Source organism: Elaeis guineensis, chromosome 3 (genome assembly GCF_000442705.2).
Source record: "Elaeis guineensis isolate ETL-2024a chromosome 3, EG11, whole genome shotgun sequence".
Classification (NCBI taxonomy): Eukaryota; Viridiplantae; Streptophyta; class Magnoliopsida; order Arecales; family Arecaceae; genus Elaeis; species Elaeis guineensis.
The window spans coordinates 81659865-81731953 of NC_025995.2; the positions used below are offsets into that span (position 1 = coordinate 81659865).

The following is a 72089-nucleotide window of genomic DNA, read 5'->3' on the forward strand; positions in this document are numbered from 1 at the left end:
TCAGCTCACAAGGCTAGCTTTGGTGTTCAATACAAGACTGCTGACCCCAAAACTTCAATCCCACAGTGTAAATCAGAAAACATGTGCATGTGGACTTGCCATGGGAATGGCCAACATCTTCCTCAGGAAAAGAGAAGAAAGCATATAACATTAGAGGGGAGTAATGTGGTCCCATTATTATTTTTTCTAGCACTTCTTACTACCTACTTAACAAGCAAAAAAAAAAAAAAAAAATGCACTGCCTTCCTTGTGCGTTCACATGACACACCAATAACTTGGTATATATTTATATTTCTTAAAAAAAGAAGAACAAACATAGCACTCAAGCATTTTCTTTTCCTTCCCCCTCTTTAATATGTTGTGTGCACTAGAGATTGAAAGTGAACTACACCTCCCAGTCCACCAATGCTCTTACCTTTATGAGACATCGATCCAAAGTCGTAACAATCATGACCAGAGAACAGCATATGCGGCCTTGATTAGAGCATCACCATCAGGAAAGCTACAATCATCATTCATGTGCCAACGGCTTGCATCATGTCATGCATATATATCCTAATAGTCCATGCGGCGACACTTCCAAGAAGATTCCTACCATTGGTCAGATTGCTAGGTAATGGATTAGCCATGGCTTTTCTAGGGAAGTGGTGGCTTGCACCAAAAGAGATGGATCAGAAGATTGCAGATATGTTAACTTCCCTCGTTGCTAGCCTTTCCTCTGATCACTCAAAGATGTAGGGCAGAACATGTGAGCCAGTGCTATTCCAATTTTGGTCTGTGATAGAATCATGGCTTCGCTCGGCATCTACACGTATATATATTGATCCAAAACTGCACTAGGAACCGTGTTTGGTTTGCAACCGAAATCAAAATGGAAATGAGAAATGGAATGGCTTAGAATCAGAATCGGAATGGTCAAATCTTCCGAAGCGTTTGATTCGTGATCAGAATCGGAATCAGAATTGGAACGAAAAATTGAATCCATAGAGGAGAGTAGGGATTGAGTTCTATATAGATTGAGTCATTTCCATTCCATTCCGAAATCGAAATCGGAATCGGAATGGAACTCCTCCCAATCAAACGGTTGGAATGGGAGTCACTCATTTCGATTCTGATTTCAAACCCCCACTTCCTCCAACCAAACACTCCTCCAGTAGACTTCCTTATCCTCGTCATTGTCCTTATCATATTTTTGTTATCATTGCAAAAATTATTCTACATGCAGCCAATAATTTCTTTCACCTAATTTCTCTTGCCTTGAAGTAGAAGAATATATACTTTTTCTTTGAAAGAAATTATTTTCAGTTGACAATTATAATATACAATTTGACAGCTTTCAGGAATCTTTATGCTATATATTAATTTTATATATTTGTGGTCGTTGTCAGATTATATATTGTCTGTAAGGAGGAGAAGATAAGAAGATTTTCTAGAGCTTACATATGGCCACCATGCTGGCATTCAATATTCTTGAGCTCTATGATCAAATGAATGATGACTAGGAGATGATCATGACACCATGGTAGTTAAGCCATATGAGTCACAGTGTCAAGTCAGAGGTCCCTCCAAGAAGACCTCTCAACAAAACCCAATCCGTCCATGCACCAAATGATGCTTTGTCGACAAATTTTTTCTGAATAATTTTAAAATATTTAATTGTTCACAAGCTTTTTTGTTGAATGAATGAATGAATGGTTCTAGGAACTATACCAAAACAGCCAAATTGTTCGCAACCAATCAAAATTGAATGAATCATGTCTTATAGATTATTCCAATTCATTAGTAGTTTCTTCAAATCATGTACTTATCATACCTAGTTTACCAATAAGATTTTTATTCTTCTTGTCTCTTCTTCTTCTCATCATTTTCTTTCTTTTTTTTTTTTTTTGAGGTAAACTCTTCAAATCAGATGGTGTAAAATGTGTGCGATAAATAAATTAGTCCATACATTCTTATCAAGAAACCTTGTTTTCATCTGACGAATGCACTACAACCGATCTGAAAGGTACTTCATCCATCAAAGTCCAGAAAATTAACAAGGGTATGACAAAAAAAGGTGGATGTATTCAAAGTTACAAGGTTATATCCACCTGTGCAACTTGCTTGTTATTGGCATTATTTAATTGATTAGTATTGGAGCCTTATCTATGTTGTTTTTAAAGCACATTTTTGAGAGGGATATGAGGTAGGTTCTTATGAGCCAATATATGAAAAGGCGTTTCCTGGATCAGTTTTCTTACTCCCTCTAACATGAAGGGCTCTTTTTTCCTACTCTGATAAATTGACATATCAACAAAAGTTAATCAGCTTGTGGATGGTTTGGTTAAGATGATGTTTAAACATATATACTAAGGCACTCGTGCTCTAATCACATTTAAGTGCTCGAGTTTTCTTTTCTTTTTCTTTGTTTGCTTTCTTTTTGTTTTTTTTTTTTTTTGGATTGATGACAAGGTCTAGCTAACCAATAAGCTTATACCTATATCGGTGGATCGAATGCCCTCTGTCAGCCAGGAATATAGAAGGATTAGATGCTTATCCACAGAGGTGGTTACATCTTGTTATAATGTATATTAATTAATTGCCATCGTATAGATATCTGTTCTTAATTAAGTAATTATTCCGAGTTTATCCAATGCGGATCATGTAAAACACTTTCTGCCAATGCCTAAACTTGTAACAGTCTTCCAACCCCTCTCGACTCTTTTTTGATTGTCTGGAAGGAAACTTCCAAGGCCGCTGAGCTAAGCGAATAGGTGGTGCTCCAAGCACCCAGTTAAATCTTTTTGGGTCCCAACGAACATTTTCACTGGTCAATTTAATCATGAGAGAGTCTTCTTTGTATGATTGTGATCATGAGCACTAAAGGAAATGGAGTTGATGGGCAGACTGGGCCCATGTCATCATCCATGCCAGCTGTTACTAGCTCTCTCTCTCTCTCTCTTCCCCCATGGGCCCTACTCTATATATGCCATTGAAACATTAATATCTCCAATTAATTGTACCATTAAGTTACATATGAACCCTTCTATCACCTACCACCACATACATTAGCATACCAATGTGTAGGAAAATAATAGAACAAACATATTAGCTGAGGTAATGAACAAAAGTGGACCTGGACAAATACTGATCTACCTAAATTAACTTGATTTGTGCTAAGTAATTTAGTGGAAGATAGTTCCGAAGTTTGAGTCTTATGCATAAATAGTGCTAAGCGCATCATGACATGATGGGATACTTGATCTCAATCTCAAACAAATTTCATGCAATGACTTGAGTTTAAAAACAACATGGTTGGTAATATGTTAAATGCTTAGTTATGGGCTTAAATCTTGAACCAAGATTTAATTCATTATATGCCATTTAGGGTGCAAGCAAGAACCAAGATTCGACCAACAGGCACCCTAAAGAACTAGAAAATTTTATAATCACATTCATATTGTCCAAAGCAGGAAGAAGACTGACAAGGAATGCAAAGAATAAGTGAACTTTGAGTTCACCTTATGTGTTAATTCCATATTAAAATGACCAAAATCGTCACATATCCTTGTCTTCATCAATCCTTGCTAACTCAAACTATCATAGTTAAGTAAGAAAAAGCAATGCTAGCTAGTTTAACTTGCGTCCTTTTGATGACAAAACATTGGCTTAAAGAGGTAGGATAATAAGGATGGTTACCAGTCAGTGATGTTTTAGCTACAATATAAGCAAATGACAAGTATGTATCCTGTAGGTACTTGCCTCTTGTATATAGATATCTTTATGTAATATTATAATGCCAATGCTTGGGGGTATGACCAACTCCAAGAAACTTGGCATATGAGGAATTCCTAAAACTGTCCCTTTATTTTTGATGGAAAAAAACTGCCCCTTCCTAAAGAGCAACTCTACGCCTGCATCCATGCGCGCCGCACGTGCAAAGCCTTGGGCTTTGCTAAAGACCAGTAAAAGGGTATTAATGCATGAATGCACTATTGATGAGGTCATTTTGTTTGTAAGACATGTCAAGAGTTATCAGGATGCACAAATATAATGTCTACAAACCCCATGAACCCTATTCATTAATTTCCAAGGGCTAACACCTAACATAGAGAACATTATGAAACTATTTATCATGGTAGTTGGATGGCCCCCAACATAGAAATCCTTTTCCCCTTTGTTTGATATGCTCGTTCTTTAAAGCAAGAAGAAATCATACGTAGGCTGGCGGCCAGAAAGCGGATGGGGAGTCACATCTGGAGAAACGGCAGGGAAGTGCATGGGCCCAGAACACGGACCATTCCTGCTGCTGCCTCTTCTCTTTTTCTTTCTTGTTCTTTTGCTTTCCAACCTATCACCACTGGATTGGCCAGCGGGGCATCTAAGGAATGGGAAAAGACACGGACCCAACACGCGTTGGATCCGACGTGGCACTGTAGTGATGTACATCTCTCTTTCTATCTATGTTTCTTATAAATCTTGGTTGTAGATAAGTTATTTATAATGTGGATTTTAATTGTGATTTGGTGATTATGGTCCATGCATGCAATCAATTTTGGTTGGGGCAGCTGAAGGAGACATGCATCCATAACTAAGGTGGTTGCCATGTAAGTGTTGATTTATGTTAAATGAATGAAATCTTTGTTGGTATTGAAGGACTGAGTATCTATGCAATGTACATGCAAGAAATAAAGCGCAGCAAAAATTAGATGAGCATATGCCCCTGTAGGCATATATCTTAGAACAGTCCTAGAGAAGGAAATAGAGTACATTAGGGCTGAACAAATAATTGAAACCCCAAGAAATCCATCCAATCTGACTTAATAAACATCGATTTCGGTTAATTGAATAATATAAATCGGATGGAGATTTATAAAAAATTAATTATTTATGATCGAGTTCGATTCCTATACTTTTAACCAGTATGAAATCGAACCTAACCGATGTAGTATTTTACAAACTCATTTTTATTTTGGGACAGCGTTGTTTAGACTTCAATATTTCATTCTAAAAAATACCCCATCACTCCTTTAGATTCATGGGAATATTAATGTTGAATTATTGATGGAAGCATATCAATTTGAGATAATTCTTAAATAAAAGCTTTCAGATGTAGCTGTTTTCAGATAAGTATTTTTTTTTCTTGTTTTATTTTGAACAGATTTAAAAATAAGTATAAAATTTGTAACTTATAAGATTTAGATTTTTTTTATATTAAATTGATAAAAAAATAAATAAATTTAAATGGATAATATTAGACTTAAAATCAATATTGGATCAATATTGAAATCTAAACTGATACAACTTGTTCGGATCCACTGCAAATCATTCACTTCGATTTCAAATGATTTATATATGATAAATAATCGATAGTGGGTTGATTTTTCTTCAATTCGATTGGGTTCGGTCGGATAAAATTTTTCTCTCGATCTCATCGAATCCGATCGATGCTCAGTCCCTCATAAATTGTGACTGTACTATATTTTGTAAGGTGAGATTGTATTTATTTTGAGGCTAACAAGACATTTGGACAAGGGTGGTGGCATAGTTAAGGGAGATGGACTTTAAAAGAGTATGAAGCAATAAATGAATTAAAGTGAGATATTGCCTTTTTTTTTTTTTTTTTTAGAGAAGAGTTAAGGTGGACACTAAGGAACAATTTGAGAAGAAAAACAAAGATAAAAGATAGTTCAAAATACATGCTGGATTTCAGGGAATGAGGGTTCTCCAGACTAAGGGAATTTAACTCCATTTTTTTGGAGTATGATCACAAAGTATGGTAGGTATCACACAGCAGCAATGCCATGCTCGGAAGGGAAACACACAGCAATATTGGTCCTCATCTGGACCGCATCATTCAATTTGGTACAAGGTCTATTTTCCTTCAATCTTCTTCTTTCCTACTCTCTATCTTGTAGCAGCGTATTCCTTTCTGATTGAAGCCCCTTTCCTTCTCTTTCACTTCAACAATTTGACTTGGAGCTTATGCATCCAAGCCATCAAATCTTGGATCACGAGTTGTGCCCAAGGCCACCTAGTCGATGGGTCCACTTGGGTATCATACCAACCGAAGAAAACTCATCGAAAAAAAAAAAGAAGAAGAAAAAACAACAAAACTTGTAGCTTATGCATCCAAACCAAGGCCCACAAAATACTGCACCAAAAAGTTTTTTTTTTTCTGGTACAACACCAAAAAATTTCAATCCGTTGTTTCAAAGAAAATCTTCATAGCTTAGCAAGAAAATCTATTGTTTATTTGTAGGAATCATCCAAAAGATTCCATATTTCCATTTCCTAGCAAGACCAAAAGAGACATCACTGTCTGTCCTCTTTTACCATTGCAGAAGGAAACCACATCAGTTACCTTTTCTTTCCACCCTCATGAACCAATAAAGCTTGACATACGTTAGAACCACCAGACCATTTGCCTTGGCTTCCCCACCTTTTCGTTCTCCCCTCTCTCTCTCTCTCTCTGCACCTCTATGCGGCCACGTTTCACCCAAAGTACCTCTAAGTTCTTCGTTTCTTCTCTTAGCCATAATTTTGTGCGCATTTTAATTCTCCCAAAAAAATCTTTAAAAAAGTCTCTTTTTTAGTCTCCCAAATGCCCCTTGTCTCTGATCCTTGGACTCACGTCGGCATCAGCGCCTCCATTCTCTTTCTCTGCTTTCTTTCCTTCTCCGCTCAACTGCTAATTTGGGGAGCTCATGTGGTCTCTAATGGCAGTTTCTCTCTCCTTCCATTTGCCTTAATTCCTCTCTGTGTGCATGCAGATCCCAAGAAAGAGAGAGAAATGGGAGGAAAATAAACCCTAACTAAAGGAAAAGGGAACGCTCTCTCTCTTTTTCTCTCCTTTTCTCTTGTATATTTGCTTCCTGCCTCTCCGTTTCTCTCTCACCGGCTAGACTCCCTTTTCTGAGGGCCGAGGGAGAAAGATCGAGTCTTTTCTTCTCCTTATTCTTTACTTCTTCTTCTTTTTCTTTCCTTCTCTCTTGCTTCAGTTCTGAGCAGCGAGGAAGTGAGGGAGGGAGTAAAGTGGAGGAAATGGTTGGGGTTGGGGTCGGGACGAGGTTGTTACCAGTGTCAGCATGGAAACCAGCTGCAGTGCTTTGCTTAGAGAGCTTCAGGTCATTTCCTCTCTCTCTCTCTCCCCCCCTCCCCTTCTCCCCTTCCCTCCCTTCCTCGCTCTCTCTCTGATTCTGTGTTGGAATGCAACGATAGTGTGATTTCTTTTGTTACTTATTATTTTTTTAAAAATAAATCGGACTTTTTGTTTATTGATGGGTAAAAGTAAGATTTTAGTGTTTAATTTTTGGGCTATTTGGGTTCATTATGGAATTCCTCTTCTATTTCTTTTATTTTTTTTTAAATTTCCTTTGTCCTAGCATGCCGTTTTGGCCAATTTTGTTGCCAAGAGAAAATGGAAGATTTCTCATCCATGGACCAATAAATAGTAAATTTATTCTGTGGAGTGCTTTTATTCTGTGGTAGTTTGCAATTTTTTAGTTTGTTAAGGTCTTCCATATATATAGGCAAAAAATATATCTTTTTTATTCCTGAGATATATACTTGTTCGCCTTCTTGAAGATGCTTCTTTTTATTTCTTCCTTCAATGAACTTCTCTTTTTCTAGTTGTTTGAGAAGTTCTAAATTGTGTTTTATAGGTTCTATGTAATAGAATGTTATGATGGAAGCATGCATATATATCTTATCTTTTATTCTTTTGCAAAGCCTGTCCATCAGAGAGCCTGTTAGATTAAACGGCATAGCAATTCTGGTTTTCCCTTAGTATTCATTTACTTTTACTGTGTGAGAGCAGCATATGTGGGTGGAGATAGGGGAGAGCGAAGCAGATAAAGAGCGCATGTTGTTGGAGATTGAGAGGGAGTGCTTGGGAGTGTACCGGAGGAAGGTTGATGAAGCCAGCAAGGCCAAGGCACAGCTCCATCAGTCTGTGGCTGCCAAAGAAGCAGAGCTTGCAGCTCTCATGGCTTCCCTTGGGGAACATACTCTCCATTTGAAGGTACACCTGCGCATCAATATACACAAAAACTAATCATAGTGATGTAGTGGAAGTATTTTGAGTCATACTAATATATGTTGGCGACAACTAATTTCCACTTCCATGCACCATATTAATTGATCATAATTGCTGAGTTCAAGTTTAGACATGGATTTAGATTTTTTGCAATGAGCAAGCACTGAAATACATTAAGACTAACTCTGGAAAGAAAACCCATCTTCTTTCTGCTTCCTCCTCTGCGATGTTCCCATTGTTATGCAGTTAAAAGTCCTCAAGTTTTTTCATTTTTTTATTGGAGATACCAGATTAATCTTGATTTCATTTAGCAATGAGTGAAATAAAATGCGGACATTGATTATGGTAATGTCAGTACGAAGTATACTCGCTTTGTTTCATAACTTTCAGTTGCAACTTTTGGTTTGCACAACACTGTGGAAGCAAGAGACTGCTGTCTCTGTTATCTGTCTTCAGTTGATACTGCAGAACATGTTAGTATCCACTGTGAACCAATTTTACCAAATAAATTCACATCTAATGCATACACACACACCACTCTCTCTCTCTCTCTCTCTCTCTCTCTCTCTCTATCTCTATCTCAGTTCAGTCACATTGAATCTTTTTAAGTTCTTTAAGTTTGCATCTCAAGTTTCAATATTCACCTACCATAGAGGATCATGAATGAAGAAACTAACAGAATTTTTCACTGAGCAGCAACCCGGGGTGTCATTTTTTTCATTCAATGGTTCCCTCCAAAGATGATAGTTTCTGGCAATAGAGTATGTGGCCTGAGACTTAGTGGCAGGAAACTTCTACCTAATGTAAACGTACCTACTTCAAAAATTCCCCAGAAACTTGAACCTGCACCTGCATCCTAAGAACTTTCATATTTAAGTGTATTTAGAATATTCAGTCCCACCAACCCACTCAATATATGCTCTCGATTCTGGCAGCTATGACAAGCATGCAATCTTTTACTTGAATAACTGGAGTCTGCAAGAAACGTTTTTCATTGCCTGAGCTTATATTTGTTGCAATATGTTTGATTGTGGAGCATGTTGTCAAACTTCTCATGTCAGGTTCTTCATTGGACAGGTCTAACAATTGCCTAGCTATTCCACGTTCTTGACATTGGATATTTTGAGAGAAGAATCTATAAAAGATTTTGCATGCAGACCAAAACTAGAAGACAAAATAAAGTAGATTTATGCGTGTTAGAGTTATGTGTTTATGTACAATAGTTGTTATCCTAAATAAAGCAGGATATCTTATAATCTGATGTTGATGTGTTCGCTTAAGCTTTGGAAATATCCCATCATGCAGTGCTCCTTCCATGCTATAGTCTTGCAGTTTTCTTTCAACACAGGTTGGTACTTTAGTTCCATTAGGGACACTCTTCCTGTATCCACAATTTCGTTGTGTATAAAAGAAATTGATCAAATACTAGGATCTTGCTGCCCAACAGCATAAATATCATTAATTTTTATGAGCATGTGCATGTTTATAGACTAACAGTATTTATTGCATGCAAAGGTAAGGCTTCACTTACAAAAACTCATGTAATGTGAATTCAGTTGTTGGCTAGATATGCTAATGACCGTCTCTGGGATGTACATCAATTAGGGGTGCAATCGAGCTGAGTTGAGTCAAATAGTTGGAAGTTCGAGCTCGACTCGACTCAAAATATTCGGGCTTGAAATTCGGCTTGAGTTTGACCAAGTCTTAATATCTCAAGTTCGAGTTCGGCTCGATGAAAAATAGACAAAACTCGAGATCAACTCGACTCGACTCGAATATCAACCGAGTCATATTCGAGCTCAAGTTCAAGCTCGAAATCGAGCTTTAATCTACTAATAGTATATGTACTAATATATATATTATAAATAAAAATAATATTATTAAAAATATATATAAACTTGAGTAGGCTCGCGAGCTTTCGAGCTGAGTATCCTGCTACTCGAGCTTGACTCGAAAAGCTACTCGAGCTCGATTCGACTACTCGAACTCGATAATAACCGAGTCGAATTGAGCTCAGACTTGAGTCGAGCTCGAGTAGCTCGCGAGCAGTTCGACTCGTTTGCATCCCTAACGTTGATGAACAAATAAATTCTTTTCTCAAACTCTATCCATGTCATTGTGACCCTATGCATATGCTCCTGCATTAAGCTTTTGTGCCTTATTTTATGTTCAATGTGTAGGGGTTGTCTATAGTATTGCATCTGCAGTGCAGATAATTCTATGATTTGCAGATGATACTATATATTGAAGTTCTAATGTGTCTGTGATCTCAATCTGCAATATGGGCATTGTTAATATATTGATATGAATCGATGAGAAGGCACGGCATCCGAAAATTCTTTTTTTTTTCTTCCAGCCCCGCACATGGGCAAATCACCGAGGGCGGTCCGCGTGGTGCTGCACCGCCTGCGGTGCACAAAGCATTTCTCATGAATTGATTCAACCGGGATTTTTGTCTGCTAGACATGATGTGGCATAACTGTTAGCATCTTGTTGGATATTTTCTTAAGCTTGGCTGCTCATTTATTATCGATGGATAACCATTTTCTCTTCTTTTCCCCTTTTTTCTTGCTTGTGGACCAATGAATGCATATGTAGCCATTTATATGATTGCCATTGGTACAGGGCATGATGTTCAAAATAGGAATTTACATTCAAAAAGCATGTTAGATGTTTGATTCTGCAACAGTTTTACTATTGGAACATGCCGTTAGATTTCCAGCATTCATAATTTGCCTGCATTTATAGCTGAGTTGCTAAGGATATGGTAGTCATTTATTTTCATGGTATTTAACTACTGCAAACATGAAAGTTTTTGACTGCATAATGTCAAAGTCTAATTTTAACTCTGAAAGTTGAAGTTTAGGACCAGTCCTGCAGTAATTGATTACTAGATAACTTCATATGTCTGCAGAAAGACAAAAAACTGGGATCATTGAAGGAACAACTTGCTTCAGTAGCACCTTTGGTGGAAGATCTGAGAGCAGAGAAGGAGGAACGGGTCAAGCAATTTACTGATATACGATCCCAGATTGAGAAGATCAGTGCTGAACTAATAGAACATAATTATCAGAATGACACTTTGACTAGTCCTGTTTCTATTGAAGAGCATGATTTGTCAATGAGGAAGCTTAATGAATACCAAGCAAGGCTTCGGGCGCTCCAAAAGGAGAAGGTATCTTATCCCTAGCATGTTACATACTCTGCAATAATTTACTCTTGTATAGTCATCAATGCCATGTGATTGTTTTTTCACCCCTTTTTTTTTTTTTTTGACATCACAGCTGTAAGTGGACACAGTGGTCATTTTTTATTTTAACTAAGCCATATTGGGATTTAAGGTTGTAGAACTATTGGTAGCTTGCTTAAATCAATAGTTTCAATCTCCTTATCATTGGAGAAAATTGAAGATATATGGGATGGAGAAGTTGTTATAAAGAAAAATTAGCACCTGTAAAATGCTTTAAGATACCCAAGGAAATGCAGGTAAGGATCTTGAATATGATATAATGCTAAATAACTTATGATAATGTTCAAGTTATTGCACTGCTTTCACTCCTAGCTCGCAATTATTTGCCAACCATTTCATCAATTGTTACATGTATGTAGTTAACAAGAATGTGCTAATGATGAAAATGTTTAATGCTGAAATGTATCTTTTATATCTATAACAATTATGTTTAGTTGAAACAAATAAAGTAGTCTAAAGACACATGGCTTGGGATGAAGAAATATGGCATCAAGTTGTGAAGGACTAAGAATGAGGAATCAGTTAGCTTCCAATGAAATCATATTAAACCCTTTTATTGAAAAAATCTGTGGTGTCATTGGCATCCTTGAGTTTCAAGTAATCGAGGGTCTTATTTATATCCCTAATGTCATAAACAATGGATGACTATTTCAAGGAGGCCTTTTGGCTTCTGCGAGATGTTATATCACTTATTACCCCCCTTTACATAAAATATCTGCAAGAGCACTTACATTCTTCTTGTCATTAAAAAAAGGGAATCTCCTCTGCTTCATTAGGAGCTTTCTGTGCAGTTGGCTGAGAATTTGTTAACAAAAGATCTTTATTGCAATTTCTTATTACCCAATAATGCTGAAAGGAAGCAAAAGTATATGCAACTTTGGTAACTCCCTTTGGTGAAGTCCTTCATTCAAGTTAAATGCATATGAACCACTATTATGAATTCAACTTGTACATTTTGATCCCTGCTAAATTATCATGCTTTGCAGGTTCATATATTTGCCCTCCAAAAGTATCATTCTTTTCCCATCTGGATATACTGAACTTGTGATCAATCTCTGAAGCTCTTTTCTCATAGAACTATGTTGAAGTACTTAACCAAATAAAGGCGCTAGTGTCTTTAATTTTACTCACATTAACTCCAAGAGTTTCTATTAAACATGAAACTGCAAATGGTTCCCTTTGACCCTCTAAAATGAGGTCACAAGAAGCGAATCTCCATTTCTGGTCACCCATCAAAGATGTGGGCAAAGAATTCTACCAACCAAGATGCCACACAAACAAGGGATCATATCTCCTTTGTGAGCATATTATTCTTCTCCAATATTCCCTCTTTCAAATCATGTTAACTTATATGGAATATGAAACCAAGAAAAACTTGTAAAAGAGAACTTCATGTAGAATAAAAGTACTCCTGTTGCTACTACTACATTTTTCATGAACAACTTTTCCATGATCTACCACTTTAAGCCTTATCTAATGGTTATTCTTTTAATAACCCAATTTAATCTCCTGATTCCGTTCTTTTCATGGGATTTCCCTTCTGCCTACTGCAGCATTCAAAACCGTTTCTATGTAATACCTTTTCATCAATTATTTTTTCCTCATAATTTCATGTCAAATGCTGCAAGTTATGTGCTTGCTAGCGTATTCATCCACTTTAAATGGTAGCACTAATGCTCTGTTAATGATGTACTCTGCTGATTCCAGTCCGATCGCCTTCATAAGGTTCTGGAATGTGTAAATGAAGTGCATTCTTTATGTGGTGTTCTTGGACTGGACTTTAAAAAGACAGTGGATGAAGTGCATCCAAGTTTGCATGAGACTGGTTCAGGGCAATCCACAAGCATTAGTAATAACACACTGGAAGGTCTAGCCCAAGCTGTTTTGAAGTTAAAAGCAGAAAAGAAAGTTCGAGTCCAAAAGGTAATGAGAAAATTTTGTAGTCTTATATTTTATGTGTCTCTGTGCTATGCTCATGACCCATGCTTGCACTATAGCTAAGGGAAACAGTGGAATCACTGTTTGAACTTTGGAACTTGATGGATTCATCTGATCAAGAAAGGAAGCGCTTTGGAAGACTAACATGCATCATTGGATCACCAGAAGAGGACATCACATATTCCTGTTTGCTTTCACAGGAAACAATCGAACAGGTTTGGTTTATTGGGCTCTCATTATCTTTGAATACCACATTTGGTCCAGCTAGTTAAATCAATATTATATCCTTGACAGACAGAAGCTGAAGTGGAAAGGCTAAAAAAACTAAAAGCCAGCAGAATGAAAGAACTCGTTCTGAAGAGAAGGTCAGAATTGGAAGAAATATGCCGAAGAGCACACATTGAGCCTGATATGACTACAGCACCTGAGAAAACTAATGCATTGATAGACTCTGGTATGATACTTCTGCTTTCATCTGCTTTACAGAAGGTACTGTCACATATTTCTAGCCATTACATTATCTATCTTCTGCATGAAGGTCTTGTCGATCCTTCCGAACTTCTGGCCAATATTGAGGCACAAATAGTGAAGGCAAAAGAAGAAGCTATGATCCGGAAAGATATGATGGATAGGATAAGCAAATGGCTTGCTGCTTGTGATGAAGAAAGTTGGCTTGAAGAATACAACCAAGTAGGCTGGTTTTTCCTGATACTGAAACTCTGGCCACATGTAGATGCAGTACAGAAATCATGCGTGCATGCAACCACACGTGCAAGTGTGCACACACACATACAGATGCTTATTCTTTAACAAATGTTCTCTAGGTTTTGCTAACAAATACTTGATCTTTATTCTTGAGTTTATGCCTGTTGCAAAGCTAAAGTTGGCACTTTCACCTGGGGTGCAGGACCAGAACAGGTACAGTGCTGGAAGAGGTGTCCATTTGAATCTAAAACGAGCAGAGAAGGCACGGATCACTGTCAGCAAAATTCCAGGTACTTTATTTCCCCAAACCATGTATCATCCTAGTAATAGACAGCTATGTCAGAGCTGACTGGAGATATTATTCACAGCCATTGTGGATAGTCTGATAAACAGAACTTTCACCTGGGAGAATGAGAGGAATATGCCATTCATGTATGATGGGGTGAGTTAGGTTTTCCTCTTGTTTTCATATGGATATTTGATTTTATTTATTCCTCCCAAGCTTTTCATTTGGTTAATAACATTTTCAGGTTCGTTTAGTATCTATTCTTGAGGAGTATAAACTTACCAGACAACAGAAAGAAGAGGAGAAAAGACGATATCGGGTAGATTTTGCTTGCCAAGATGCCACTGTTAATCCATCACTATAGACAAGCAGTGAATTGATCATTCATCTGCCTTTACCTGTTGCAGGATCAGAAGAAGCTACAAAATCTACTTCTTACAGAGAAGGAAGCAAGATTTGGGTCCAAACCAAGCCCAAGGAGCAACAGTTTTAATAGAAAGCCAAATGGGTATCATGTAAATGGAAATGGATTCATGACCCCCACTCCACGGCGGCTTTCTGTTGGTAGTGCCACCCCCGAACTCCTTACACCACGCTCGTATTCTGGTCGTTACAATGGATACTTTAAGGAGACGAGGCGGTTGTCAACCACACCACTGAACTTTGTTTCTTTATCAAAAGATGATACCTTGTCGACCTTCACATCAGTCAGTGGTTCAGAACCAGAATCTCCGCAACAACTCTAAATCTGGACACTGGTATCTCTATCTAATATCTCTATTTTCATATCATTGATGTCTATATTATGCATTTTCACCAAAATGCACTGTGCTGTGAGACAGCTAGTTATGCAGATTCTAGCAACTAACTCGAACTGGATTCTCATCTGTTTCTGCAGGCTTAAAAAAAAAAAAAAAGAAACCTGATCGTGGATTCATAAGTCAGACAACAGCATGACTGGAATGGAGGAGATTCAGGCATCCGAATTTGTTAGGAGAAATGCATGCTAGCGTTTTACCAGTGTTGTTTTCTTAGGATTTCGACTGGTGAGTGTTTACGGTAGAGAGATAATGCTTTATAGGCTGAAATTTTATGGTGTAGATAAAGAAACTAACTAGGAGGTGCTGACTGGGTTGCATTAAAGATTGGTTAGTTTGCTGAGAATAGCATTGTGAAACTGTGTTGGGTGCTGGGTCTTCATGTACATAATGCGGTGGTGCTTGTGTGAACTACGTGTCTGTACCTTGTACAGCGTTTCAACGGGTAATATGTTGTTTGTTGCAAGCATCTGTTGGTGGTTGTTGTATTGATAATTACAAACATATATAATCATTCACGTGACGTTCTAGATGGCAGTGTTTGCGCGTCTCAAGAGTTTCTTAATGGTTTCAAATAAACAGGATACAAATTTTTCAGAGCTAAGAAAATATGCTAACCAGTGGAGCTGAAGAAATTTTACAAAAGATGTTTGACATTTTTTTTTTTTTTTTTGCTTTTACAGATTTCAGCTAGCAGTTGTTCAAATTTGTAATGGTCATGTTTTTTATGTCATAGAGAGGCGATCAATGACATAATTTGTTTTTCTTAGATACACTTTATTTCTCAACTTATGACAAGCCACTAATTACAATATCGGCAGTATTTCTGTGCCAACTCTTTCAAGTATGATAATTGTTTTGTGGTGAAGCAAAGTTTGTTGCAGTAATCTGTATGATAACCATAAATCAACATGTTTATTTTCTAAAGGCAGTTGCTAGGATTTTGTTCAACTTGCACCTGATATGTTATTTAATTCTCAGAAGACATGTTGAATTTTTCTTTTTCAAACCTTGCCAGGCATGTGTTTTATAGCCGGATTCCATGGAATGTTAGTTTGCTATCTATCAGGTTCTTGGAAGATTGACCACCATGTACATGACACCAGTTTTCATGTAGTTAGGCTAGGCATACGAGAATTGAAGTCCACTTGGTTGGATGGCAGATGTCATTGTTTTCTTTATGGGGCGACTTCTTGTTTTAAACAAGCTAGAAATTGGTTTATATGACCAGTTGAATTCAGGGTAACACATTTAAATTTCATTAATTATCGGCTAGGAAATTCTTGTGGGTTTTTGGGATCAACAAGCCTTCACCTAGGTGGCATTAAGGAGGGCTAGATCTTGAGGGGCCGTACATGTTTATTACCTAAATTGTAATGAGGATGAGATAATTTTAAGTAATTAAAACTTTTATCCCTAAACTTCTTTCATCCTTCATCCATATTATTTTCTTTATATCTCATTTTGTCTTGCCAGAGTTCTTCCTCGAAGTTGTCACCTCTTATTCCAAGTCCACCATTCTTGATCTTGTAGACTACGCGCTCTTATCAATGAAGTGGAAATGCGATATTTTTTTGGGACCAGAAGACATGGTAACCCATTGATCATTTTATGGCACAAGGTTTATACCAGCACTTCAACTTTTGCGTTCTTGAGAAATCCTTTTTTTTTTTTTTTTTCTTTTTTTTTTGCAAAAGGATGTTAATTTGTTGATTTAGGAGGGTCATCAGATTCAATATGAACTATTTTGATCTTTATAAGAAAGATTAGTTAGATTTTAAGAGTGGGATCCATCTTCGTCATATAGGAAGATGAATTGCGAGCCAACTTCCAGAGAAAAAAATTTACTGGTACGACATCTAATTGAGACACTTTTTTTCTAATTTTTGAAATTAAATAACTTTTTGAGCTCCTATAGAGCCACTTCTAAAAGTGGTCAAATCCGAATTTCATCATTTTGGGCCTCGAATAGACCGATCAAAACCCAAATTTCTTTTTCAACAGAAAGTTTGACCAGGAATATCCCCCAATTGAAAAAGAATTAGACAGAGTAGTTATATCTATTAAATCTACATTAAAAAATGTCAGTAAAAAAAATATTAAAAGTGGTAACTGGCAAAGCTCCGGGTCTAACACCATGAAGCATTCCCACACGAATCATTAGAAGCGATCTAGTAGTGTTTCAAAATGGGGCTTGTATCCCCTGAAAAAGTGGTACATTTTTTGTAACCAATACAGTGATCTATATTGATCAATGCTTTACAGGTAGGCTCAGTTTTCCCAAATAAGCCTTTAATAGTTTGCATTATTTATACACTAACATTGAAATCTTAGATCAAATAGATTCTGCCCACGTACAATATAATCAAACTGCATGATCTAGCGATCAACGATCATTCGAACTTTGGTAAAGGTTGTCACAGCATCTGTAGTAGGATGGAGGACTTACTGTAATGACCTTGGATTTGAGAACAAAAGTCAATTGCATGGTCTTTATCAAGATTCCAACTCTTTACATTGATGAAACACTTGAAAAATATTGTACTGCGGACTGCTAAATAATGAGGGCACAGGATCTCGAGCAATGGAGTGATGCTCTTGCGATCAGTTTGTGCAGAAGATTGTTGAGCTGTTCTTTCTTCATTTGTTGCTAATGATTCCGTCTTCTTCCATAAGCTCTCCGTATATGACTCATTCAATGTGCCTCCAACCTACAAAAAAGGGTTTCGGGGCAATCTGTAAGCTTTCCGCAAGCATCAAACTAAAGATTAACCTGTCCAATCTGTGGCCAGTTTTGTCATTTCTGTAGCTCATCTATTCCGTAGGAACAAAATTATTTTACAGGTGAATGCCAAGTCATTGGAAATCAAAATGAAGATCTTTTACGCATCCACTTGAAACACAATGGAGTGAGAATATGTTCAGTAGGAAAATGCATTGTGAGAATTTGTTTTATTTGACTGATTCAAATTAAAGTCCCACATCCTGAACAAGGTGTAATGAAAATAAGGTTTGCTTGTTATATATGAAATAAAAGTTCTACTTAATTATTTACTTGTATAAATAATATCATATTTTAATAAATTCTTTTCTATGCTAATATGAGCATTTATGCAGATATATGTTTAATCCTACATCGGTTAAATATTAGGTAGATCGTGGATACTTATATAGAGCTAAAAAATCCAAATAATATCTCCCAATTAGCTTTTTTTTGAATGAGATCTTGGCTATCATAAACTTTATCATTGTGAACCTAACCCATGACCCATGTGGAATAAGAGACTATAGTACAGGCCCAAAGTGGGCTGACCACAACTAATCATGGTATATTTTGTGCTCAAATTTGGTTGGGTTAGAACCCTGAGCTTGCGAGGATGCAGGGACTTAAATAGAGAGAGTGTACGAGGATACGGATGTGTATTTAGTCCAACATCAGATATATATTAAAAAGATATTCAATACTTACGCAGAGTAAGAAATCCAAATAATATCTTCAATCTAGTCTTTTTGAATGAAGTCTTAGGTTATTACACTAGTACATTTTATCTTGACACAACAACCTTTGCGTAATAAATTTAATATGTGCTAGAAAATCTCAGAACATTATGAAACCTTAAATGAGTACAATGATCTCTTGATTCACTAGGTAATGCAATAAACTAATGAAGGTGTTTGAAACTTCAATACTCTAATCCATGTTATTTGTTGCCAAAATTCTTAGACCTGGAGATGGTTCAGGATATGGTACTAGTGTAGAAGATCGAGCATGCAAACAGGGACCCTAGATCTGTATGGATGGTTCAGGATATCCAAATCATACTCTGGATCCTATTTCACACAACCAAGGTATGATCTGTATGGATATCCTATGTCTAAGACATCATATTCAAGTGACTCCTACCCTCCATAGTCTTATAGCTAGATGACTGATCAGATTTTGCTATCTTGATCTCCCTTCAAATGGGATGGCCAGCCTAGTATCAGAAATTGGATCAGTATTAGGGTGGCTATCTAGGAAGCTCATGTTATGAGGTGCAAGGATGGGCACAGTACCTAGGTTGGAGTCAGATCCCAAGCTCTAACTATGATGATGTCTATTAGCATAGATGCTCTATGAAGAGCCAGATATTGATACATATTTTATAGTTAAAATCAATTAAATATATGCATTTTCGAGATCAAAAACGTGCATTGCCTATGCTAATTATATCACAATTACATTTATTAATCGATCATATGGTCTATGGAGACCAATATAACATAAAATAAATTAAAATAGCATTGCAATCATAATTCAAATAACTACAAATATTAAAATAATCTCTCAAAACAGAAAAAAACTTCAAAAATAGAAAAAAATAAAGAGAAGGGATGTAGCGATAACCAGTATGCTCGAGCATACTAAATGTTGGTATGGCATGAATTGGTACCAATAGTGTACCATACTAGTCATCGACTGATATTGCACCTAGTACCAATTCGGTGGACCTTGATTGCAATATTTCTCATCCTAATCTTTCTTATATAAAAATAATGCAACCTAACAATATCCGAATATATATGCAAAAAAATGCTTATATAAATGTCTCTTTGTTGTGGGATGTAAAAATACCTCATCCTACTCATCCTTATATCCCTTGGTTTGACCAGCCAAGAAACCCACATCTATTCTTAAATGCTACTTACATCAAGATGGCTCATGCTTTTTCTTAATCAGGTTGGGCCTTTGCCCAAAGGAGAAGGCTTTTGGACCTATATTCGATAAGCATTTAATGGCCCTTTCTTCTCCCTTCTTGCCTTGGTTAACTTGGGGATTATTTCAAGCATATTCTTGCTAGTCTTAAATTCAGCACGTAGAGACTGACATGGCTAGGCAAGCATGGGTTGCCTAACCCTTTCTATGCTAGTACTTAAGGCCTCCAGCTCATTTCTTGGATGAGACCAAATATTAGTCCTCAACAATCAACATTAGCAACCAATCTTTCTATTAATCGCAAGCAAAGTTTGTCAAACTAGTATTGAAGAGCGTATCGACCTGCAAATATGGATCCTATGGTGCTGTTCCGGGGCATACCGACAAAGAGAGAGCCGAAGAGGGAGAGGAAGAGAGAGAGAGAGAGGAAGAGGGAGCAAGTGAGAGGGAGGCCTCGAAAGTCCTCATTGAAATAGGGATTCCTTTTTTGTTTTGCCAATTTCAAAACTGAAATTGTAAATGATTTGCTGACTTCTTTCTAAATTCTACATCTAATATCAATCTCAACAGTAATTCTTAGTTGCATACAGACTGTTTTATTAGGGATAGGGTTTTGTGAAAATTTGGGGGTTCCTCATTTTTTTCTCTAATTTTTGTGAATATATGTTAGGTTTAAAATTAATATTTTTGTGAAAATTTGGGCTTCCTCCTTTTTTTCTCTAATTCCTGTGCAACTTCTTATGGGTGTTTTTGTAAATTTCCACTCCTAATGTCAATTTTATCAGTAATTTTTAGTTGCATACACCTTATTCCCAAAAACTACTAATCAGGTGTTGAGTCAGCTCATTAGGTCCTCATATCTAAATAATTTATAAGCTACTCATCAGATTTCCCAAAAAAAATACCAAAGGAGAAACCCATAGCCAAAATTATGAAAAAAAAAAGAAAAATGTTTACAGGCAAAGGCTCAGATCTGTATTATACCAAGCAGTGGAGAAGGAACCCACCCATGGCTGCATCATATATGCAACCCTGCTAAGATACAATTTGTTCTCTAGTTGACTGAATTTCAAACTTTATAAAAGGATCATCACAGCCTCACAACCTCATAAATAATAAAGAAAGGACCTCACCATGCCAGCAATATATAAATCGCCCTACCAAGATATTTGGATGGTTCTATGAAGGAACCTTGCCATGGCCGTTGCCTTATATGAGCCACCCCAGCAAGATACAGTTAGTTCTCTAGCTGCCTAAATTTCAACCTCTACAAAAACATCGTCACAGCCTTAGAGACAATAAAGAAGGCATCCCACCATGCAACGTCCATGGTATCAGAATAGACGCTCATGCCCAGTAGGCCGGTGGAATGGTGCCATGTCATGCTGTTTCAGCATATACTGACAAAAAAGGAACCGGGAAAGGACAGGGAGAGGGAGAGGGAGAGGGAGAGAGGAAAAGAGAGCGGGAGGGAGGGAGGAGAGGGAGAGGGATGAAGAGAGGAAGTGTGTGGGAGTCGGGAAAGGGCAGCAGCAAGATAGAGAGAGAGAGAGAGTATAGAGAGATAGAGGTGGAGGGAGGGGGAGAGAGAAAAGGAAAGAGAGAAAAAGAGAGAGGGAGGAAGGGAGAGAAAAGGAGACAGTCAAGGAGAACAAGAGAGGTGGAGGGAGGGGGAGAGAGGGCTTTTGCGACTTTGGAACAGACACAAAGCCCTTATTAAAAAAAGAATAGGGGCTTTGGCCCCATTTTTACTTGAATTTTTTTCTAAATGAAGTCGGCCATCACTGCTGACTTCCTTTAAAAAATTTCAAAAAAAAAAAAAGTGAAGCGAGCAGTGGCTGTCAACTTCATTTAAAAGATTTCAAAAAACATGTAAAAAGGCCAAAGCCAAAGCCCCTATCTTGCATCAAAATAGGAGCTTTGCCCTTGTTCCGGCATCGAACAGGAGAAAGGGTTTCAAAAGTCCTTTACCTCTCCCTTACCTCTCTCTCTCTCTCTGCCACCTTCTCCCTCTTTGTCTCCCTCTCCCTCTCCCTCCCTTCCTCCCTCTCTCTTTTGCTCTCTTTCCTTCTTCCTCTCCACCTCCTTTGCCGATTTCTCAATTTGCAGGGTGGAACTATCTCGATTCACCTCCAATATGGCATGGTCTGCCTCAAATCGGATGGTTTGGGACTACTTTACCAACCTTACCACCATGGCTGCGATCTATAAACCACCCCACTAAGTAGGATTGAGCAAATAACCGAAACCCAAAGAAATCCATCCAATTCGACCCAATAAACATGGGTTTCGATCGGTTTGAAAGACATAAATCAGATGGAATCAGATTGGGATTTGTAAAAAATCAATTATTTACGTTCGGATTCAATTTCTACTCTTTTAACTCGTATAAAATCGAACCTAATGATATAATATTTCACAAACTCATTTTCATCTTGGAACGGCGTCGTGTAGACTTCAATACTTTATTCTAAAAAATACCGCGTCATCTATTTAGATTCATGGAATATTAATGTTGAATTGTTGATGGAAGCACGTTAATTTGAGACAATTCTAAAGTGAAAGTTTTCAGATGTAGTTGCTTTCAGATGAATAAATCTTTCTTTTTTTATTTTATTTGTACAGGTTCAAAAAAAAAGCCAAGATTTGTAACTTATAAGATTTAGACATTTTTTACATTAAATTGACAAAAAAAAAAAAAAACTTAAGTGGGCCAACATTGTACTTAAAATTAATATTGGGTCAACACTGAAGTCTAAACCGACACAATCCACCCGAACCCGCTACAAACGTTCACTTTGGTTTCAAATGATTTATACATAATAAACGATCAGCAACAGATTGAATTTTCTGCAATTCGATTGGGTTCGGTTGGATAAATTTTTTTTTCAATCTGATCGAACCCGACCCATGCTCAGCCCTACCACCAAGATAAGGATGGTTCTCTAAATTTCACAAATATTAAATTTATTAAAACAACATCATAATATCATTATAACTTGGTATTCCCAAATTCACATGCAACAATAGAAAACCAGAAAATCAAAAAGAAAGAAAAAAGGTTTTCTAACATGAAGTCTCCCATGGCCTTTGCAGAAATAGACAAGAAATCAAATGCAACACATGCTAAGTAATTACCCAAAATCTCTACACTGGCGAAGACTATAGTCTTGCCACATACTCATAAATCAAGTATTCTATTTCCTCTACAATTTAGTCAAATAAAAAGAAAAAGGGATATGGACGAATTTGTAAAAAGAAAGATGTCTCCCATGGCCTTTGCAAAAATGGATAAGAAATTAAATGTAGCACATGCCAAGTAATTGCTCAAAACCTTACACTAGCTAAGAGCCTAAGACTATAAAATCTTGCCATAGACTCAGAAATCAAGTATTCTGTTTCCTTTACAATTTAGTTAAGTTAAAGGAAAAAAGGAATATGGCTGAATATTTTAAAGTGAAGGAAGCTCACATACTATATCTTTCCACAATCCACTCTCAAGAAAGAAAAGATCTCTTTTCTTTATTTTTTTTCCTTACCTAAAATCAAGTAAACACCATCAAACAATGTGTGTGCAACTAAAAATAATCGATAACATTGACATTAGAAGTGAAAATTTATAAACCCTACCTCTAACAGAAGCACCCATAAGTAATTTACATAGAAATTAGAGAAAAAATGAGGAACCCAAAAATTTTCACAAAAATATCACTCTTGGGTGAAGTTAGCAAACCATTTGCTAATTTCACTTCAAAATTGGCAAAATAAGAAAGAGATCCTTGTTTCAATGAAGGCTTTTGAACCATCCCTTTCTCTCTATCTAAATAAGACATAAAATTGATCATTATATATATAGGTTTAAAAGACATTGGGTTTCTAAATGCATTCTTTTAAATAGTTGTTTATGACCTTGGCTTAATCGTATACATGCTTTAAGTGAAATAATGATATTACTTTCTAAGAGTGCACTCCACCCTACACTAGGTTGCACCAACCTCTACACAAGTGCAAGACCATTTTTAGATCTATCATGTTAATATTACATCTATTTTCATTCTACAAGCTTGATCCTAATTTGTGATCTCCATATATCAAATCAATTATCTAATGTTATGGTGGATAGAGGAGGAGAGGAGAATTTGTAGTATTTCTCTCTAGATATAAAGAGAGTAGATCTAATAGAAGAAGAAAAACTTTAACTTTGTTTGGAATTCTTTGAACTCTCTTGATCCAAAATGATTCAAGTACATCCCTTTATATAGGTGATTTTACAACCTTTCAACTACCTTCTACACAAAATACTAAGAGCCATATTTATAAGCAACACTTTGATTTTATACATGGAGAGAAATTCTAGGTGAATTTCATAGGAAATACTAAAGGTCATTGTTAATCACAAGACAATATTAATTTGGTTTACTAATTCCAATATCCTTTCTTGAAACAAGGTTTCTTAGAAATATAAAAAACTCTTTGACCAGCAAATAGCATTCCTTGATTTTATCAAACTTGATCTCTAAGATCTATACATAATTAAGTTTAGATATTTCCAACACCTCCCTTTAAACTTAATTATCTTCCATCTTTCATTTCAAGAAGATTTTTGAGCTTGTGGAATGGATCCGCTGCAAGTGGCTTGGTGAAGATATCTGCAACTTGATCATGAGTCTTCATATAAGTTAACTCCACATTCTTCTCCTTTACATGCTCTCTTATGAAATGAAAACGGATGTCGATATGCTTGCTCCTTTCATGATAAACCAGATTCTTTGCTAAAGCCAGTGCCAATTTGCTATCCACATATATCTTTGTAGCATTAATTTAAGAGAAATAAATATCTTGTAACAATTTTCTAAGCCATATGGCTGGCAAACACAAAGATGCCGCAATATATTCTGCTTCATAAATAGAAAGAGTCACAATAGCTTGTTTCTTAGAAAGCCTAGTGAATGCCATATTACCCATGTAGAAAATAAATCCAATTGTACTCTTTCTATCATCTGAATCTCCTCCCCAATCACTATTCGAATAACCAAAAAGCCGAAAATCATAAGAAAGAGAATACATTAATCCATGAGATATAGTATCTTGGATGTAACAAAAAATTCTTTTTGTGGCCTTTCAATGTATAGAATTTGGTTCCTCCATAAAATGGCTTAGTAAGCCAACTCTATATAGAATATCCGATCTTGTGCATGTGAGGTATCTTAAGCTTCCAACTAAGCTTTTATAAATAGTAGGATCCATCACCTTACCTTCTTCGAATTTTGATAGTTTGACTCCATAATCAATGAGGGTGCTTATTGGCTTGCAATCTTCCATTTTAAGTCTCTTAAGAATCTTCTTTACATATGCTTCTTGAGAAATGAAGATACCTTCAATATTTGCTCGACCTCTAAGCCGAGAAAATATGACATAATCTCCAAATCCGTCATCTCAAACTATTGGGTCATAGTTTGCTTGAATTCTTCAAACATTTGAGAGTTGCTCTCTGTAAAAATAAGATCATCTACATATAAAGAAATAAGAAATATATCTTCATTCTTCTTCATATATAAGGCATGCTCATATGAATATTGCATGAAGTCATTAGCTTTGAAGTATGCATAATTCTACTATTCCATGCTCTAGGTACTTGTTTCAAGCCATAGAGCGCATTGTTCAACTTCAAAATTTTTTCTTCATGACTCTTCTTCACATACCCTTCAGGTTGAATCACATAGATCTTTTCTTCTAGAAAGCCATTCAAGAAAGCTGATTTGACATCTATTTGAAGAATTGGCCATTTAAATTGTGCGGCAATAGAGATAAGCAGTCTTATAGTTTCCATACGAGTAATCGAGATAAACACTTCTTCATAGTCAATACCGGCTTATTTCTTATAGCTTTTGACCACCAATCTTGCTTTGTACTTCTTTATATATCCTAAGTATTCTTCTTGTAAGCCCATTTGACACCTATAGGTTTATGGCCTTGGAGAGAGTCGTAAGTTCCCAAGTATTATTTTTCTCTATTGCTTTGATCTCTTCATCCATGACGGCTTTCCAAATCTTATCTTGTATTATTTTTTTAAAAAAATATTTTATTATTAGCCAAAAGACAAATGAGATTAAGTTCATTTGTTACCTCATATAGCTCTTGCAAACTTCTTATCTTTCTTTGCATTGGACTATCATCCAAAAGAGGTGACTCTTGAATGTGCAAATGAAGGTGGTGAAAAAACTTCAAAATCCACCTTTGAGTCTTTCTCTTCTTCTTTCTTCTCTTCATAAAATAGCTCTTTATTTGATTGCCAACTCCACATGCCATCTTTATGGAACTCCACATCTCTACTAACATGAATCCTTTTAGTTTTTGGATCAAAGAGCTTGTAGGTTTTAGATCAAGCATCATAGCCGATGAAGATAAACTTTTCACTCATCTTCAAGCTTCACTCTTTTTTGGTTTGGAGTATAAGTATAGGTGATACTTCCAAAAATCTTTCAAGTGAAAGATATTAGGTCGTCTTCCACTCTATGCCTCTTGCAGAGTAATATCCTCTAAGCCCTTTGTAGGACATCAATTGAGCAAGTAGATCACACATTTACATCCTCCGCCCAAAATTCTTCGACATGTCCTTCGTCTTCAGCATACTTCGAACCAAGATTCCCTGTACCGATACGGATGGGTACCGGTGCCGGACCATATGATACGATACTGGTATCATATCGTACCGACACACGGTACGCTTCGACGTACCGATTCAGTACCGGTATAATTTTTTTTTCTTTTCATTTTTTTTGGATGTTCAAGTTAATAATTCATAAATACAATCCCAAAATTACATTATATTGCATATTATTGACATATTTGGGTTCAATTTTGAGTTAGATAGCGGTATAAAAACTCTTGATCTAAAATTTTAAATATATATTTATTTACATTATATTACAACTATGTCATCTTAAAATTTAAAAAAATATATAAAATATGTATAAAAATATATCTAAATGTTTAAGTATAAAGCACAATAACTGATATACCAATCTCAAGATCTATTCTGTATTTAATTTCTCATCGAGTGTCTGTAACGCTCGTAGATATCTGGATGATCAACATAATCTAGAGGGACATCAGTCCAACCCTCTATCCAAACTGTACCGTACTCTTGAATATTCATCCCATAAGATATCCTCTTGTATTGTAAGACATCTTAGATCTCTCGTTTAAACTCTGACTCTGAGAAGTATCCTCAGGATGATGGTATGGCTGTGGAGGAATCCATCCAAATATGCCGGTAGCAAAATCTGATCCGTAAGATGCTCCAGACTATATAGGATAGTAACCACTAGAAGATGATGCCTCATATGCACCATATCCATATGGATCATAAGGTGGCTGCGGATAATAGATCCATAATACGAGGATGATCCAGATACATCCATGGATCCTACTCCACATGCAAGATCGTCTGCAGCTGCATCGTGTGCTGGATGACCTCTAAGAGCCCGTTGTTTATATGAAATCGACTCCCCATGGTCTCTACCGACTCATCCATCATGATCTCTATCTTGTGTGGCATGTGTAAATTAAGACTCATTGATGAATCGAATATCACCCTGTGGCTATGTCTCATAAACAGTGATCTTCTGTCCTCCAGTTTCTCTCTGATCATCAGATCCATGACTACTATCTGTATCATCATTACTCTCCCTGATATCCGAATCTGAGCCAGATAGCTCCTGTACTCTCGAGAGTGGTGCACGTGCAACTATTTTTTTTTTTCTCTTGTGCCCCTCTGTGATTGAGTTTCTATGATTGGGAGGATGGATGCCTTCTTGCTGACTGTCGACCTCGTCTATACATCTGTCGCTTGAACCTTTGAAAAGATGTATCGACATCGAGTCATATGATGAATGAATTCCTTGTGGCCCCTCAGGCTGTGGCTGATCAGCTGAAACCATATGTAGAATATTTCTTTCTGCCCATTGCCCTGGATCACTCTGATCTCCCTAGCTACCAACTGGCTGGTCGTGGAGACCCGACTTATCAAGCTTGACTCCTGCTGCTGATCTGCAAGCCATCCGATGATCGGATCGTCGTCCTCGTCAGTATAATCATCTAACGTCGGATCACTGTACTTCAACTGTACTTCTTTCTAAATGCATTTTAGCCTCAACCTCAGATTGTAATGAACATATAAAGATCATTGAGGTATTTTTGTTCAAACGATTTCTCTATTTACTGTGGATAAGAATGAAAGTCGATCAATTGCACTTACAGCCACTAGCAGAGACCGTCTGAGAAAGAATACGGACAGCCACATGTCTCAAATATTCTATTGACATTCCAAAATGAATCCACCATTCAGTTGCAAAAGCAAAATCACATATCAAATTTGATGATATTATTAAGCAAAATTACATATCAATCTATGCTGCTCATTATTGATATGTAATTTATCTGAATTCATCTACTTTTTGCTTACGACCGCTGATGGGATTTCAAAGCTGTCTGATCCCTCTCTAAACTATTTCGTATGAAAAAAAAATATTTATTAAATTTATCAATATATTATTGAGTACAGATCGAATTCAGTTGAATAATCACATCTGTTTTAAACTAGCATACCTCTTACAGACACAACACGTGATTTTGGATCGGACACCATCTTATATATGACATTACAAAAAGCAGCAAGAAGGTCGTTGTCTATATCTATCTCGAAAATGATATACTGAAATCTCGGATTCAAATAATAAGCTGCATATAAATTTCAAGATTAAGTATACTTTTAGAAGCATGCTTCTAAAAAATATTTTAAAATATTTTTGAATACATGCTTACCGGCTAGATGCAAATCTTTACCCATCTGATAGTTTCAACGGGCTCAATGATGTTAATGAATTTTTGAGCATGCTTCGGATCATTCTCACTGATCTATTTCTTTGTCCTCTCCATCATGTAATATAAGAAACCCATTTGGAGGTATCTTTCACTGTTCACGACGCGAAGCACCTCATATAATGGCTTAATAGCCTTCACTACCTTCTTAGCCTACTGCCAAAATGACTGACTCGTCACCAAGTTCTCCACATGACTTCCATCAGTGCCAGCCCTCGCATATCTGCTCTCCTGCACTCGGCACTGACAACCATATGACGTAGGACTGCTTTCTTCTGAAGAAGACTATCAAGTGCTATGTAGTTGGTAGCAAATCGTGTATTACCCGATCTTAAGATCTCCCTCCAGTATACGTCCGCATCAATGAAAGAATCCATGTGTGATTATAGATGAATTTAATAATAGTCTTGACAATCTCCACTACATGCTGCACTCTACGAATCTTCTCAATATCCATCAATATAAGATCAATGCAATGTGCAGCACACAGGATTCAGTATATCTATCAGCAACTCTTCGACAGCCTTATATTGTGGTCCATTATTTATGATGACCAGTACGACATGCTGCTCACCCACTAAATCAATCACCTCCTCCATCAGACCAAGAATATATGTAGCATCATGCATCTTATCTGAAGCATCAATTGATTTGTGAAAAAATATTTTTCATCACAGTATGTCAAAAAATTAATGATGCTCCGTCTAGTAGGACCTATCCAACCATCACACATCACTGTCAGTCCGTCTGTAGGCCATTTATTTTTGTAAGAAGCAATCCATCTCTGCAGATCCTCCTTGTTGCTATCAAGAAGCTGACCATAGATGTCCTTAGGTCCTTACAGATCTACACCCTGACTGACAGCCTCTATGACTGAAATAGCAGATCAATGTAAGGATTGGCTGCTGCATTTGCTGGAATATGACTGAAATGAAACCATGATCCAATAGCTCGTCACATATCCTTCTTCTTATCTTTTTTCAGCATAGTATCAATCCTCTGTTGCTTTGAATCTTTGCTGGGCAAAGCATGTAGATCCAAATCACGGATGGTGGCTCCTACTGGAATATCTCTGGAAGATCTCCTACTATCAAAAGCTCCAAACAAAGAAGACATGCTGCGTCTGCTCCCTTTACCACCAGGCTCTTGACTGAGGTAGTCCTTAACTCAAATTCTTCCTCATCGATCGCTGATCCAGACCTCGATTCATAGCATGATGGTCCAAATCACTCTCTATACCGGACCATCTCCTCTTACCGGTACTGATCCACCAAGTTCGTCTGAATGGCAGCCTCAATCTGTGCCTCATTATTTGAAGTAGAAGCCTCCTCTGACTTTCTAAAGTGATAAGAAAGTGGCTCTGCAGCTCGACGGTCTACTTTGATCTTTTCTGCTTTGTCCTTTCCTTCGCTATTTTTGAATCAGCAAAATACTTTTTCATCAATTGTCGAACCTCTTGCGGATATTTTCGATACATGGACACATCAGGATAACCACCAGTCAGGTGCTACTTCAACCTAGTCACCCCTCCTCTCTTGAAATCTGTGTTGTACCATTTACATCTTCAATGATGCTGAGCCGAGAGCATCTCACCCTTATCCCAACCGATGTCACGCTCTGGATCTCTCTTCTTACTCATTTCTGTAGGTATAAGAAAATACTGTAGTTTAATAATTATTAAAAATATATTATACATAAAATAAAAATTTATGAATTCAAAAAAAATATTGTGCTTCAAATAATTATTTTGAATTAGCTATAACATAACACTAATTTTATATATTTTTTATTTGATAATAATTTTTACTATTTAAATATTTATAAAAAAAAATTTTAAAAAAATCTCAAATTAGATTCAAATATTTCAATTGCTTGAATCATTCTAAACATTATTCTCAATTGCATACCAAACTCTAATTTTTTATTTTTTTTATTTTTTAATAATTTTTGTATAAATAAATATATGTTAAAAAATAGTTGATTAATTAGTCAACGAACGTCATGCTTTAAACTTTTTTTCTTATAAATATCTGCAAGTATAACAAAACACGATAGTTTAATGATAATTAAAAAAAATATATATAAATTTAAAATAATTTTAATAATAATTTTAAAATTTATAAATTCAAAATAAATATGTTATATGCTTCAAATAATATTTTTAAATTAACTAAAATATAACACTATTTTTATATATTTTTTATTTTATAATATTTTTTTATTATTTAAATAATTATAAAAATATTTTTAAATTTCAAATATTGCAAAAAAAAATTGAGGTTAGATTTAAGTAGCTTGAATCTTTCTAAACATGATTCCAAAACTCTGATTTTTTTCTTTAAATTTAATTTTTTATTAATTTTTAAATGAATAAATATATAAAATATTTAAAAAATATATAATTAATAAAAATTAATAATTTTGATGTCATCATGTAGATCTTTCAAAGATCTATCACTTATAATTAAATCATATCAAAATCATAAAATTTTGACATGATTTTCTCTTATTTTCATACTTCCTCATTCTTATCCTATTTTTAACAACAAAAATAAAAAAAATAAAATATTTACTAAGAGAATAACACATTATCTTACTTCCGACCAAAGATCAATCTCTCCTCGAACCACTCCTGCAATTTGATGGAGTTTTTTTTTTTCTAATTTTTTGAAAGTCTCAACGGTTTCGTTGAGACCAAAGCACCTTCGGAGTTCTCTGAGACTTCTCAGAGAATTTTAGGTACTAGGCTGTCACTTAAAAACAGCCCAGACCCCACTCCTCTCCTCCCTCCCCCCTCCCCATTTTTTCACGTGGGGTTGTCGGCACGGTTCGGTTCACATCGAATCGATGTCGAACCATTTTATATCATCCGATTTTGCACGGTATGGACCGAAATCACACCGAACCGGGCGGTTCGATGTGGTTCAGAGGGATTTTTCAAAAAAAAAACCCCAAATCGGACTTGCAGGGCATCGATCTGGTTCGGTACGTCCCGTATCGGGCAGTTCGGTCCGATACGGCGAACCCTACTTCGAACCATATCAAAAAAGGTTCAATTCTTTCTCTCCACCATGCCATTTTGTTAGGAGAATAGGATGCCTTCAAGAGTCACCGAATACCATGCTCCTCATAAAAGTGTTCGAACTCTTTGGATGTGAATTCATCTCTACGATTGGATCGCAAGGCCTTCATGCAGCCACATTCTTTTTCCATCATTATTTTAAACTTCTTGAATGTGAAAAATGCTTCAGACTTCTTCAAAAAATACACCCAAGTTTTCTTGTTAAAATTATCAATAAAAGTTAGAAAATAATGATGCTCTCCAAAAGATGTTGGAGAAATTGGCCCGTACATGTCGGTGTGGATGAGGTCAAATGGCTTCTTTACATGATAGGAAGTTTCTTTGAAAAAACTCTTCCTTGGTTGCTTGGTAAGAATACACCCTTCACAAAATTATTCTGGAGAGTCAATATGTGATAAGCCCTCACCATCTTTTTGCTTGATAGTTGTTTGTGGCCACCAAAGTGAATATGTCCAAACCTCAAGTGTTAAAGCCATGAACTATCCTTCAGACTTGCATTCAAACATTTAGCATTGACATGTTTGATGTTAAGCATGAATATTTTATTTTTTATCATTTGAACATAGGCTATCAAATTATTCTTTTGATCTCTCTAAACTAGACTTTTATTTTTCATATACACATTATTTCTTTTCTCCAAAAGTTTCTCCAAACTCAAAATATTGTTCTTCATCTTCGGTATGTAATAAACATTAGAGATAAAATTATAACTTCGATCTTTTAATTGAATAAAGATTTTACCTTTGTCCTTCACGTCTACTTTGGAGGAGTCACCAAAAGACACATGCCCATTCACCGATTCGTCCAACTCCACAAATATGTTCTTATAGCCACACATGTGATTACTTGCGTCGGTGTCCAAGTACCACATTTTGCTCATTGGTATCATCTTCTTTGCAAGCTAGCAACAAGACTTCATCACTATCTTCTTCTTTCTTTTTTGCATAATGAGCCTTCTCTTCAACTTGATTAGCATTATTATACCAATAATTCGAAATATAATGACCAAATTTGTTGCAATTGAAATAATGAACTTTAAAATTGTCATACCTTTGGCCTCTAGATGAGCCTCCTTGTTCATACCCTCCTTTTGGACTTCAGCTAAACTCCTTTTTGTTATTGTAGCCTCCACATCCACAGCCACGTCCACGGCCTCTCCATTGGCCACGGTCTCGTCCTCGGCCTCTTTGACTTCTTTTATTCTTGGAGTCTTCTTTTCCATCCTTCAAAGTGAACTTAGATTGAAGAGCTTGCTCCAAAGGCTCTTGCTTCTTCTTATTAAGCCTTTGTTCATGGACTTGTAAGAAATCCATGAGTTCATCAATTGTCATGGCCTCCAAATCCTTTGATTCTTCGATGGCGACTACGATATAGTCAAACTTGACATCTAATGAGCGTAAAATTTTCTTTACTACTCGTGTATCACTCAAGGTCTCGCCGTTCCTTTTTAATTGGTTGACAACGGTCAAGACTCTTGAAAAAAAATTCGACATGGATTCGGACTCCTTCATTTGTAGAGCTTCAAATTCGCCTCCAAGAGTTTGAAGGCAAATTTTTTTCACTTTCTTAACTCCTTTATATGCATTTTGGAGAATCTCCTATGCTTCTTTGGAGGTGGTGGCCGCAACAATCTTCTCAAAAGTTGACTCATCTATGGTTTGATAGATTAAGTAAAGAGTCTTCTCATCTTTCTTCCTCTTGTCCCGCAGGACCTCTCATTGTTGCTCCATGAGCATATCTCCTTCTCCAGCTTCTTCATAGCCTTTTTCGACTATGCTCCAAATATCTTGAGATCCAAGCAACACATTCATTTGAATACTTCAATTTTCATAGTTGGTGTTGGTGAGATGAAGAAGAGGTAATTGTGAAAGTCCTCCTACATTAGCCATAGCTTTGATACCACTTTGTTATGGTGGATAGAGGATGAGAGGAGAATTTGTAGGATTTCTCTCTAGATATGAAGATAGTAGATCTAATAGAAGAAAAAAAACTTTAACTTTGTTTGGAATTCTTTGAACTTTCGTGATCTCAAATGGCTCAAGTACATCCCTTTATATAGGTGATTTTACAAACCCTTCAATTACCTTCTACACAAAATACTAAGAGCCATATTTATAAGCAACATTTTGATTTTATACATAGAGAAAAATTTTAAATATTTATAGAAAATATTAAAAGTCATTGCTAATAACAAGACAATATTAATTTGGTTTACTAATTCTACTACCCTTTCTTGAAATAAGGTTTCTTGAAAATACAAAAGACTCTTTGACCAGCAAATAGCATCCCTTGATTTTATCAAACTTGGACTCTAAGATCCATGCACAATTAAATTTAGATATTTCCAACATCTAAATCTAAAGGTGTTGGAAACTTGAGATTCTTTATGAACAGTAGATCAAGTTTAGATTAGAGTTCCCCATTTGACATGTTATGATTAGTCATCATGTGCCAGCTAGTTTCAAAACCTGTTTAAGACATCATTATTAGTGCATTTGAATTAAAACAAGTTATATGATTTGTTCCTCTTGAGTTTTTTGAGAGGCGACCAATTCTAAGTGCCATTGATAATACCAAACCGCTCTTTGATACTTTGTATATTACAAAACATCCTTTGTGTTTAACATTCTTTCATCGAAATAAATACCAAAGTGGGGTCCAGAAACTACACTGAAATTCTTAGGATATTTGGTGTGAAAAATTGCAATCTTCCTTCTAAATCCATAATTCACATGCCTTCTTACAAGGTTAGAGTGAACTTGCAATATAGTATTGACCCAAGCTTTATTTCCGAGGTTTAGCCTCGGCTTAGCTCAGGACCCCACTACTCATCGTATTTGGTTTGGTATTGCTACCACACATAACTTCGAGAGTCATGATGATATTACTGAGGAACGTCTTTATCAAAATATTTTTGCTTCTCATTTTGGGCAGTTAGCAATAATCTTTCTGTGGACGTCCGGAAATCTGTTTCATGTAGCTCGGCAAGAAAATTTTGAGTCATGGATACAGGACCCCTTACATGTAAGACCTATTGCTCATGCAATTTGGGATCCTCATTTTGGTCAACCAGCTGTAGAAGCCTTTACTCGAGGGGGTGCTATCGGCCCAGTGAATATCGCTTATTCCGGTGTTTATCAGTGGTGGTAGTGGTGGTATACAATCGGATTGCGCACCAATGAGGATCTTTATACAGGAGCTCTTTTTCTATTATTTCTTTCTGCTATATCCTTAGTAGCGGGTTGGTTACATCTACGACCCAAATAGAAACCAAGTGTTTCGTGGTTCAAAAATGCCGAATCTCATCTTAATCATCATTTGTCAGGACTTTTCAGAGTAAGTTCCTTGGCTTGGGTAGGATATTTAGTTCATATCGCTATTCTCGGATCCAGGAGAGAGTATGTCAGATGGAATAATTTTTTAGAGGTATTACTGTATCCTCAAGGGTTGGGACCACTTTTTACGGATCAGTGGAATCTTTATGCTCAAAACCCTGATTCGAGTAGTCATTTATTTGGTACTTCCCAAGGAGCCGGAACTGCCATTCTAACCCTTCTTGGGGATTCCATCCACAAACGCAAAGTTTATGGTTGACCGATATTGCTCATCATCATTTAGCTATTGTATTTATTTTTCTTATTGCTGGTCATATATATAGAACTAACTTCGGAATTGGACACAGTATCAAAGATCTTTTAGAAACACATATTCCTCCGGGGGGTCGATTAGGACGTGGACATAAGGGTCTTTATGACACAATCAATAATTCGATTCATTTTCAATTAGGTCTTGCTCTAGCCTCTTTAGAGATTATTACTTCCTTAGTAGCTCAACACATGTACTCTTTACCTGCTTATGCATTCATAGCACAAGACTTTACTACTCAAGCTGCCTTATATACTCATCACCAATATATCGCAGGGTTCATCATGACAGGAGCCTTTGCTCATGGAGCTATATTTTTCATTAGAGATTACAATCCGGAACAGAATAAGGATAATGTATTGGCAAGAATGTTAGACCATAAAGAAGCTATCAAATCTCATTTAAGTTGGGCGAGCCTGTTTCTCGGGTTCCATACCTTGGGCCTTTATGTTCATAACGACGTCATGCTCTCTTTTGGTACTCCGAAAAAACAAATATTGATCGAACCCATATTTGCCCAATGGATATAATCCGCTCATGGTAAGACTTCATATGGGTTCGATGTACTCTTATCTTCAACGAATGGTCCAGCATTCAATGCTGGTCAAAGCATATGGTTACCTGGCTGGTTGAATGCTGTTAATGAGAATAGTAATTCGCTCTTCTTAACAATAGGTCCCGGAGATTTCTTGGTTCATCATGCTATTGCTCTAGGTTTGCATACAACTACATTGATTTTAGTAAAAGGTGCTTTAGATGCACGTGGTTCCAAGTTAATGCCAGATAAAAAGGATGTTGGTTATAGTTTTCCTTGCGACGGCCCAGGACATGGTGGTACTTGTGATATTTCGGCTTGGGACGCATTTTATTTGGCAGTTTTCTGGATGTTAAATACCATTAGATGGGTTACTTTTTATTGGCATTGGAAACACATCACATTATGGCAGGGTAACGTTTCACAATTTAATGAATCCTCCACTTATTTGATGGGATGGTTAAGAGATTATCTATGGTTAAACTCTTTACAACTTATCAATGGGTATAACCCTTTTGGTATAAATAGTTTATCGGTATGGGCGTGGATGTTCTTATTTGGACATCTTGTTTGGGCTATTGGATTTATGTTCTTAATTTCCTGGTGTGGATATTGGCAGGAATTGATTGAAACTTTAGCATGGGCTCATGAATGCACACCTTTGGCTAATTTAATTCGATGGAGAGATAAGCCAGTGGCTCTTTCCATTGTGCAAGCAAGATTGGTTGGATTAGCCCACTTTTCCATAGGTTATATATTCACTTATGCAGCTTTCTTGATTGCCTCTACATCAGAAAAATTTGGTTAATTTAGTTTTTTTTTTATGTACTGTATCAGCAACAATCTCATTTGTTTCAATGGAGAGGGAGGATTTGCCTTCTTGTATTTTTACATCTACGATTCGAACTGTATTATTGATAATAATAACTGATAATAATAGGAACAGAACATTATGACAAGAAAAAGTTTGATTCAGAGGGAGAAGAAGTGGCAGAAATTGGAATAGAAATATCATTTGATTCGTCGATCTTCAAAAAAAAAAATAAGCGAAGTTTCATCGTTAAGTGAAAAATGAAAAATTCATGGAAAATTGCAATCCTCACCACGTAATAGTGCACCTATACGTCTTCATCGACGATGTTTTTTGACTGGAAGACTTAGAGCTAACTATCGAGACTTTGGGCTATCTGGACACATACTTCGAGAAATGGTTCATGCATGTTTGTTACCGGGCGCAACAAGATCAAGTTGGTAAGGAAAAAAATATCGTTTCATATTTTCTAGTTACAGCAATCTATTATTAACTTCTTGGTTTACTAACTATCAGTGCTCAATCTAGACCAAGGCCACTGAAAGTATGAATTCAATGTAGTATTACATATTTTTAGTAGGGACAATGACCTCAAATTCTAAGCAACAAAAACCATTCAAAGTAAATCCTGATTTATAGAACAGCCGACCTACACAGTCCCACATCATCACAATTCAAAATTCAAGTCCCCTTATTAAATGAAGGCCAATACAAAGACATTTCTCTGATTACTTTTTATATTCTATAAAAGTCAAGTCTCAATCCAATATTCGGGATTAAATTTTTCAAGAATATACTTTACAGTCATATTTATCACTACCAACATCATCTGAAAGATTGTCAACATATATATCAGTCCTAATATCATTTGAGGAAGCCCTAACACATAACCTGGGCTAAATTGCAATCCAAATCTCTTTAAATAAAAATAATTCCAATCTCTCATGCTAGGGGTGAACAGAATCTTACTAACCAAAAGTCCCATTAATCATTGAATTTTATAGACCAATACAATCAAATATAACAATTAAAAAATGCCTCTATTAGGACTAGTAAGAGCTTACATGTAGAAGGGAAGAACCGGGCATCGGCCATTTCGCAGTCCGGTCCGCATCCGGAGGCTGGAGTAGGTGATCTATCGGCTTGAACTCTGCATCAATCTCCACCACCACATCATCTTCTCCCCTCCTAGTATCACCTTTTACATCTATTTCAATGACCACAACTTCCTCTGTGACCTCTCTTTCCTCCTCCTACGAGTCACAACAAACCCAAAATAGAGAGAGACAAAACCAACTTCTTTCAAAACAAATCCATGAAAAGAAAAATATCAATGACCAGAAAATAGCTCAACAACACCAAAAGGCATATCTTACTAAACCATCCTCGCATGGATGCCCCATGGACCCAGCCCTCCAGCTTCATCAAAGCACAAAAGAGTGTGGAGGGAAAGCAACTAAATGGGAAACAGGAAAACCAAGAAAACGAAAAGGAGAAAGAATGCGAAAGATAAATCAAGAGAGAAAACGGGAGAAAGCTTTTTTGTTTTTATGCAGGAGGAGAAAAAAGGCAGAGTGGAGGTACAAAAACGGGAGGGGTGGGGTCTCTTGGAAGCGTGCGAAGATCCCCACCGTTCTCCTTCGCTTTTCCGCATTCTCTCCTACACTGATTTGGAGCTTTTGTTCTCGGGCCCTCATCTTGCTACCCCAGCTCTCTTTATTTACGGAGTCCCTTCGGAATGGTTGGTTTATTTATTTAATTTAAATTTATAACGGCTATCTTTTTCTTTTCTTTCTTTTTTTTTTTTTTTGTCGTCGCTCGTGGGATCCACTTAGGCCGGCTTTGGTCTTCAAGGCTATCATATCATCGCCGCAACTCAAATCAATCAAATCGGCCTTCTAAGGGAGGGGTATATAAGTCTGGCACATTGGGCGCACCAAGCCAAGGTTTTTTTTTTTTTTTAATTTTTGGTGTCTGATCTCGTGACCTGCGGACGCGCGGAGGTCGCTGTAGTTTGCGGGCTAGCAAGACACGAGGAAAGGGACTCGACAAACTGGCTCCTCGAAATGCCAAAATCTATACCTTTGTGACAAGTTTGAGGGTGAGAAAGATAGGTGTGTACCTTAATACCAATGAATTAGAATATTATGCAGACTAGGAGGTTTGGAAAACAAATTAAAAAAGAAAACCTAAAATAGATTGATTAAATGAAATAAGTTAGTGAAGAAAAAAGAAAGATAAAATCCTTAATTCCAAATTATTTTTGAATTAAATAGATTAGGATGAGAAAAACTAACATAGTTATAGTACTAGTGAGAAGGAAAAGAAATTTCACAATAAAATTTTTTAATTTCTTCATCAGAAATACGATAATTCAACAATGATTTTAGTAATTAGAACATTCAAAATTAGAGAGAAATAAATCATAATTTCCTGTATGATATAATGTCAAACATATGGTGTACGTACGACTATATTCAATCATACAATAAGTTTATTCCATTAGCAAAATCTCGAGGGATGGAAATAACAGAGGAATGGAGGAGAGAGAAAGAGTGTGTGTGTGTCGACTTACAGGTACTGCTGATATTATGTCTCATCTTCCAGCTCACGATCAAAAATAATGGAGGGGATGTGTCGAACCTTGTACGCTTCCTCATTTCTGATCCGGTCATTCGGATTAAGCTAGCAATTGACTCACTAATTGTTTCTTATCATTCTCGAAGCCTATAACATGAACGTCATCATCATCAGAGTGAGGAGAGGATTCTCTGAGTGATCGCCAACTTTCATCCACTGCACTACTTTGACCTCGATTAGCAAGGGAATAGCAAACTGTGCTCTGGGAAATACTCTGGATCTTGATCTTTATTTGCTCAATTCTGGAACTAATTTTATGGAAGGCGATCAGTTCACAAGGTTTGTGAGAGTACCTTAAAATGGAGCCCATGCAGCCTCTACCTTGGTGTCGCCTCTCGCCCATGTATTTGATGGTGTCTATGACGTCTTCCATTTCATAGGCTACACCTCTTATCGCACTTATCCAGCTGTCCGTTCTCCCATGCATCCCCTTTCTTCCTTCTGGAGTCTGCATCTTTGAGGAAGCCTCGCAATAGCTGAAGTTGTGTTTTCACCCATTCGATCTGATCACGCACACCACCCAAGGAAACAGCTTCATCTGCGAGAAGGTTGGCAAGCTGAGACACGACATTAGAAACCACAGACTCAGCCATCTCTCCTTCCCTCACTCCTCCTCATACGGGAATAAGGTTTTAGACAATATGGTTAAATGGAGGAGCCAAGAGGAAGGGGAAGAGGCCTTTATCTCTACCGTACAATAGCTCAATTCTGATACTTTCCTTCAGCAAAAACCATGGAATCTTTTTTTTTTTTTTTTTTTTTTGAGGCATACCATCTTTGGGAAAATAAGTCCACAGTGTGAGGAATAAGTGATGAAATTCATTTTTCACGAGAGCCAATTGCAATCTAAGAGCTAACAATCAAATGCTATTATAAAATTAATATTAAATTAATATAAAAATTTACAGATCGAAGATGTATAGTGCACCATCGTGAGATGATTTTTGAGCCTGTGTGATATTAGACTCGAGAACTCTACCCAAGGTATAACTATTGACCGCACAGCTGTAGAAAGGATGACAGACCTATAACTCAACGGATAAAAGAACAAAAATGGATTGAGAGAAATTTTGAAGAGGAAGGTTTAGAAGAAAATAAGAAGGTCTTAGATTCGGAGGGAAGAGGAGAGGTTTTTTTTTTTCGTACTCCAATCTCTCTATTATGGCCCATTTTATAGGCCTAAGGACTAACCGTTTGAGTTGCTAATACAACATTAAAATATATTAAATACATATTAATGATAGAAATTATTAAACACATAATTAATCGATTTAATAGGTATAAAACCAATGGGCAAAAAACCAACAAGACAATGTTATAATATAGTATTTATCTCGATTAAATAAGAAAAATAATAATAATTATTAAAAAAATTAAATAGAGAAAAAATAAAATGTGGGTATGTGGGTGTGGTGCAATCGCGTGCGTGCGAGCCAAACCGAGCTAGACCCACTTCACGTGTGAGATTTATATCAAATTTTTGGAAGCCCAAAAGAAAGGTTTTCAATATAAATCTCTTTCCAACTTTTTCTTTATCTAATATGGGACTAACCATCTTAAAAAGTCAAGAGGTTTGGTTGGAGGGGATTTTGACTTTTCAATTTCCTTCAAAATACCAATACATCGTAAGTTACTTGGGAACTTCAGAACAACATCTCACCTGGAGGATGAAGTTCATCAGAAGTTCTTGGCAAGGAGGGCTTCCAAAAATAATTCTATCAAGAAGGAAGATTCATGGCTTGCAATAGCTAGCCATGGAATCTTCTTTCAACTCTGGAAGCCCTCCTTGTCAAGCTTTTTTTTGAGTGAAGCCCTCCTTGCCAAGCTAGCTATGGAATCTTTCTTCTTGAAAGATTTATCTTTGGAAGCCCTCCTCCCGACGAGCTTTATCCCAACGGTGAGATGCTGTTTCCAAGTTGTCCCTAAGACATAAGGGAGAAGAAACACAGCATGAGCCCCAGCTTATATTATGGGTTTGGGTTTTCCTATAATGCTCATTTGTAGTATTTTATTACAAAGAATATTTAAGATATTATATATTATCATTTTTTATATATTTTATTATTTTTTAAAAAATAATATATTATTATTATTTATTTTTTTTTGTTTCTCCCCTTGTGGCTCCTCTGCCTCCCCGTGGCTTCTTCGCACCTCCCCCAATGCCGCCCGCCTACAGCTCCTCCATCTTTCTTTACTGCGGTTTCTTCACAGTTCCTTTCTTTTTTCCCTTCCATCTACCCGTAGCTCCTCCACATCCCCCACCCCCTACCTATCACTCCTCCATCTCCCTCTATCTGTGGCTTCTCCACGGCCCCCACCATCTGCAGCTCCTCCGCCTTCAGTATCCCCTCCCCCCCATGCTCGATGCGCCCACAGGTCCTCCACTCGTGGTTCCGCACCCCCCCACCCCATGCTCTCGTGGATTTTTCATGCCACTTCCCTCTCCACTTGCACCTCCTCCACTTTTGGTAGTCCACGGAGAAGGTTTTTTTTAAAAAAAATTAATTTAATTATGAAACTTGTCATAATTTCAATATTGAAATAATCTTAATCTTTGAAATATTTACTGCACCAGTAATGTATATTAGCACTTCAACTGATTGAAATCTAAGTGGTGCATATTTAATCCAATGGTTAGAAATAGATGAACAGTAAAAGGATTAAAATACCCTTGAAGCATCGTAGCAAAACCCTTATACTATATATAGAGAAGTTCTTTGTCCACCACCCTCGATGGAGAAAAAGAACATTGCTTCATCCGATTGGGCCACATAGCATAATTAATAAGAAGGTAGATATTTAATGTAGCTTAGCATCTTTTGTCAAAATCTTTTTGACCAAAATGCCCTTTTCCTTTAATAGGATATCATAACAATCAATAGGATGACATAATAGGACATCATAATAATGAACAGGATGTCATACAAAATAATAGGATGTTATGATAATGGTATGACATCTATTTGTATCCTATAAATAATTATCGAGATGTCATAGAAAATAATAGGATGTCATAATAATGGTATGACATCTTTTTGGATCTCTGTGATATCCTTTTGTATCCTATAAATAATTATCAAAAAATCATATAAAGATACAAAAAATTATATATATTGTTCAGGATGTCATAGAATAAAGAAAAAGACTATTATTACTTTCTGATACCTTATATGACTTTCTATGAATCCTATGACATCCTAGATAATGTTATGACATTCTGTGCTTGGTATGATATTCAGTATCGATAATATTACTTTCTGATAATTATTTATAGGATGCAATAGAACGTTATAGGATGTCATACTATCATTATAATGTCCTATCATTTTCTATGACATCCTATTGATTATTATGATATTCTGAATAATTATTAGAATACTACAAAAAAAAAGATCTTTACCGATGGCTATTAATGACGGTAATTTTGTCATCTCTAATAATGCTTTTATCGACAGTAAGTGGCAATCAATAATTATGCTGTTGTAAAAAAAAATTATTAACGATGGTATTTTTGACTTTTACTGATGGCTCATTACATCGCTAATAAAAAATTATTTTATTTTTTTAAATTTAACTTAGGATTATTAGCGATGGAGTGATCTTATTAGCGACAGTATTTTTTCATCGTTAATAATCCTAAATTTCCTCTCCCTCTTTTTTTGATTCCCCGTGTGCCCTCATTTTCCCCAAACCCCCTCTCATTTTCCTCCACCCCCCTCTCATTTTCTGGGTTGGCTCCCCCATCGGCGACCGATCCCCTCCCTCAGATTTTTTCATCCTCCAGCTTCTGGCTGCCCCCCCAAGCCCCTGGCCAGCCTCCCCTCGGCTGCCTCTGGTCTCTCTCTTTGCCCCACCATCGGACAGGCTTCTCCGAGCCCCTAACTGCCTCCCCGAGCCCTCGACCGCCTCCCCAAATCTCGAGTCCCCGACCACCTCCCCAAGCCCCCGTCCATTGGATCCTAAGCTCCCAACCGCCTTCTTAAGCTCCTATCCATTGGATCCTGGGCCCCTCAGCTGCCTCCCACCTCCTCGAGCTCCGATCTGCCTCCCTTTAGTTGCCTTCGGTCCTCCTCTTTTCCCAACTACTGAATCTGACTTCCTCGAGCCGTCGGCCGCCTCCCCAAGTCTCGAGCCCCCGGCCTGCCTCCCCCCGGCCATCTCTTCAAGCCTCGAGTCCCCGACCTGCCTCTTCGAGCCCCCAGGCTGCCTCCCTCCTTCTTCCCCCCACCTTCCTCCCTCCTTCTTCTCTTATCACACAGCACCGCCTTCATGCTGTAGCACCATCTTCGTAGGTTTGGTGAGTATTAGCGACAGTGACAACGATGGCTGCATAACGATCATCAAATACTATTATTTTTAATTTTTAATATTTTTAAATTAATATTTATATGATTTAGTTAAATTAGATTTAATATTTTAATTAAATTAATAATATTTAATTAAATTTAGTTAAATTAATTTTAAATTAATAATAATATTAATAATATTATTAATTTTAATAATATTATTAATAATATTATTAAAATTAATATTATTCTTGAAAGGTGGAACTACTTCAAGAAGCTCTTCAGTGAGAGTAGCCCCTACTACCTTCGACGGTAGAGGTTCAAAGCCAGACCACCATTGGTGGACCGGCTTTGGCCCACTCATCTACTCTGATAGCGATCGGAGGAGTATTTTTTTAGGCCCTAGGCCAGGCTCGAAGTCCGAAAAAATTTTTGGACCAGACTTAAGGAGGGGTGTGGCCCGACCCAATCTGACCCATTTTCAGTTTTATTTGCAATCCCACTTGATTTTCTGGGGCCCTTTTCTGCAGGCGTGTTTCCATTTTATAGAAGTGGTAGCACCTTTTTCTTGAGGTTGGTTGGGACTTGTGAGTGAGAGGGGTGGGGGGCTCATGTCGGGAAAGAAACGGATGGTATCAGATATGGTGGAAGTCGAATTGATTTTTATGCCCCTATGTCATGCACCTTCATGGGCATATGGGCGTGTGGAATAGGGAGAAAGTAATAAAGGCAGTTTAGGTAAGGAAAGGATATGATTGGGATAATTGGGCGTGACTCTATTATTATCTTTTAGCTTTTTAACATATTTTTAGCTGACAGTAGAGTTTTTTATAATCGATCATAAAAATGACACTCTCTTATTACCTCACTAGCTTTATATATTATGTTGGTGTCACTTATTTTTGCTGCAGGTAATACTTTAGAAGATCTGTTGGCTGACCTGCCAATAAAAAATTTAGGCAGCCCATGATGATTATGATATATTTGGCACAACATATGCTAAACAACTGATACATTTAGTATGTGATATATTATGGCCTCTTTTTTCTTCTTCCCATATGATGTCTTAAAGCTGATGGGTGCTGATAGATTTTAGTTGCTATATTTTTATGTTTGCTTTCTTATTTTTTCTGATGATAATCCAAACTAAATGGATATTGAATGGATTGACTCCATAGATTGCTATGGCTTTTTTTTCTTCTACCCATATGATATCTTAAAGCTGATGGGTGTCGAAGATTAGATTTTGTGAACATATATACTCGACTATATTTGACTTTATTCATATATACTCGATTAGATTTTATGAATATATATAACTTCTTTAATATTGTCCTTGATCTATGGCAGATGGCGCACCACAGCAGACCTCTTCCTAGACTTGCCAATCGATGTCAATTCTTTATCAAAGAGATCAGATATTATGTAATATTGTTAGTTAGCATCTGCAATGTATCAGTAGAAAAATGATTCTCATCCAGTAGTACATGATAATGTATTGGTCTGTTGGTCCCCTGAATGAAAATAAAATATAGATAAATTAATATAAAACTATTTTGAAAATTAGATAATTAAATTGTGTCAACCATAGTTCCTAATTAAACCATTATAATGTTACTTCGTACTCCAAGCATACAAAATACCACATTATTTTTATGAACATGATACAAAATTAAGATATCATGATATACAGTTAAATAAATATGATACACTATTATTTTATTTTGATACACAGTTAATCAGATATGATACATAGTTATTTTTATTTTCAGAGATTATAGATCATCTCTTCTCGAAGCCGGAGTCGTCGCAGTAGAGAAGAGAGCTTTGGAGGAGAGAGCTCTTATGCAGCCAGCTTAAATGGTTCTACCGCACACATACCACACGATAAACTCTAATACTTTAGATATTTTTTTTATATTATTTTATCTTCTATTATCTAATATAATATTCTTTATGATGTCTTGATACTCTTAGATTCAGATGACGTGGGGTCATTAGTAACCCCATGCTCATATGGAGCAGCATCCGACTCTCAGAGTCAGCGACGTGGTAGAGGATCCATCCGGCTCGTAGCACCTCTGACTCGATCAGAAGATAGAAAGTTTATCCATATTCAGAGCTACTCGTAAGTACTATATCTTCACTAAATTTATTTAAAATTTAGTCATTTTAGAGACTAATATTTATTGTTCAAAATTAATTTTGCAGCATATTCATAGAGCTTGAGGTGCCTCATGTGGTTATCGGGATCATCTGACGATTGATGCCGGAGCTGGTGAACGAGTTCTTCGATTGGCCATCGGGGGCTCGTGATGCAGCCTACGAGATGTTCTTGATAAGTCAAAGATATTTAATTTTTAAATTTATGGTAGATTTATATTCTATTCATTAATATATAGTTGCTTCTACTTACAGGAGTACTATCGATTTGAGACTTCTCAGGATGAGAAGACTAACCGTCAGACCTTCGAAGAGGTGGCCAAGCAGAGGTTTTGAGATGGACTGTATAGCCTTCGACAGTCTGTCAAAGAGCACTCCAGTTCTGAGTTACCATCGGACTGAAAATCTTACACAGATCATTGGATGCAGATGGACATATAAGAGACCCTCTACGACCAGTGAAGCATGAGGAGTACTCTGGTAGATGGCAGAGGGCACGATAGAATTGGTTCGCTCAACACATCTGATCAAGTACACTAGTGGCTCCATTGGTATACATGTTGTGACCAATAGATTGATAAAATTTTATACTTAAATTAATTTTATATTGAATTAATCATATGTATATTTTAATTAATTTAATTTAATTATTTATTTATTATAAACACGATAGCTGGATTGTGCCTCGATCTCGACAGATCATGGTAACAACTTAAAATATTATTTATTAATTTTTTATATATACTGATATATATAGATTAATAAATTTTTAAACTGCATAGATGGATTATATATAGTATCTTGTATCGCGACACAGTGAGAACCTGTCCTCTCAGCCCCTCGACCTTCAGGGATGGGGTAGGGCCACCAGAAGGATAAGTAAAAGTCAGATCATAGGATTCGACCTTAGCTTCGATCCTCCAGCAGCTCGGTACTCTTCATCGACATCCTCCTCTTAGAGCTCGATGATCCAGACGTGAGTTGATGCACATGTGGAGGAGATCGTGTAGAGGCTTTAGAGCAAGTGACCTCAGAGCTTCTGAGATACCATTCGTGATACGGTTGTTGAGATTTTCTATAACTTGCATCCGCACGATCAGCTGGATCTGTTGTCACAGTCATCATGATAGGTAAGTTTATTAATAATTTTTTTATTTATTTTAAATTTTTATATTTAGAAGCTTCACATATTTAGGCTTGAGTTCGGAAAGGAGATTTAGGAGGTAAAAATTTAATCTAACCATCCAAACGATGGATCGAAGGTGTCTGTAGCTCCGTATCATCGAATAAAATATATAAAAATAATTTATTCGAGAATCAAAATAGTATATTAAAATATATATCTTCATATCGATATATATATACTTTCATATCGAAATTTTTTAATAATATTTTATTTTTTATTATAAAATATTAGGACATCTGACTCTCATCCATCAGCTACTGGAGAGGATGTATAGGAGCAGAAGGACAATGAGGAGGATGATGAGGAGGATCTTATATAATTTTTTTTGATATATATATAATTTTTAAACTTATAAAGCAGTATAAATTTATAAAATTATAAAATTTATATTTTTAATGTAATATAATTAATTTTATTTATAATTATATTAAATAATTATTATTTTATTTATAATAGATTTTAAAAATATTATTGCTTATTACTATGATTAAAGTAGATTTTAAAATATTTAATTATAATTTTTTAAAAAATAAAAACTACTAGCAATGGCATTAGTGATGGCAATGCCATTGCTAATAGTTAAAAAAATTAAAAAACTATTAGCGATGGTAGTAGTGGTGATAACCACCATCATTAATATTTTTTTACACTTTAATTAAGAAAAAAATAAAATTATTAGTGATGATTTTTTATCGTTAATACCGTCATTAATTATCATTATTAACGACGAGAGAGTTACTATCGCTAATAATGAAAATTACCAACGAGATTATTTCTATCGAATTTTTAGCGATGGTATTCCATCGCTAATACTATTAGTGACGATAAAATGACTATTTTTTTGTAGTAAAAAGTCATATAAAGATACAAAAAATTATATATAGTGTTTAGAATATCATAGAATAAAGAAAGAAGACTACTGTTTTTTCTTAATACCTTATATGACTTCATGTGAATCCTATGACATTCTAAATAATATTATGACATTCTGTGCTTAGTATAATATCCTATGTCAGTCATATTACTTCTCGATAATTATTCATAGGATAAAATAGGATATCGTACCATTATTATGACATCCTGTTATTTTCTATGAAGTCTTGTTAATTATTATGATATTCTAAATAATTATCAAAAAATCATATATATTGTTTAAAATATCATAGAACAAAGAAAGAAGATCATTATTACTTTCTAATGTCTTATATGATTTTCTATGAATCATTTGATATTTTGGATAATATTATGACATCCTGTACTTGGTATGATATCCTGTATCAGTAATATTACTTTTCGATAATTATTCATAGGATGCAATAGAATGTCATACCATTATTATGATGTCATATTACTTTTTATGACATCCTATTGATTATTATGATATTTTGTTATTATCTAGTACATCTTGGCCAAGTATGAGCAAAATAGAGTAAAAGGAGGGAAAGAGCATTTTAGTCAGAAAAAATTGAGAAAAAAGTTGAGCAGCATTAAATGTCTGCCCCCTTATTAATTGTGCTATATAGCCCAATTGAATGAAGTAGTGCACTCTTCTCTACTAGAGGTGGTGGACAAAGAATTTCTCATTATATATAATAAGACATTGGATCTATTAGTCATTGACTACCCAAATTTCTTTTTCTACATAAAATTTAAACTAGATCTAAAAAAAAAAGAGACATCATGTGATTGGCACAAGAGGCAAGAAGGTGGATCTCCTGATGGAGTCTGATTCTTTCTCTGAATTCCATCGAGAGGACTCCTAGGGCTCACCTGACTCTAGTGAAAGCCCTAGAGTTTAGCCTATAAAAGACCCTTAACCCTCTCTTCTAGGCATCGGCATTCATCTCTAACATTTTTGCGGGCGAAACCATGATTTCCATCCTGATTTTTCGTTGAGTGGGGCTTGGAGAGATCATTTGATTTACTATTGATTTGTTGCCAGAGTCTAGGTAAAGGAGGCTTGACTTCATCTCCACATTCTCTTAGCTTCTTAGCCATCTTCAATGATCTGATGGTCATTGAAGAGTTGACAGATTTGGTGGAAAATCGAGAGGCTCTGTTTTTCCTATTTTGGTTCTTTCTGCCAAATCCATTATGATTTGAGTCTACAATCTTTGTCGGAGCTCCGACTGAGCTCTTAGCAGCCACATGTTGAATACCACCACTAGCCACAGGCTAGCTGGCCTCTCTTTTCTTCATTTGGATATATTCTATAGTCCATCATCTAGTTCTATTTTTTCTTTCCTTCCTTCCAGTTGACCACCACTGCTAGCTGTGCTAACTAGTAGTGGTGGTATAGGGGTTGATCAATTTAGTAAATAAAATATATAATTAAAAAATATATTGCAAGTTTACCATGGTATAGGGGGCTGATTATTTTTATCGCATTGATTGTATAAAAAAGTATCACCGTAAATCCTTACTGCAACCTTGCAACTGTACTATACTTTATGCCACTAATTATAAAAAGTGTCAATTGATTTTAAATTTACTTTGCATGTAAATTTCATCTTTAAAAATGATTAAATAATTAAAAATTTTTATGTATGCAAATTATTGGGCATAATGAAATATTATTCCACATCAAAATATTATCAACCAAACCCTAAACCAATCCCTAGTTAAAACAACAATATACTCAAACTCAATTCGAAAAAATAAATAGACGCAATTGTTTTTTAATCCAACCTTAGCTACTAATTTTTCAAACTCAATCTATAGGATAACACTAAACCAATTTGGCCTGACATGTCTCGAGCAGACCCAAACATGTAAACAGATTATTCATTATTAACTATTAAATTTTAAAATCAATCAATAAATCTAATTCATAATTTTAAATTTATTTTTTTAATTATCAATTTTCTAAACCAAATACAAACATATTGTTGGATGTATAACTTGAAAAGCCAATTGTTGGCTCACACATTGTATTAATTTCAGGATATATTTTTATACTTGATAGATTGAAATTAATAAAATGGATAATTATTTTTATTCTAGAGTAATGTGTCCTAGAATTGTCCAAAGAGTTAATGATCAATGATACATATTCTCAAGAGTTAAAAATTTGAGACATATGTCATTATAGATTAACTCCTGAATTACTCTTGATTATTGTATCATCACGGAGATGGTGATTGATCCATCAAGATCGATGTACGGATCGCTTTCCTTTCGGATAGATGAGCCTCGAGTCTATAGTATAGGGATATTAGAGTGAGAGTGTAGATGGTTGTTAGAGAATAACGGTACTAAGCGTAACCAAGAATGAGAAGTTATATGGATATCTACTCACTCGTCATGACTATCTTGATGATGTAGTTGTGTGAGTAGTTCTTTGATCTACGGTGCCTCGATTGCTCACAGTTAGATTGCTGTAGTTTGACAATATATAAATATAGTCCCTAGCCATTAGAAGTCCTATGATATTTGTTGACTGTAGTACATTCGCTGTAGGAGTAGGAGTGCACTTATAGGGAATTTATTGGCCTTAATAGTTGAAGAATAGTCTTATGCGATCTAAGAGGCTGAGTCCTTAAGTCTGTGGCCACAACAGCATGATAATAAATTTTTTTTTTATAAAAATATGATTGGACTCAAGATAATTAAGTCTTGCATACGACAGATGCTTAGGATTTGATGAGTTTTCATGATCTGTATCTTATCAAAACTCTTGATAGAAAAACTTGATCATACAGTAACTACACCTAGGGGTTTAGATTTTTTTATTTTATTGGATTGCTACTACATGCTACTAGACATCACTGGTAGATTGTAAGAACTCACTAAGATCATTATTGGATTAACGATCCTTATTGGAGTGAGTTAAAATTGTTCTAACCCATCAAAAGGAGTTTCGATGATACTATGATAGAAATCTTGGTATGTCTCACTACCAGACAGAATAAAACCTAAGGAATCACATACAAAAAGAACATGACCTGATTAATTGCTTGGATCATAATCAAATTATCAATTTGATTGATAGTTTGAACTAAAAAATTGCTAATTATGTAAGGGTTACATATTAGTAACTGCTAATTGTTAGCAAAAGGACTTAATTGCAGGTATTGTAATAATGAGCTTAATTAAATTATGGATCAAGTCTTAATTAATTTAAATTAGATATAATTAAATTAAATTAAATTAAATTTAAGATTAATTAGATTTAATTATCTAAGTTGGATTTGGATTGCAATCCTAATTAGATTAGGTTTGATAATCTTTTCGAATTTGATTCGAATCGGACTCGAATTAGATTCGAATTGAACCTAATTTAAAAGCCAAGCAAATGGACTGCCTAAGCCCGTAATTCTTTAGGATTCTCTCTCTATTTTTCTAATCAACAGGAGAGAGGGGCGCTAAAAGTCGTGCCTCTTCTCTTCTTGCATATGAAGAGAAGAGGAGGCGCAAGTTGGTGCCTCCCCTTCTAGCTTGGGACTCTTTCTTGATAAGAATTAATTCAAATAAATTCTAATTTGAATTTGAATAGATTTGGATCAAATCTTATCTGGTTGGGATGTTTGGGGTTGGTTTTGTGTGACAAAATAAGAAAGAAAGGGCATGCATGAGATCATTCCGATTTGAGCCCCTTGCTGCAAGTTACTCTCCATGCCTTCTTTCCTTCTTTCCTTCTTTCTTCCATCTCTATGCCCCACCTCCTCCTTAGATCAGATCTAGAGAGAGAGATTAGAGAGAGAAAAAGAGAAGAAAAAATTTTTTTCTTTCTCTTCTTGGCTCCTGATGAGATCCTATCAGATTAGCGCGAAAGGTTCGTACTGCAGCCTTATTCTTCGAGATCTAAAAAAAAAAGTCCAGATCCAAGCCAAAGAACAATGCCTACAAGGTGCTAGCATTTGATGGCCTTAGTGCTTCGATCAGATCATCTCTGTGTGAATACCAGTGGAGGTCGGATGCTTGCATAGCTCTGACATAAACCCTGAACATCCATCGGATCCGATTCGAGTAAGATCAAAGGAAAGTGATTAAGATAATTATTTTTTCTTCTAATTTTTAATCTATTTATGAAATTTATTTATGCATGTTAATCAATCCTTAAGTTATTTAGATTATATCTGCATGCTTTTATATGAAAATAGTTTTCATATATGCTTCTGCTAGGTTAAAATAATCGATAAAATTTTTGCATGCCTAATCACCTGAAGACCAACAGTGGTATCAGAGCCACGTCGATTTAACATATATAAAATAAATTTTAGATCTAATTTTTTTTTAGATCTGAAAGTTAGGATTAATAAAATCGATTTTGTATTGAAATAAGGTTGTCCTAGCACAAGATTGATCGATTTTGAAAACTACTTTCAAAACAAAAAAAATCTATAACTTTAGATCTAAAAATTGATTTATGAGATATGTCATGTTTAATATTAGATCTGAAATTAAAAGGATTAAGATTTGCATCAGACTGATATAAGGTTGTCCTGGTATAGGATTAACCTCCTATATTGAAAAGGTTATCCTAGTACGATGCAAATCGATTTTTTAAAAAATATTTTCAAAATATTTTAATTTTAATTCTAGATCTGATATGCATGTGTGTGATATGTGCTAACTTAGTTTTAGATCTAAAAATTATATATGCGATATATATTTCATTATAAATTTTAGATCTAAAATAACATATATGTGATATATGACATTAGATTTAGATTTAAAATTATTTTGAGATCATAAGCCATTAATTCATGCACTTGAATCTGAATTTTAGGTTATGCATGAGGGTATGGGTTGAATAATTTGGTCTAGTGATTGAACTATGATTAGGGTCATTAATTAGATCAGATTAGAACCCTTTGCCCATTTTGAATTATTGATCGAACCTAATTAATAGTCGGTTAGGATTAGATCAAAGGAGCTCAAAGTCGAGTTTAATTATAGTTGGTCACATCGATTCATATTTTGATGTGAATTGATTAACTCAAGACTGAATTTGGCTCAATGGATTGAGCCTGAATAACTAGGCTGATCTATTCAATTCCAATTGACCAATTGGTATTTAAGGTAAGTAAGGCATCTTGATCGATGATTTTAATTAGGAGCATGTTTACCTGGTCATTTCGATGGTGTCTAAGGCAAGCATTGGCAGACCCTCCCACTGATCTCATTTTTTCGACCAACTGATCGATTAAGTTTTAAATAAGATTGTCTAGTCATCCGTGTTCACCCATGCCGACTAGATTAATCAGACATGAGATGTACTAACCTAAATCAGATTAATCAGACATGAGATGTACTGACCTAAATCAGATTAATCAGACATGAGATGTACTGACCTAATTCAGATTAATCAGATATGAGATGTACTGAATTAGACATGAGATGTGCTGACCTAAATCAGATTAATCAGATATGAGATGTACTGACCTAAACTAGATTAGTTAGACATGAGATGCGTGACCTGAACCAGATCAGTCATTTACATGAGATATATATGACTATGTAGAAGAGACCTAAATTCAAACCTCCCTACAAATATTAAGTCTAGCGATCTTCCACCATTGTAGATATGCAGAGGTCCTATTGGTGTTGATTGTTTTCGATTAGTCACAGTGGTTCAGTTGCATCGAAAAAACTCAACCACTCTATTAGCAAAGAGTTGCTTCAGGATGAAGATGGGGTTAGGCCCAATAATTGTTTATTGAGGGATCCAATGATGGCTTCACACCTGCTTGTCAATGGTAGATCTGACTTAACTAAAAGGTATGGTCAATAACTGTTAGATGAGTCCACATGACTTAGAGATCGAATCGTTGCACCATGCTTGAGAAGCATTGTATAAAAGTTATCCATCTATTAATTTAGTATGCCACCAATAACTACTAGGTGAGGTGCATATAAATTAGTGGGACTATAGTATCTACTAGAAATCCTAGTCGTGTAGGGGCTTCTATATCTCCACAAGATAGTGTGAGAGTTCTGTGAGAATCATGAGAGTCTAATTTATTTCTTAAAGTTTCTAGAATAAATAGTGATTAAGTATAAATATCTAAGTAGAATCTTTTTTTCTCTTCAGTTCATAACTCAGCTTCAAACCTTTTAGCCCAAATTGTAGGGTTCAACCAATTGATCGGGATGAACTACAAACAACTAGCTTAAGAACTTCAGAAGAGTTCTAAACTCAAAAAAGATTATGATATATTTTAGATCATGATTCTCCTGTGTTACTAAACCATCCAATCATTGAAACATTCCATGCTTGATAAATGGATGGATGATGGCAATTAGGTTAGGTGCTATGTCTTGGCCCCAAAGCTCAGCATGAAGACATCAAGACTTAAGGGTTATGATAACTCACTAGCAAGAGTTGTATGGTAAGTAGAGCCAGACTGTGCTTGGGTAGTCCATCCATGATTATTGTTTATCAATAATTAAGGATCTGAAAGAGCTTGAGTAGCTCGAGATGACCATGCATTAGGAGCTGCAAGTATATTTGATGCAGTAGTCCCTTAGTAGTTCATTTTGGTCAGTTTATTGTAAACTACCATATGAACAAGATTGATAGCACATTACAAAATTACTAAACATGTTGATGATCACTTAAGGGATCTTGAAAAGTTCAAGGGACTATATTCTTCCTGTAGAATGACATCTGATTCCAAGAGAGTCTCTTGGAATAAGAGGTCTATGGGAGAATGAGCCAAAGAAGGATTTTCTCAAAGAGAAGGAATCAGACAAGGAAAAATGTTTCCACTGTAGTGCTAACGGCCACTCGAAGAAGAATTGTCATTCTATCTGGATAGCCTAAAGAAAAAAGGTGACACACCTTGTGAAGGTATGTTGGATCTGTTTATTTGCATGTTGATGTGTTCGAGCAAATAGTGAGTGCCATAAGATCTGAAAGATCTAGGGATGAGATAAATCATAAGTATAGATGGTACCTTAGGTTAGGTCATTTTAAAGAGGACATGATATACAAACTGAAAAAGGGATCGTTTACTAGGCTCAGTGAATTCTGACTAGTTTGTGGATCCTGTCTTTTAAAAAAAAAAGACCAAACTACCTTTTGTAGGATATGGAGAGAAGACCACTAACATACCTACTCTAAAACACACTGATGTGCGTGGCTCATTTGATATGTAAGCCAGAGATGGTAATTTCTACTCCATTACTTTTATCGATGATTATTCATGGTATGAGACATAAGTCTGAAGTATTTGAAAAGTTCAAAAAATTCACACATAAAGTAGAAAATAAGTTTAGAAATCCCTTAAGATTTTTTGATTGAATCGAGGAGGTGAATACCTTAGTGAAAATTTTAAAATTATCTCATGCAAATGACATAGTCTCACATTGGACTCCTCCAGGTACTAATTGGATATGAGTATAGGAGAAATTAGACCCTATTAGATATGGTCCGATCCATGATGAGGTCCACTCACTTACTAACCCTTATTTCTTTAGGGACATACTTTAATCTATTGAATGGGATTTTCTCTAAATCCATTTCTACTATACCAAATGAGATGGATATGGTGAGAAATCGAATCTTGATAATCTCAAGATTTGAGATTGTCAGCCCATGTCGAAAGGCAACAGAAACACAAGTTAGAGACTAGGTCTATAAAGGCTTGCTTTATAAGATATCCTAAAGAGTTGTTAGGATACTAATTGTACTTCTCAGTGGATCAAAATATGATTGTGATCCATCATACCGCATCCTTGGAAAATAGTTTATCTAAGATGGTGGTCGTGAGAGGAAATTGAGCTCGAAGAAAAATTTTCTGAAGAGCAATGAGCTGAAGATCTGACTGAACCTATTTAATATAAGCTAGTTAGTGTAGGACCTCTTCCATATTATAGATCGAATAGGATTTTCCATCATCTTGAAAGATACTTAAAATATTCTGATAAAGGAAGTAGAGGAAATGTTCCTCATAGAAAATGAGAAATAGGGAACATAAGATGATCCTAAAACCTATAATGAGGTGATGTTAGATATCGATTTTGAAAAATGGATGGAAGTAATAAAGTCAAAGGTTTACTTGATTCATTCTAGCTAAGTCCAACCTTAGTAGATCTACCATAAGGTATACTACATATTGGATGCTTAAAGATCTATAAAAAGAAGATAGGTTTGGATGGACAAGTAAAGACCTATAAGCAAGGTTTATGGCGAAAAATTATAGTCAACACAAAAGCATTGACTATAAGAAAATTTTTGCCTATAGTCATGCTAAAATCTATTTAGACATTGCTTGATTTTGCAGCATACCATGATTATAAATCTAGTAATGGATGTGAAAACTACCTTCCTGCATGGATATCTTGAGGAAGATATCTATATGAGGTAGCTTTTTGGATTTTACTTCTAGTGATGGAGATCGCAAGATAAGTAAGCTGTAATAGATTGAAACAAGCATCTCAGAATTAGAATATTTGATGTAATCAAATTATTTGATTTTATCAGAAATGAGTGTCTAAGGAATGTATTTATAAGAGGATCAGTGAGAGGATGAGATTCTCTTGATTGAAAAAGATGTTCTCATACTGACTACGGTTAAAATACGGTTGTCTAATGAATTCTTCATAAAAAATTTTGGATAGCATCCTATATCTTTGAGATAAAGATCTATAGAGATATATCTAAAAGAATGCTAGGCCTTTCATAGAAAAAGTACATAAAGGAGATGCTGAAAAGGTTCAATATGAAAACTAAAAAAAAAGAGAGATTTTTACCCCTTAGGCAAGGCATGTATCTCTCCAAGAAGATGTGTCCAAACATATCTGAGGAGATTTAGCTCATATGCTGGATCTCTTATGCTTTGATTATAGGGAGTCACATGAATGCCATGCTATATAGTCGACTTGATATAATATTACTGTGAGTGTCACAAGTAGATATCAGTCGAATTCAAGTGTACGATACTAGATAGCTGTGAAGAATATACTATAACAAAATAAATTATTAACGATAAAAAAATTTTATTGCTAATAATCTATTTTCGTCACTAATAGTTATTAGCGATAAAATTTTTGTTGCTAATAGTTGGTTGTAAATAATCACATCATTGATAATATTTTATGATAAAAAATATATTTCATTTTTAATAATAATTATTTGTGATGAATAATTTTCATCGTTAAAAAATTTTATTTTATCAAAAATAATTTTTGATGAAAAATTTTAATCATAAAAAAAATATTTACGATGAAATATAGCATCGCTAATAAATAAAAAATTAATAGCGATGAATTTTTTTTTATCATTATTAATTTAATTAAAATTTTTTCTAAAATAAAATTTTTAAAAATTTTTAGCGACAAAAAATTTGCATTATAAAAATTTTTGCAACAAAAATTTTTCATCACTATAATTTAATAATAAATTTTTTAAAAACTAAATTTAAATAATATTAGGATGTAAAATTTATGTCATAAATATGATAATTTTTGATAAAAATTTTTATCACTAATAATTATTTATGATGAATAAAGTTTCATCACTATTAATTATATATAAAATTTTAATAATTTTATGTTTATTAAAAAATTAAATTATCATACTAAAATATTTTTGATGATCAATATTTTGTCAAAAATAATTCCATTACTAATAATTGAAACATATTTTTTTAAAAATAATTTATGAATATATATTTTTAATTTATATTTATAATATTTTTTATAAATTAAAAATAAAAAATTAAAATAAAAAAATTACATAACAAATTGATAAATAAATTTTATTATATTAAATTAAAATTATAATTGATTTAAAATAAAAATAAAAAAATACATGAAGAAGCCGTCAAGTGTCGGCATCTGGAGAACGAGCTGGAGAAGAGGAGCGCTCGAAAGAGCTCGGACCGACCTACTGCTACCTCATCAGCTTATCCTCTGCTCTATCTACACCATCCACTTTATCATCTGGATCTAGAGCTACTGATACTCGTCGATGCGTACAGTCAACTCTTGAGATCGCTGCTCAGTCTGTTGTTAATCCATGACAGTCTGCTGTTGATCCTCGGTAGCCTACCTCTGCATCTCCGTCAGTTAAGCCTTGCACGTAGAATGGATGTCAGTCCTAGATGAGGTGAAGATGAGGGAGCAGTGATCCCATACCCTAGACCTCTAATATAACAGGATCTCGTACCAAATATCTGATCATAGATCTTATCATCTGTGGGTGCGGTCGAGTCCTTAGGGGTAAGTTGGGATCTCATGTTTATTATATGATCCTGAAAATTAAAATTATAGCTATTTTAATTTTATAATAAAAATCAGACTATGAATGAAAAAATAATTAAAAAAATTTACAAAGAGCTCTTGGCTCCCCGTCGTCCGCTCCCCTGACCGTCACTAGTGGGTCTGCTGGTAGAAATCGATCCTACCAAGAATCTCGCCACTCTTAGCATCTCTCTGTAATTTAAGAATTAATTAAAAAAAATTAAATAACTAGAGAATTATATGCTAATTAAAAATTAAAAATTACCTATCATGTGCTCCATGTGATGAGCGAACGACCTCGAACCCCCACAATATGGTATGGTCTGTCTCGTCCGATTCACGATATTTTGGGTACATCTTCTCTGTACAGTTATCGATCAAATTAGTAGATAGCAAATTTAATTTAAGAATAAATGATTCAATCATTAAACTCTAAAAAATGAAGAAGTTTGAATGTGTAACCTAATATACTAGATCCTCGTAATGCTGGCATATGATAGTCCAATCATCTATAGTAGTACTGTCATAGGGCTGCTGCTGCACTGCCTTATCCCCATGATCCTTCACCATATGGTACCAATGCTGATGCATGTGATGGCGATAATCCTTGAAATGCAATGATAAATGAGTGTCCATGGCTCGCCTCACACGATCCTCCTCAAAATCAATGATGTCAAATACACCCTACCAATAACAAATATTAGAAGAATATATGCAAATTAAATATTCACAGTATAATTTTTTTTCCTGTAAGTGTGTGTACAAAATCTCTCTCTGAGCTGGTAGAACGTGATGCCAATCGAAGAGCATCATAGGGGCATAGCCATGGTATATGATGCCCAGCTCAGTCTGTCATGGCTCGTACCATCTCCTAATGGGCCTGATGTAGCCAGCTGGTATCTCGATACGGAGATGCTATTTTGGGTGCTCGTATCTTCAATGCTCTAGAGCGAGGTTCTTCGATAGACCTCACCCTCACCTCACTACCAATGAAGACTGGCCTGAAACAATAATAAATAAATCTTTAGTTTGATAGCTATCCAAATAAAAGAATCAAATTTTATTATATAAAAAATATAATAATACTACTCGGATCTGTCTCACTGGGACCCATCTCATTGGGACCTGCCAGTGCAGGATCCCTTGACAATGGAGCCGGTGTGACAACGGAGATCGGTGAAGGTGCCTTAACGTTCGGGATAGATTGTGAACACGAATGTCGTCATCTGTCTCCTAGTACCATATCTGTAATAATTGACATATAAATGAATATAATATTAAATAATAATAAAAAAATAAATTATATTCTAATGAATATAATTATATCGCATACCATTATTACAATAAAAGATTGAACGAAGAATATAGATCTACTCATCAATATTCGTATCTTCTTCGATGTGTAGAACCTTCTTCGAATCACAATAATCGATATATGTATCGTCTTCTATCTCATCGTCATTTATTAACTGATCGTCGCCTTCGGACTCATCAAGATTAAATATAAAATCAGCTTCAACTTCATTGGATGATAGATCAATCCTATTCAAAGGTGTCGTTACAAGTTTTTCATCAATAAAAAGCTTGGCTAATATTTGTTCTTCTTGCTGAAAACCTTTCTCTTCATATAAATCCAAATTTTCATCCATCTCTAATCGGGTTGGTATGTTATATATGCCTCTAGGTGTTATTTTTTGTACAACATGCCAATTAACTCGATACTTTAGATCCTTCAAATATATTACTTGTTTTGCTTAAGTTGCTAATATATACGGCTCATTCTGGTTCCATGTTCATGCAAAATTTATACTGATAAAGTAGGAATTGATATGAGTATCGATCTTTTTATTACTAATATCTCATCATTCACACTGAAACAAGAATACAGAATTACTGGATCCATATTTTAGTTCTATGATATCTACCAGTACACCATAATATTCAATCTCTTCTTCTCCTTTATATCCTATTGTAGCAATCCCACTATTCTGGGTCTGTTGTTGCATCTCAAGCTCTCTTGTATGAAATCTCATTCCTCCAATAATACAGGATGCGTAGTGATTAACTCTTCGATTGGGATCATATGCTAAATCGTACAACTCATTGGTCGCACCCACTTATTTATTGAAATACTTATGTTTCATTTACACTATAACATAAAAAATTATGTTGGTTTAAATAATATTATTTATAATTAAATAAATAACGTATTACTAATGTAACTTACAAGATCATCAAATCATTTTACAAATTTTCTCCTATGTCGATCATCAGCAGCCATATTATTTTCTCTACATAGTATACTCTTGTGCTCACTGCAACAAGTTATGATTTTTAATTTTACATCGATATAAAAAAATTATTTAAAATATTAAACAGTATGCTAAGATGGTACTTATTCAATAAAATCTTTAATTTTTTTATAATTATTTAGAACGTAAAAGTATACCTTGAATAGTTCGTTCACATCCATAAATTTATATCTCCTTGCACCAATAGATCAAACTATTTATTTAAATATAAACAACATCGATTCATTATCATCCTATTGACGGTCTGCATTACGATCTATATGATTGAATTTTATTTCAATATCGTCAAGATACATGGAGCAGAATGTGACACACTCCGTAGCTATATATGCTTCACTATAGACCCTTCAGGCTTTGCTTTATTATGCACATACTTTTTTAGGATACACAAGAATCTATAAATAAAAATAGATTTAAATTTTAAAAATATATTTATATCTTATAATTGATATGACAAAGTGCGTATAATTTTTTTATCTTTCAATAGGATACATCCATCGATACTATACCGGTCTGACCAAAAAAGCTTCCTTTGGAAGATGAACAGTCATATGCACCATAACATCAAAAAATGATGATAAATTTTTTTTTCTAATTTATAAAGAATGAGTATGATATCCTTTTCAGATCTCTCAAATAAGTTAATCTTCAATTTTTGGTAACACTATTCTCAGAAGAACACTCCCAGCTTAATCAATGTAGTTTGAACATCACCATCCAAATAGCCATGCATGACCGCAGGAAGCAAACGTTGCATCATCATATGGGAGTCATGACTTTTCATGTCAGAGATATTGCCATCGTTGTTCCCAACACACCACGATACATTTGAAGCATATGCATCAGAAAACTTTACAATTTTGAACCATCCACAAAAATTTGTTTTCCTCACCAAACAATGAATAACATGCAGGTGGCATAAAAAATCTCTCACCTTGACAAACTAAATGCAACTCCGATCGGATTCCCATTTTCTGTAAATCAACACGAGCTTTTGTACCATCTTTTATTTTTTCTGGAATATTCAATACAGTACCGATGATATTATCACAAATATTCTTTTCAATATACATTACATTCAGATTATGATGAAGCAGTAGCTGCTTCCAATACGGTAGTTCGAAAAAGATACTTTGCTTCGTTCAATTCAGCTCTGCTTCAGTATGCTTTTGCTTGCAAGTACCCGATGTTTTTTCAAATTGGACATTTTCAATGACTTCAAGTTGTTCTAAAATTTTTTTCCATTAACTCCTTAGGTGGCGGATGCTAGTCGGACTTACCATCAAAATATTGGTTATAACAGATCCTCTAAGAATGATTACCAGGGAGAAATCATCGATGACCCATGAAACACATTTTTCATTCGTGCTTTAAATGTTAGGAGGATGCATCTCTATTGTATATTGGACATGTAAGATATCTTTTGGTGCTCCATCCAGATAAGTTTTCATATACAGAAAAATGATTTATGGTCCATAGAATCGAAGCATGCAACTTAAAATTACTTCGACTCATAGAATCATATGTATGTACCTTATTTTTTCATAGCTCCTTCAGATCATCGATTAAAGGTCGTAGATATACATCAATTTCATTATCTGATTCTTTCAGACCAAGTATCAACAGTGACATAAAAATAAATAGTTCTTTCATGCACTTCCAAGGTGACACATTATATACAACTAGCATCATAGACTACATGCTGTAAGAGGTACTTAGATTGCCAAAGAGATTAAATCCATCTATCGCTAGACCAAGCCGGATATTGCACGGGTCACTCGTAAAGTGCGGATGCTTTTCATCGAAGTCTTTCCATACTAAAAAGTCGATCGGATGGCTAAGTATGTTTTCCTCTGGAACCCACTGTTCATAATGCCATCTTATTTTTTCAGCTATCTTTGTAGACATATATAACCTTTGAAGTCTTGGAATCAATAAAAAATATCTCAAAATCTTTTGAGGCATCTTCTTTACTTTCTTATTATCGATTTTGTATCTAGGCTCACCATATTTCGGATATTCAGTTGTCTATTTGTTATCCTTATAAAATAATATACACTCATTTTTGCAGGCATGTATAGGAATATAACCAAGTCCCAATTTTCACATGTATATTTTTGCTTCAGAATATGATTTTGAAAGTCTCTCTCTATTGGGAAGAGCTACTTTAATTAATATCAAAATTTGATCAAATAACTTCTGACTCCATCGGTTCACGGTTTTAATATGAAGTAATTTTATCAAAAACTCTAACTTGAAAAACTTTGTACAATTTGGATAGAGTGGCTCTCGTGCATCCCTTACAAGCTTTGCAAACTATTCAAAAATTCCTTCTACCACAAGCTGGATATTATGTTCATGATCAGAATTACTTTCAGATGTAGTAGTACTCATGTGTATATTTGAATAAGCACCTTGATGTAAATCATCTAATAATTCTTCTATACCACTATGTTCGACAGGTCCAGCAGCATCACTATCGTCTTTGGTATCATCATCGTCATGCACCACTTCATTCGGATCACCCTCCTCATGCCATATCCAACAAGTATACTTCTTATCTATACCATAATATAGCAGATGCTCCTCAACAAGTGTTATATGATGATATACTATATTAGCACATCTCTTGCATGGATACTTTATCTGACTAGTAATGTCAGCCTTATGCTGTTGCCCAGCTATGCAACTCAAGAGGGGGGGGGGTGAATTGAGTTTCTAAAAATTTTAAGCTTAACTTATGACTTATGAAAAATATTTGACAATAGCTAAATAAATAGGGAGAGTAAAATTAATTCAAGGCTAAAGGCTAAAAGTAAGAATACAAGAGAATAATGAAGAGTTAAAGAAGAGCAATTAGGCACACCACAAACAAAAAGATTTATAGTAGTTCGGTACCAACCTTGCACCTACATCCACTCTCCAAGCTCCTACTTGGAAATTTCAATCCACTAACTTATATTCAACTCGAATACAAACATCGAAACTCTGACTCTAGCTATCCCAAGCTAGTCCACTTATTTTTCGGATACAAGCCAACCCAATACACTTCGATTCAAAGTTCGGATCAACCTTTCCTTATTTTGGAACCCTTCCAAAACAAAAACAATAACTCAAACAAAGTATAACAATGAATAGCACAAGTAAGTACAAAGAAAGCTCCTTTAATGAGCGTATGATGCTTTAAATACACTTTACTCAAAGGGAAGAAGACTCTTTTTGATTTTCTCAAGGTGGTTGGAGATTTGAATGTGCACTTGAGGAGTTGGTAAGCTTGGATTAAAGGCTTCTTGAATGCTTTGAGTGAGCTCTTGCTTAGGGCTGAAAAGTTTGCTTGAAATCCTTTTTCAAAAACTCTCTTCTTGTTTCTACTACTTGATTCCCACCTTTTTGTCCCTTTTATAGCTTCAAAAAATAGTAGAAAATATTTTGGGCTAAAATAGAGCCGTTAGACCACATTATGTGAGCATTAAAAGTACTTAAAATGGGTTAAAAACTAGCCATTGCGGAACAATCCTGTCACAGGGGTCGACTCATGGGTCGACCTCTATGGAAAAACACCAGAAAACAACCAGAAGACAAGGTTCTGTGATTTTTGGCCTAAAAACAACAGGGGTCGACTCATGGGTCGACTCATGCCTTGGGGGTCGACTCATGGGTCGACTCACAGATTGTGCCAAGCCAAAAAATCTGCGTGCCAAACAGCTCATTGTGCCATGAGTTGACTCATGGGTCGACTCATGATTTTCAAACATGCATATCTTTCAAAATATAAATCCAAAAATAATAAAATTTTCACCAATGGATCACAAATCTTTTGTTCTATCATTTGATACTTTCAAATTAGGATTTTGATAAAATTATGATTTTGTCCCTGAAGAGCAATAAGTCTTTTTCAAGTGAAAATCATTAGTACTCCTTCAAATGCTTTGTAATCATCAAAATCAATCCAAGGAGCAACAATCTTCTCCTTTTTGATGGTGACAAAATACTTGAACAAAAGCATATATATGAATCAATGAGCATGAATTTCAAAAGAATGAAATGCATTATAGGTAGTTTGAAGATAAATAAGAAATTTACTACCAACTTATAAGTGCATTTGCTTGAAAAAAAAATTGATTCTTTTGGCATGTGATACATGTGCCCATTTGCTTGTGTTGCTCATTTGCATAAACAATTTGCCTATTGCTTAAAGATTTGAAAATTTTCTCATTTGATTATGTGATTTTGATATTGGAGCAAAATTTATTTTTACTATCAGAGCAAAGTAGAATTTGCCTAAGAATTTGAAAATTGCGTATTTGAAAATATCTCATTTGCTCATTTGTTTGTTTTTCAAATTTCTTAGCATCTTAAAAATTTGCTCATTCTCATTTGATTATTTAATTTTGATATCAGAGCATGTTTAACAATTAAGTGTCTTGAAAATTTGCTCATTCTCATTTGATTATTTAATTTTGGTATCAGAGCATGTTTAATAATTAAGTGTATCAAAGCATATCTAAGAATTAATTTTAAAGTGTATTAGAGCATGTCTAAGAATTAATTTTAAAGTTTGCTCATTTGCTTTTGCTTAGCAATTTACTCATTTTGTTTTTAAGTCTTTTATTAATCTTGCTTTTGATACTTTTCTTTAATTTCTCCTCCTTTTTGACATCATCAAACATTGTTTACTCCCCCTTTTTCTTTTGAATACATTTTCTCTTTTTGTTTCTTGAACTTCTTGTACTAATCATTAATTTTACTAACATTAATGTTTACTTCCCCTGAATACAGCAATCATAAAACAAAATATACCATTGAGTACCATAGATATGAAATAGCAATTCATAGTATTTTAAGCATGCACAAAATTGAAAGTAACTCAATTTAAAGGACATACATTAAAAGTCAAAGAGTAGATATATAATCAAAAAGAGATTGATACCATAGTTGTTCCAATACATATTCCATAATATAAAAGTCAATTAGTTAACATCATTACATGGCCCAAAAGATAGATCCTAGAAAGAAACAACAGACAAGGCTAACTACAAGGATCTAGTAGAGCTCATGACTGGATGGATCAGAATCAGATGTATCGGAGATGGGGTGGGGAGATGAAGGATCACGACCAAAGACTCGTGCTCTACCCCGTCTGCCTCTGCCACGAGTGGAGGTGCTGGCACAAGTAGGTGGGCGAGATGATCCTGAAGGCTGAGAAGCAATAGACTAACTGTAAGAGAAAGCCTGATGGTGTCAAGAATGTTCAGAGCTCTGGAAACAGACTGAAGCAGTGCAGTGAACTGTGTAGATGCATGCTCACTAGAGCCTCTGATCTCTCTCCTCAGGAAATCAAATCCACTCTCCAATACTCCTCTAAGTCTGGCTGCCTCCGTAGATAGGTCTGAGACCTCAGTAGTGCACTCCTGTGGCTGTGGATGTGCCAGAGCTAACACTTGCCCTTGCAAGTCAAGTATCCTCCCAGTCAGTCTCAAAATGTAACCCTCGAGCTGTTGAATCCGAACAGACTGATCTGAGATCATCTGAAATACAGCGGAGATGTGGGGGATCAAGGTCTGATCAGATGCATCAAAAGCTGAAGTGCTCCACTATCGAAAAAGCAAGGAAGCCACACGCTGAGAAATCATCTCAATCTGATCATCAGCCAATCTGATCTCTGAGGGAGGTGCTCTGCTGTCTGGCTGCTGAACTGGAGTGTGCCTCCTGGTAGACTCTGAAGGGCCAGCCTCTGGATCTGAAACAAACTGGATGTCTGGAGATGCTGCCCTGATGTCATGGAGAGGTGATGAAGGACCTTCTTCCTCAGCTCTGTCCTCAACTCTGTCCTCAACTCTCTCTTCTGCACCCTTAATCCAACCACCATCGGTCCTAGTGAATCTCATGCGGTGCAAAGTATGTTGGATGATGGTGTCAGAGTGAGAAAGCCTAGCTGTTGCTCCTAGATTGATTTTGATGATTACAAAGCAGATTGAAGGGATACAAATAATTTTAAATTGATAAAGTCCTTATGCTCTTCAAGGGCAAAATTATAATTTTACTAAAATCCTGATTTGATAGTATCATTTGGTAGAACAAATGATTTGTAAACTATTGGTGAAAATTTCATTATTTTTGGACTTATATTTTTGAAATTATGAAGGTTTGAAGTGCATGAGTCGACTCATGAGTCAACTCATGGCACTATGAGCTGATTGGCACGCAAAAATTACCAATGGCATGCTAGTTTTCTGGCTTGGCACGACCTGTGAGTCGACTCATGAGTCGACCCACAAGGCATGAGTCGACTCATGAGTCGACCCCTGCTGATTTGAGCCAAGAATTTCCAGAAACGCATTCTCTGGTTTTTGCAACAGAGGTCGACTCATGAGTCGACCCCTGAAGCATGAGTCGACTCATGAGTCGACCCCTGCGACTGAAAATATCAGCAACGGCTATTTTTTTGCCCATTTTAATTACCTTTTATGCTTCCTAAAAATCCTCTAACGGCTCTTTATCTGCCTAAATTGTTTTCTCTTGCTTCTAATGCAATAAAATACTTCAAATGGTGAAAGAAATTGCAGATTAAATAGCAGATCAAACGTGAGATCAAAGAAGAGAAAGGATCCGAAATCTGCACGAAAAAGCCTGAGATCAACGAGATATTTGAGAGAAAAAGAAAAGAGGATCCAAAATCCACACGAGAGATTGTGAAAAAAATTCAAGAGCTTTCAAAGAGAGGATTTGTCACGCCTACTGTTTCAACTTTGATCTAGAGATCGTTCAAAGCTTTCAAGAGATCTTCAATCAACGATCATCCTCTTCTCAAGTGTTCATTCAAGCGTTCATCCATCTTGAGAAAATTCAAAAAGGGTTTCTTCATTTGAGTAAAATTTTTATTGTTATATTTGCTCATTTAAGGAGCTGTTATTGTATTAATCTGTGCTCTAAATTACCTTACTCTTGTAAGTAATTATTCTTGTTTTTGGAGGATTTCCAAAATAAGGAAAGGTTGATCCGAACCTGAAATCGGAGTGTTTTGGATTTACTTGTACCTGAGAAATAAGTGATCTAGCTTGGGATAGCTAGTGTCGGAGTTTCCGACGTTTTGTATTCGGGTTGAATACAAGTATAGTGGATTGAAATTCCCAAGTAGGAGCTTGGGGAGTGGATGTAGGTGCAAGGTTGGCACCGAACCACTATAAATTCTTGTGTTTGTGGTGTGCTTTATCGCTTCACTTTATTTCTTTATTATATCCTTGCATTCCTGCTTTAGGTAATTAATATTGAATTAAAATCTTTGTCTTGTTCATCATAAATTATTAATTAAGTCTAAATTTTTAGAAACCCAATTCACCCCCCCCTCTTGGGTTGCATAGCTGGGCAACAAGTAGTATCAGAGCCCGGTGCTCTAGCCCTTCTTTGATCTAACAATCAAAGAGCCAAAGATCTATGGCAACCCATGTTGGTACTTCTCTAGCCGAGGGGCAATCAACAAACCAACCTCCACTTTTCAATGGGTCTAATTACACCTATTGGAAAGCTCGGATGAAGATTTTCATACAAGCACTCGACTATGATATGTGGAGTATCATAGTGAACGGTCCTCATACACCCACCAAGATTATAGATGGTGAGGAGTCAACCAAACCCGAAAAAGAATGGGATGAGGTTGACAAGAATTTGGCACAATTAAATGCCAAAGCCATGAATGTTCTTTATTATGCACTAGATGCAAGTGAATTTAATCGCATTTCTACTTGTGCATCTGCTAAAGAAATATGGGATAGGTTAGAAGTAACCCATGAGGGAACAAATCAAGTAAAAGAGTCTAAAATAAACATGCTTGTACATAAATATGAATTGTTCAAAATAGAGCATGATGAGTCCATAACTGCTATGTTTACTCATTTTACTGATATAATAAATGGTTTGAAGAGTCTTGGCAAATCTTATACTAACAGTGAGCTTGTAAGGAAGATTCTCAGGTCATTGCCAAGAACTTGGAAAGCCAAGGTGACTGCCATCCAAGAAGCAAAGGACTTGAACATTCTACCTCTAGAAGAGCTTCTTGGATCCTTGATGACTCATGAACTTAGCATGAAGCAACATCAAGAGGATGAAGTCAAAAAGAAAAGAATCATTGCCCTCAAATCCACAACTTCGCCTGATTATGAAACGGATGACTCTGAAGATGAAGAACAGGATGAAGAGATGGCACTCATCACCCGGAAATTTAAGAAGTTTCTAAGAAAAAGGAAACAGGGGATGAGAAAGAAATTCATAAAAGGGGAACAAAGCAAAGAAAAAGAGAAAGATCAACCCCTTATATGCTACGAGTGCAAGAAGCCGGGGCATTTCAGATCCGAATGTCCACAACTGAAGAAAGGTCCAAAGAAGTTCAAAAAGAAGGCAATGATGGCGACTTGGAGTGCGAGTGATGACTCAAGCTCCGACGAGGAAATCTCTACAGAACAAGCCAACCTGTGCCTGATGGCACACGAAAATGAGGTAACTTCTGAATCCACTAGTGATTTTACTTTTGAAGAATTGCATGAAGCTTTCTATGATTCAATTGATGAATTAAGAAACTAGGGAAGAAAAACAAAGAACTGAAATTGGAAAATCAGTCCTTAGTAAAACATGCTGAAAACCTTTCAATTGAAAAAACCACCTTAATTCAAGAGAATCAAAACTTAAAGAATGAAATTAACAAATTGAAATCTATCGTAGATAAGTTCACCTTAAGTTCAAACAAACTAAATATGATCCTTGATAATCAGAAAGCTATATATGATAAGGCTGGACTTGGCTATAAACCTCTGAAGAAACAAAAATTTCTGAAGGATATTTATGTAAATTATTCAAGTAACAAGTCTACAAATACTTCTTGTTTCAAATGTGGAAGAATAGGACATAAATCATACATATGTCTTATTAACAAATATGCAAATACAAAGAAAATATGGGTTCCAAAAGGAACCATCTTGACTAACCTGAAAGGACCCAAGAAAGCTTGGGTACCTAAGACAGAAACTTGACCTTTGCTTGCAGGTGTGTCTAACATCCCAAGAAGGAAACAGAAAATGGTATCTTGACAGTGGATGCTCGAGACACATGACTGGTGATGAATCACAATTCATCACGCTTGATGCTAAGGATAGAGGGATGGTCACCTTTGGAGATAATGGCAAAGAAAAGATCATCGGGATAGGTAACATTGGTATCACTCCCTCCAATTACATTGAGAATGTTTTATTGGTTAAAGGTTTAAAGCATAACTTACTTAGCATTAGTCAATTCTGTGATAAAGGGTATAAAGTAGTTTTTGAATCATCTGTTTGCATTGTGACTAGTCCTATTAACGATGGTATTAAATTTATAGGACATAGGCATGGCAATGTTTATATGGTAGATTTGAATGATTTAGCTAAATTAGACATGCAATGCCTAGTTTTCTTAAATGCTAAAACTAATGAGACTAGTTGGCTGTGGCATCGTAGACTTGCACATATTAGCATGCATTCTCTTTCAAAATTAATTAAAAAAGATTTAATTCTCGATTTGCCAAAATTGAGTTTTGAAAAAGATAGAATTTGTGATGCATGCCAATTAGGTAAACAAACTAGAGTTTCATTTAAATCCAAAAATACTGTTTCAACTTCTAGACCTTTAGAGCTCTTACATATGGACTTATTTGGACCAACTAGAACCACTAGTCTAGGAGGAAAATGATATGGCTTTGTAATTATAGATGATTACTCTCGTTTTACTTGGGTTTTCTTTTTGGCTCACAAAAATGAAACTTTTCATATTTTCACTAAATTTCATCGAAAAGTCACTAATGAAAAAGGGTTTTCAATTCAAAATATTAGAAGTGATCATGGAACTGAATTTGAAAATCAAGATTTTGAAAATTTTTGTGATGAAAATGGAATTGGCCATAACTTCTCTGCTCCTAGGACACCCCAACAGAATGGGGTAGTTGAAAGAAAAAATAGAACCTTAGAAGAAATGGCCCGTACCATGCTTTGTGAAAGCAATCTTCCAAGATATTTTTGGGCGGAAGCAATTAACACAGCATGTTACATTTTAAATCGTGCTTTGATTAGACAATTTTTAAAGAAAACCCCTTATGAACTTTGGAAAGGAAGAAAACCAAATATTGCATATTTTCATGTCTTTGGTTGCCGATGTTTTGTATTAAATAATGGTAAAGAAAAACTTGGTAAATTTGATGCAAAATCAGATGAAGCAATCTTTCTAGGTTACTCCTCAACTAGTAAAATATTTAGAGTTTTCAACAAAAGAACTTTAGTAGTTGAGGAATCCATACTTGTTGTTTTTGATGAATCTAACGATCTTCCTTCAAGGAAGAATGAGGGTGTTGATGATGCAGATCCACTAATAGAAGGTATGAAGGAGATCACTCTGAAAGATTCAGCAACTCCAGAAGACAAGGATCAAGAAGACGAACAAAATGAGAAAGGTGAAGAAACTCAAGAACAACCTCAAGGTACAAATGACCTACCCAAGGAATGGAGGTATGTTCACAACCACCCTAAGGAGTTAATTATTGGTGATCCTATGCATGGGGTAAAAACCCGTTCTTCACTTAGAGATGTAGTTAATCATTGTGCTTTTGTATCTCATCTTGAACCTAAAACTTTTGAAGAAGCTGAAAATGATCATAATTGGATTAATGCTATGCAAGAGGAACTTAATCAATTTGAAAGAAATAATGTTTGGACCTTAGTATCAAGACCTAAAGATTATTCAATAATTGGCACAAAATGGGTCTTTAGAAACAAATTAGATGAGCATAGAAATGTAATTAGAAATAAAGCAAGACTGGTTGCTAAGGGATATAATCAAGAAGAAGGAATTGATTTTGATGAAACCTTTGCACCTGTTGCTAGATTAGAAGCTATTAGACTTCTTCTTGCATATGCTTGCTTTATGAAATTCAAGTTATTTCAAATGGATGTTAAAAGTGCATTTTTAAATGGTTATATCTCTGAAGAAGTATATGTAGAACAACCCCCTGGATTTGAAAATCCTGCTTTTCCTAATTATGTCTTTAGATTAAATAAAGCTTTATATGGATTAAAACAAGCACCTAGAGCATGGTTTGAAAGGCTAAGCAAATTTCTACTAAATAATGGTTTTTCAAGAGGTAATGTAGATACAACCCTATTTATTAAAAGAAATCAAAATGATATGCTAGTTATACAAATTTATGTTGATGACATAATTTTTGGGTCTACTAATGAATCCCTTTGTCAAGACTTTGCTAAGCTTATGCAGGGGGAGTTCGAGATGAGCATGATGGGAGAACTCACCTTCTTCCTCGGACTCCAAATCAAACAATCAAAAGAGGGAATCTCCATCACCCAAAGCAAGTACACCAAGGAACTACTCAAAATATTTGGAATGGAGAACTGCAAACCAATTGGCACACCAATGAGTCCCTCATGTAAGCTTGACAAGGATGATGAAGGTAAAAGCGTAGACTTAAAATACTACAGAGGTATAATTGGTTCATTACTATATTTAACTGCAAGTAGGCCTGATATCATGTTTAGTGTTTGCTTATGTGCTAGATATCAATCTAATCCTAAAGAATCTCATTTGAATGCTGTTAAAAGAATCCTTAGATACTTA

General features: G+C 35.5%; 2 protein-coding genes across 2 annotated transcripts; one reads left to right on the forward strand and one right to left on the reverse strand.

The window, feature by feature from the left end:
* The first annotated feature begins 6400 nt into the window (after positions 1 to 6400).
* On the forward strand, positions 6401 to 15544 carry LOC105032762 (65-kDa microtubule-associated protein 6). The gene is made up of 12 exons (XM_073253864.1): positions 6401 to 7106; positions 7799 to 8002; positions 10932 to 11192; positions 12975 to 13190; positions 13265 to 13420; positions 13500 to 13659; positions 13744 to 13895; positions 14113 to 14200; positions 14279 to 14352; positions 14441 to 14515; positions 14604 to 14954; positions 15095 to 15544. Exons 1-11 carry the CDS (start codon positions 7068 to 7070, stop codon positions 14940 to 14942), a joined length of 1764 nt encoding a protein of 587 aa, XP_073109965.1. The 5' UTR covers positions 6401 to 7067; the 3' UTR covers positions 14943 to 14954; positions 15095 to 15544.
* A 1656-nt stretch (positions 15545 to 17200) lies between these two features.
* LOC140856089 (uncharacterized) lies at positions 17201 to 38669 on the reverse strand. The gene is made up of 3 exons (XM_073253256.1): positions 38043 to 38669; positions 37731 to 37919; positions 17201 to 17725 (listed from the first exon to the last, which is right to left on the reverse strand). Exons 1-3 carry the CDS (start codon positions 38067 to 38069, stop codon positions 17432 to 17434), a joined length of 510 nt encoding a protein of 169 aa, XP_073109357.1. The 5' UTR covers positions 38070 to 38669; the 3' UTR covers positions 17201 to 17431.
* Positions 38670 to 72089: the final 33420 nt, after the last annotated feature.

Excerpts from the sequence above, each read along its gene's own strand:
- LOC105032762 (XM_073253864.1), top strand. The coding sequence starts at position 7,068 with ATGGAAACCAGCTGCAGTGCTTTGCTTAGAGAGCTTCAG. Across the intron at positions 14,201-14,278 it reads CACTGTCAGCAAAATTCCAG|CCATTGTGGATAGTCTGATA; the intron begins GTACTTTATTTC and ends TATTATTCACAG. Across the intron at positions 14,353-14,440 it reads TGCCATTCATGTATGATGGG|GTTCGTTTAGTATCTATTCT; the intron begins GTGAGTTAGGTT and ends TAACATTTTCAG.
- LOC140856089 (XM_073253256.1), bottom strand. The coding sequence starts at position 38,069 with ATGGGGCATCCATGCGAGGATGGTTTA. Across the intron at positions 37,920-38,042 it reads ATCCATGCGAGGATGGTTTA|GAGGAGGAAAGAGAGGTCAC; the intron begins GTAAGATATGCC and ends TGTGACTCGTAG. Across the intron at positions 17,726-37,730 it reads CCGGTTCTTCCCTTCTACAT|GTTGGAGGCACATTGAATGA; the intron begins GTAAGCTCTTAC and ends CCTTTTTTGTAG.